The 64,241-nt window shown below is 34.3% G+C and overlaps 1 protein-coding gene across 1 annotated transcript; it reads right to left on the bottom strand.

The window, feature by feature from the left end:
• Nucleotides 1-17,692: 17,692 nt before the first annotated feature.
• Nucleotides 17,693-20,708, bottom strand: LOC149542273 (uncharacterized). The gene is made up of 2 exons (XM_089797268.1): nt 19,578-20,708; nt 17,693-19,376 (listed from the first exon to the last, which is right to left on the bottom strand). Exons 1-2 carry the CDS (start codon nt 20,443-20,445, stop codon nt 17,887-17,889), a joined length of 2,358 nt encoding a protein of 785 aa, XP_089653394.1. The 5' UTR covers nt 20,446-20,708; the 3' UTR covers nt 17,693-17,886.
• Nucleotides 20,709-64,241: the final 43,533 nt, after the last annotated feature.

Here is a 64,241-nt window from a genome sequence, read left to right as displayed (position 1 = left end):
TTCTTAGGGGAAAATTGAATCCCCTCATTTGTCTCAAAGCTATTCTAATATCATCGTTGGGATCATATGTTCTAGCACACTCAACTAGAAATTTAAACTCCCTCATGAATGCATCAAGATCTTATATTGCATCTTTTCCTATATTGAAATGCCCTACCTTGAAATTTTTATAGAAAAAGGATCCCTTTTAGATAGTCAGTCCCAAATACTCCCTATTCATCAAAATTAATTGCTAGAAAAATTCAATGCTTCCTAATCTTTTAGGGATGTATTTGGGTAGAAGATGAGGAGGTAGTGGACACCCATAAACCCTTATTATGGAGCATAAATAATAAACCATGATATATAAAGAACCAGGAGCATTCATAGTCCCATCTTGCCCCATCACTTTATTCAAACCAAAGATACTATATTGATAATACCTTCTGAAGTACTCAAGGGGCATGAAATATCCTACTTTCTTTGGAATCTCACCCTTACCCTTCTTGGACGTAGAGATGTTCTTCCTCAAGACTCTACTGGTGAGAAAATTTTGATTATTGAAATTTTCTTCAAGTTTTTCCAATTCAATGATATGAGTCATGAGTCCTCCTAGATCAAAAACTTCTATAAAAGTTTCTTTGTCCAATGCACATAAGATACTCCTATCTATCTTATGGAATGCATGGCTTACTATATTATTGCTTTAATTAAATCATGTATTAGGTCTACATCCATAAAAACCTCTGGCACAATTAACTTACCCAAATTTTTGTTCCATGGATTTTAAATAGGAAGCTCACATACTCTGTTATTGTAGAAAAACTAGAACAATTCATTCCAATTTGTTTTTTTGTACTATTGCATCTTTGTAGAAGCTGTATGGATCCTATAAAATGTGTGAATTTGTGGATTGAGCATTTGATGAACCTGGAAAAAAAATACCTATTAATCCTTGAATGGACTTGGAGCCTTTGGTTTTCCCTATACAAAATTAGTGGAAGCCTCTTCAACATTTACTTGCACAATCAACGTTCCCTCTTCCTATGCCATTTCTTCACAATTCAAATAATTTAGGCAACTCTTTGTAATTCAACTTTATGTGTTGGAATAATCAAATGGGAAGAACACTTCTGAGAGGGGGGGTGAATCAGAAGTAGTACATTTTATCCTTTAAAAAAATTTAACTAAAAATAAATGCATGCAAGTAAACACATGACACTAAATTTGGTAACCTAGAAACCCTCCAAAATGAGAAGGTAAAACTGGGGTGGGGATGATACCCACAAAATATCACTGCAGCAATAATATTTGACCACTTCTGATGGTCTTCCCTATTAAAGGCCTTACATTGTGTCAATAGTGACCTGGTTAAAGGATTTACAAACACTTTACTTGAAGTGTCACCCTGTTAAAGGATTTTATCACCTCTTCAAAGGATCTACAACCTAGCTATTAAGCTAACCTATCACCATAGGATTTTCCTTTTCTAATACAATGGCTAGAAAGTATTAGATAAATAAACCTGATAGCTTACAATCCAAGATTTATGAATTTAGGCACTTGATTTGCTCTCTCTAATCTTGATCCTCTATGATTTGATATTGTTTTGATGCTCTAACACTCTATTCTTGATCAACTAAATTCTGCAATGCTTCTTTGTTCTCTAAGTCTTCTCACAGTTCCCTCTGAATTTTTCTATAATTCACCCACACATTTCATTCATCCACTAGCAACTTCAAATCGAGGGGTCTATGCCTTCTTATAAAGGCTTCAAAGACTTAGGGTTTGAAATGAATTCACGAACTTAAATTTCCCATTCAAATCCTTAGATTTATCCTATTGGTTGCATGCAATCTCCACTTTTCTTATTGGTTGCATGCTGATTGCATAGGTAAAAGAAAAGATTCAAACTTATATTTAAATCCTTCGTGACTCATCCAAAAATGGTTTGCATCTAATTTTGTGAAGGCACAAACTCATATGTTGATTCTGTGTTACTCAACACATACTGGATTACTAGTGGTTAGCACATGTATGATTCTGGATTGCTCGACACCTATTGCATTTTGTCTTGACATGTATGATTCTGACTTGCTCAACACATGTTGCATTTTGACTTGCTCGACATAAACTGTGACTCGACACCTATATATCACTCGGCTCATAAGGTTCACTCAACACCTAAAGTCACTCAACACCTATTGGAATTTTGGCTTGGCACATACTATAGCTCAACATATATAGTATACTCAGCTTCTATAGGAAAATCGGTTAAGTGTGTTGACGCTCAATTGTCAAAACCATTCTAAGACCAACAATCTCCCCCTTTGACATGAGTGTCAAAAACACTTAACTAAACACTATACTTGATACTATGAGTGCATTATTCATTCTGTTCGGCATATGTACAAAATTTCAAAAATTTGTTCAAAATTCTTATAACTCCCTTTGAGCTGATGTGCCATTTTCATTCCTATAACCAAAATTCTTGTGCTAAATTTTTCTCCTACTAATGTATCTGATACTCTTTGCCTTTTCCTTATTTTTGTACTCTGTACTTGCTTGCTGACCTATTCTATTTGTTCTATTTTCACTTGCAAATTTTATTCATATCTCCCCCTTTTATATGTCTCCCCCTTTTTTGGCTATCATAGGATATGTACAATCTTTCCCCCTTTATTCTCCAAAAGAATGAAAGAATGTAATTACTTAGTAATCTCCCCCTTAGTTATTAATCTCCCCTTTATTTCATATCTCCCCTTTTTTGACACTTATGTCAAAGGGAGCTAAAGGTTAAGACCATATTTTGCTAAAAATGTACTGTTTACCTCCATAATCATCTTGAGAGCTGCTTCCCAATTCTCCAAAGCAATTTCCAATGACTTATGCTGGATGGCAGTCTCTGTAGAAAGATGTACAAGTCCATCTAAAGTAGAAAGATTGGGATCTTTCTTTAGAACTGTCTCAACATAGGCTTGTACCTTATGGAGTACTTCCAAATGTGGGGTAATGGAAGATTGAATCTACATCAATTTGGCCTTGATATTGGCCTCTTCACTTATTAGTGTAACTAACTCTTTTTGTGTGTGAAGCGATTTGGAAAAATGCTTCTCACTCTGAGCTAGATCTTTGGGTAGCTACATGCTAGAAATATTTAGATTTCTCTCTAAGCTTAGGATCCGTTGGCCTATCTCCTATGTGAAATATGAAAAATCACACAACTTTTGTAAAATAAGAATACATTCTTAAGTATAGTTTTTACCGTTTCAATCTTTTTGGCCAATTCAACTTGTGAGAGTGCTATTTCACTAGAAATTTTCTCATTTACTTTTCCTTGAAATTTCCTCTCAGACCATTCCATGAGTTTTACATTGGTTTCTTGGTCTTTATTTGTCACCTAGTCTACAATTTTTGATAGTTGTTCCATTATTGGCTTGGTCTCATCAAGTGTTTGCAAGCTGAAGGCATCGAAAAAGATGTCCTTGATTTCATGTAATGCTTGCTTTTGTTTATACTCCTTCCTGAGTATTTCTTGCCTCTTTCTTCTATTCAATGCGTCCTACATCTCTGTGATTTGCTCAATGCTTATTATTTTTGAGTCATAACTAGGTATAAATATTTCTTGATCTAACTCAGGGTCTCCATAGCGAAGTACCCTTGTTACCTGTTTTGAGCTTGAGCTTGGTGTAGAAATTTGCAAAGGTATTACCTCAGTGCTTGACTTTTGAAGGACTTTTGTAGGAGTGTTGGTAATTGGTAGTTCTACCAATGTTTGTATGGCAGCCTACTCCTCTTCCTTTGATGTGTCCTTTTCTTCTTCTAATATCCCCTGATTAATAACAATTATTTGGGGTGTACCTTTAGTTTGTACTATAGGAGTAGATGTAGTAGTCTATCCTATTTGCCATGTTGATGTATCATTTCCTTCTTCTGCACTCGACTTCTGCTACATGGTATCACCTATTCCTGATGTGTCAACTATTGGAAATGATAGTGGAAGCATTAGGAGTTGAGCACTAGTAATTATAGATATGACAAAGGGTGGTTCTTGTGGATTCACCTTGTCTCTAGTTGAATCTGCTACTGCTTTCTGCAATTCATCCATACTGACCAATACTATATTATTACACAACCATGCTTGTTGGGTAGATTGGTCAAGGATCTTTGTGAGATTCTCTATAGTTAATGGATTGATGTTCTGACAAGATTTGTTAGGAACATCCTTCATAGTTATTGTATCTGTAGGTGTGGAGATGACATGAGGAGGGCTAGGAGGTGGCAATTGAGTGTCTTGCACATTCTAGTCTTCTTGTTGCTCTTGTTGATCAGTTGTTGTCATTTCCTCTTTTTTTTTGTCTCCTCCTCTTTACCTTTTTCCTTGTCCTCTTCCTCTTTCTTCTCTTCTTCTCCTTTCTCTTCTTCTTTCTTCGCTTCTTCTTTCTTTTCTATTTCCTTTTCCTCATTTTGTTTTTCTTCCTTTTCCCTTTTACTAGCCTCAACTTTATTTGCTTATGCATCCTCCTCTTCTTCTCCATCCTTTTCATTAGTCAATTTGTATATTGACTTCCACAATTTTGTCTAGACTTATTGACAACTTCCTCAATTTTATTTTGTAGAATGCTAAAGGCTCTATACTTTGGAGAAAATTTGCCTCTATGTTTCTTATTTGCCTTAGCAATTTGTCCTTTTGTCAATTCTGGCATTACTTGTGCCAATCTGGATTCTCTTATTTCCTTTTCCATCTTAAGACAATAATGCCATTTATTATTAATAATCTCATATAACTCCTTGGGCATAGTATTGTCCAATTCAAGAGGTGTGTTCTTGAATTCTGCCATCATGGCATATATAGATTCCTCTACCTTATTCTGATCTTCTGTACTTAGTTTATTGAAATCAATACTTTTCAAATCAGTAAAATTTGCATTCTTCCTAAAATTTTCATAGATTTTATCAATGTGTGACTTGGGAGGATGACTTACCACTCTAAACTGGCTGATGTCTTCTGATTCTATCTTTCCCTCATAATTAGAATTTGGCTATGCAACATATTTCCTCCTTGGTTTCTTCTGCACTACACCAATCTGCCTAGTAGTTTTCTTCTTCTCTTTGGTTTTCTTCTTATGTGATGCCCAAAACATGAGGGCAAAAACACATGTAATTTTTTTTTAAAGATTAATAACACCACTTAGCTAATGAGGGGTTTAATTTAGTTAAGACATAGGTACATTGCAAGACAACAATAGGTTTTCCTATCAATACCTTCACCATTCCAATTAGGTTTAAAATCAATGTGTAGGACTAGATCGTTAAACTTGAGCATTCGTTATTAAATTGATTTTGACATTTGCTTCATTAATATTCTTTAATTATAAATTAATATATTATAAATAAAGTAAATAATCAAATCATCCTAAACACATAATACTAAACAACTATCTAGATATGTATAGTCAACACTTAAAGTTTTATCCAATAGTCTAACTCAATTTAATAATTTGTACTAATTGAGAACATTTTAAAAATACAACACTAACTTTCAATCTAAGCACAATATAACCACTAACATTAAAATAAACTAATTCACTAATCTCTACTATTAACTTTAATAAATACTAAAATTCAAATTAACAAGCATTAATCAATAACAAAATGATTCTAAATTTAATTCTTTAAACAAATTAAATAAATCAACTAGCTTAACTTAAACCTACAATACTACTAATATTCCATTATTGCTATTTTACTCATATTTTAAATTACATAATAATTAAATTTCTTAGAAAATAAAACTAAGTAATTGCTAAAATTACAAACTAAAAAAAAATTAAAAGTAAAATAAAATGAACTTTATCACTAACATTACTAAAAAAAAAATTCTAATACTTAACTTCATTAATAAAAAATAACACTAAAACTAAAGTTTATAATTTCTAATTTACACTAACCTACCAAAATAATAAAAAATCACTAACATCAAAACTTACAAGGACTAACTAAATCTAAAACTTAAGTTAACTAATTAATAAATAATACAATTAACTAAAACTAATAATTAACTTACTGTACTAATACAACTAATCCTAACTAACTCAATAATAAAAATGTTAACTAATACTAACTACACTCTAGCTAATACTAAGTTTTAAATTAACAATTAAAAACTACAATTTATACTTCACAAATTAATTTTAACACAAACTACATTAACCACAACTTTTAATAATAAATTCTAAAAAGTTCTTACACAATTTAATTCCTAACTAACATTACTAACCAACACTTTAACAATACTAAAATCTAACTTAATAAAACTAAATAGAAAATTAAAATCCTACTAACCTAGCCCCTAAGGCCACTTGGTCACCACCCTTTACACTTCTATCAAAACCTTTGCACGTTGATCAAGGAAAACAAGGCACTGATTTCCTGCATGGTGGAGGTGATGTGAAAATTTGCAACAAATTAAAACAGAGTTGCATTCACCAAATCAAATTTGTGGTGGGGGGGGGGGGGGGAGTTTCCATGATAGATGTGTCACATCATTGGCATGGAGAAGTGAAGTTTGCTGTCCAAAATGGAAAGATGGGAAGTTCATGTGGGGGGAAAAGGACATGCATTTAATTATTTTTTTTGATTTGCTTGCCCCCTATTTTCTTGGTAACCTTGTGCCTAGTCACCATTAAGTTTAGAAAGTTTGTTAGGTGAGAATACGGAGTGGGTAATGATGGAGAAAAAGGTTTGTGTCAATTTATTTATTTTTAAAATTTACTTAGCACCTTTTTAAGATACTTTAATTATAGTTGAATATCATAACTACTGTTCATTTTCTTTCTTTTTTAATATCCACGATATTTAAGAGGATCTTAGGGGAATATTCCCTATGATTTATTTGAATTGCAAAAGCTCTCATGTATAAACCAACATCCTGTAGATGCTTTTTTTTGAGTATTTTTTTTTCTTCAAAATTTTCTAAAGGGTCAAAGTTACATAGTTTTAATTTCAACTTTTCTAGTGATGATATTTGGACCAATGGAAAAGGGCAACTTGAGAGGTAAGAAGCATGCCTTCCAGCTTATTTTTAAATCTAATTATTTATCAATGTGTCTATTAAACAATTAATCATATCCAAGGTAGAATATCCTAGGACTATTAATAGTGTAATGTGTTGATCTATATCGATGCACTGTGAAATGAATATTTTTCTTCTCGATAACTTCAAAAATACAAAATGATACACCAATCGTATGACTTGCATTTCCTCTATTCCATGTTGAAATAAAAATTGCAAAACTTAAGTAACATCATTTCTACTAATTAGTATTTGAACATATGCATACACATTTAAATCATAGAAAATAACATATAAAAGGAACTTTTTTTTTTTTTGATTTTAATCATCTGATTCAAGGACTCCCTCAGGCAGGAACTAGGGAAGAAAACCTGAGATTGTAGTCGTATCCACAATAAGTTTACAATCACATTATTACAATGGAATCATTATCTCGAGGAGAAATATCCCAACAGATTTGAAATCCATTAACAGTTTTAAATTTCCTTCTTGGCCCTTAACAAGGGATCCATTACAAATTTTGCAATACATCACGGTGAACATGGAGAGAACAAAAAATTGAGTAGGAGACGACTAGTCATAACATGAAGATAGAATAAACATTCACTCCCATTCCAGGTTTGCACAATAGGTTCGACATTGAACCAGACTAGGGAGAAGGTGGATTTTTCCAACAACAAATGTTAGACACAACACCATAATAGGTGCCCTTTTGGGGCTATAAACTCAAGAACTTTTGTTCTTCCATTCTTACAATCCAAAATGCATACGTGGTTTGTGTTGACGAGTAGGGGGGCATAACACCCCTACCCTCTCCCCCTCTTCTCAGACCTTCCCCCATACATGGCCACTACTGCCCTATCCAAGGGTGAGTAATGCCAATACAACCCATATAATCCCTTCAAAAATCAAAGCAAAATTCAAAGAAAAACCATTCAAGAAAACCTATTTCAATCCCTCCCAAACATACTCAACACACACATGAACATACATATGCAATAAAACTGAAACATGAAACACAAAATGAACAAAATGAGGTGAAGTATTTCTACCTTCAAAATTGAGTTATGGCAAATGAACAAATTTGAGATGAGCTTGCTTTCCTCTCCTTCTCCTTCAATTCTAAATTCCACTCTAAAACTAGAGGTTGGATGAACACTCAAACCCTCTCAAATTTGCCTCTAAATAAGACACTAACTCAACTAACTCCCAAAATGCAATAACTCCCCCACTTGTCTAAAAGTTCTAGAGTCTTCTAACTCAAATAGACATAGGCTAACCTCAAGCTGGAGTTAAAGTTATCCAACCTATGATGAAAATATTCAATTTTCGCAATAAAGCAAAAATAGAGCTTTTGAGTGACCATAAAAGTCAACAAAAGGGGCTAGTGGGGTGGAAAATGCCCCCAACCCATACCCATACCCCTTTGGTACTTAGATTTCATGATTTTTGGCCTTTAGGGTTAATTAGGGACCTATCAAAAGCTAGGAAATTTTAGGGCTTTCTAACAACCTTTAGAAAAATGTAGATTACTCACTAATCCTAATTAGGGCACTTAATCTCGATTACTAACTATTTCGTAAAAATGTCACTAATCTAGTCCAACTTGGATCTTTAGGTTACTCGGTTAACCCTAACTATCATGCTGGAATGTATATAATTCATAAGTGTCAAGTGACACTGAAAAATCACTTGTTACAAAATATTAACACTTAAAGATTACAAAATGATACATTCATTTAGTTCACAATACAAATAAAATATGAACAACGGGGTTTGCGTCTTTTGTTAGACTCAACCTTGGTTTCCACAAATGGTACATAGGGTTTAGTTTCATTTCTCCATTAGATTTTCCAACTAAAATATCTTGCACATTCATTGCACACATCAGTAGCTCAAGAAAATATCATATATATATATATATATATATATAACTTATCAAGGAACTCACATAAATTAAAACATTAATCTTTCATATAACTAACTATTTAATTCATTTCTACTCACATTTAATCATCAATAATCACATAATAAATATAACATATAACTTATTCATTAATTTAGATTAAGTACTAGTATAATCATCATTAGGCATGCATATACCTAAACATCATAACATGACCAATTAAAGAATACTAAACTATTTGAAGCATAAAAATTAATCATCAAGGTATCAAAATCAACGCCCTTATCATCAGGTGAAAATGCCTTGTATCATTGTTAGTGAAATTTAAATGTTTAATTAGTCGAGATAATGTAGCAATTTTCGAATCACTGAGTATTAAAACACAGATGTATCAACTTCTTTTAATTTTATTAGGACATTCACAACATAAAACATTACTTCATATCTATTCAAATCTCCTATAACAAATTTAATAGAGAAATTTATATTTAATAAGTATGTGTGAGGAGGGACCTTACACCTTAGCCTTTTGAGTTGAAGCCCTTGCATTGGCTCTTATCACTGGTGTTGTCTTGGCTTGGGTTGTCTTGGCAACCTTCTTGGCTTTAGGCTAGACTGGAGGCTAATTTTTTTCTTTTCTCTTCTTGAGCTCGGCTTGAGCTGGTGCTTCCTAAGCTTCTTCTTCCTTTGCACCTTCATCCTTCTCTTTATCCTCACCTAAGCCTTGTGTGATTTCTAGTGGATCTTGCCCCTATTCATCTTCTTCACTCTCATATTTTTCTTCTTCTTCCTCAACCGCTACCCCTTCAATACCTTCACAAAATTTATTCTTTATCTTTCTCACCAGTTTATCTTTCCTCTTTATTATGGAGGCTATCTTGAGCTGCATTTCCACCTTGGATTTTACAACATCATATGTACCAAAGGGTTTGGCAGTCTTATCTATTTCCTCTGCTAGCAATGATGTGATTGTTGTTGATGCTTCATCAATGTTTAGCTCATAACCTAATGGTCTTAGCCATCTCACCCTTGGAACTACTGCTTGGATATAGGTGTGATCAATATCAACTAGGAAGCAGATGTCATTGACATATTGTTCTACTAGGGAAACTGGTATCCTCAGTCTTTGTTTCATGGATTTCTTGAAATCCTCAAAATAACTTGTCATTTGGGCTTCAAAGTTGTCACCCATTTTTTCAATATACTCATTGATTTGAGTAATTGCTGACTTGTTTGATTTCTAGTTCACTTTTCTAATTGAGGGAAATTCTTCCAAAACATAGAAGAATATGCAGACCAGAACTAAACCAAATTTACACTGAGCACCTTTGGATCTTCTGATTTCTCGCAAATTCTTCATGATTTGTTGTAACAATAATTCTACCAGATGATATGTATGATCCTTCTTGACAAGTTTATAGGCCACATCCATAGCAATGCAAGGTACACTATTCAATTTTCTAGATTGATAGAACTTATGGGAAATCACTCTTACTGCAAAATCCAGAAGGGGATCTATAATAGTATCAATTGTCATACCCCTCTTGTTCCATTTAGCCCCAGTGTTCCTTTCAATGGCTTCTTTGAAATCACTACACAGGGTCTTGTGCCAATCTAGGGTTGGAAAGCTTGTAACCCTATGCACTATTATCTTTGTTATTTTCACTAGTCCTCCTTCTAGCCACAAAAAACCATCATGTATTTGGCTCAGAACAATTTTTATCCATTCAATCTTGAAAACTGTGGGGAAAACTAAGGCACTTGTTAAACCCTTTTTCTCAACTACTTGAAATTCATCTTTCAAAATCTTGTTATCACATAGTTTATCATAAGCTCGAAAAATCTCAAGGTCTCCTATTGCTCCTACCTTATAATTGTAGCACTTCATTATGTCCTATACCATAACAAATTTGGGTAGAATAATTGAAAGTGCACCGGTAGGGTCATTCTTATAGGCAACCTCTGGAATTGGCCTAAAGTTAGGTTGTTTGACCTCATTATTGACTAACTAGACCTCATGACCTTCCTTTTCCTTAGAGTTTTTAGAGCTATAAGCCATTTTTTAGATCTAGGGTTTCAAAAGATATAAAAATTGTTAACTGTGCAACTCGACACTTGAAGAATACCTTAGATTGATGAAATCTATGCTTGATCTTTGTTGAATTCTATGCAAAAAGCTTCAATGCCACTCTTCAATCACTTCTGCACTCTTCTCGTTGTTTCTTTGCATTCAAATGATGAGAAATGATCAAGAATTTGACCTTATACTCTTTCTAAACCTAGCATTAACTGCTTAGTGCATATAGTTGTACATTCGGCTCTCAAAGATTTCAACATGACTTGGCTTCCATTGGTTTTCCTATTCACTCGGCTTCTATTGACTACTCGGTAGTGACAAATCACTCGACATATTTTGTTAACTCAGCACACACTGACATTTACTTGGCACATAAGGAAAACTTGGCAACTGTTGGAGAAACTTTGAGTTTTAACTTGGCATCTTTACTCATGCTATTTTCTCCTTCGTAGTACTTCTTTATCTTGGGACTGATGTATGATATAACTTTGTATATCAATCCCATACACCTATCCTTTCTTAGTTGGATGAGGTGTGACCACTTGACCTCTTGGGTGAAGTGATCCCTCTATTAGATGTGTTGGCTACATCCCTTCTTTTCCATGTTCAGTTCATCTCTACTCTAATGTGTTCAACATCAACCTTCTCTTTTCCCTTGTTGACTTCTGACTTGGGTGCCTTGGAACTTGTTGGGTAGTTTCTGCTGATATGACCAGTCTTCAAGCAACTAAAACATGTGGTTTTACTTAACCACATGTTGTAGTTCCCTCTAAAATGTATTCTTATCCAATTTTCAAGAACATGCCCATCCTCCTAACAATAGTGACAGCTCTGCCTGGTATTGTAATCCCAGTTGTAGTGGTGTCCATGGTTATTTCTTATTGTAGGCTGATTAGGTGTCCACATAGGCTTTGATCTACACTCAAAAGCTCTATGACCATATTTCTTGCAGTTGTAGCAGTGACCATCAAATCTTGGTGTCCTCATGGTCTTGGTCTTGCACTCTTGTGTCTGGTGTCCCTACTTGTTGCATTTGTGACAGTGACCCTTATTCTTGGGTTTGTTCTACTGGCTGATCTTCTTACTCCTGCATACATGAGCAGTGTGTCCCTTTTTACCACAGAAATGACAAGTAGGTTTAGTGTTCTTACCTTTGTCACTTCTTTCCTCTGCACTCTTTGGTGACTCTCCTTCTTTAGTGTTGGTGAAACCTAGTCCTAAAGTGCCATTGTTAGATCTTGGTGATTTTAGCAATTGTTCAAAATGCTTGATGGCTTCACTTGATTTGTTGAAGCTCTTTGCTATCTCCTTCTGTCTCCTCAATTCATTCTGCTATTGTTCATTTTGCATTCTCAAGGTGGAGATCTCAATGTCCTTGACATTTAGCTCATGATGAGCATTCATCATTTGGCTAAGGGTATCTAGCTACATGTTGGAGACTCTTGCTAGCTCTATTGACTTCTCCTCTAGTCTATTTGCAAGGTTTCTTTTATCATCCTCAAGCATAGCCCCATCCTCAATGACTCTTTTCTTCTATTCAGTTATCTCACACAACATCATGGCTTGTGTCTCTTGTGCAAATTTAAGAGATATTATCTCTTTAGCTTGAGCTCTATTCTTTTCCATTGGTTCTACTATTGTTGCATCAAATTCCTTGGAATCTCCATTGGCAAACACTTTTTTGGTATCAATCTCTTTGTAGTGTGTATCATTTTCAACTATGGCTATATCCTTCCTTCTTTTCAAGGATTTCCTCAATTCTTCTCTGGCTTCCTCCAAGTTGTGTAGAGTGAGATGCACATCAATCACCTGATTCTCTATGATCATCCCAAGTTTGAAGACTTCCATCTTGAGATCTTTTCTCTAAGATGTTAGGCTTCTTCTTGTGAGAACCTTGCTTTGATACCAATTGTTGGAATAATCAAATGGGAAGAATACTTCTAAGAGGGGGGAGGGAGGTGAATAAGAAGTAGTACATTTTATCCTTTAAAAAATTTTAACTGAAAATAAACACATGCAAGTAAACACATGACACTAAATTTGGTAACCCAGAAACCCTCCAAAATGAGAAGGTAAAACTGGGGTGGGGATGACACCCACAAAATATCACTGCAACAATAATGTTTGACCACTTCTGATGGTCTACCATGTTAAAGGCCTACCCTATTAAAGGCTTTACACTATGTCAATAGTGACCTGGTTAAAGGATTTGCAAACACTTTACTTGAAGTGTCACCATGTTAAAGGATTTTATCACCTCTTCAAAGGATCTACAACCTAGCTATTAAGCTAACCTATCACCATAGGATTTTCCTTTTCTAATACAATGGCTAGAAAGTATTAGATAAATAAATCTGATAGCTTACAATCCAAGATTTTTGAATTCAAGCACTTGATTTGCTCTCTCTAATCTTGATCCTCTGTGATCTGATATTTGTTCGATGCTCTGATAGTATGTTCTTGATCAACTGAATGTTACAATGCTGCTCTATTCTCTAAGTCTTCTCACACTTCCCTCTGAATTTTGCTATAGTTCACCCACACATTTCATTCATCCACTAGCAACTTCAAATTGAGGGGTCCACGCCTTCTTATAAAGGCTTCAAAGACTTAGGGTTTGAAATGAATTCATGAACTTAACTTTCCCGCTCAAATCCTTAAATTTATCCTATTGGTTGTATGTAATCTCCACTTTTCTTATTGGTTGCATGCTGATTGCATAGGTAAAAGAAAAGATTCAAACTTATCTTTTAAATCTTTTGTGACTCATCCAAAAATGGTTTACATCTAAATTTGTGAAGACACAAACTCATATGTTGATTCTGTGTTACTCGGCACATACTGGATTACTGGTGCTCAGCACATGTATGATTCTGGATTGCTCGACACCTATTGCATTCTATCTTGCTCGGCACATGTATGATTTTGACTTGCTCAACACATGTTGCATTTTGACTTGCTCGGCATCAACTGTGACTCGAAACCTATATATCACTCAGCTCATATGGTTCACTCAGCACCTATTAGGATTCTGGCTCGGCACATACTATAGCTTGGCATATATAGTGTACTCAACTTCTATAGGAAAATTGGTTAAGTGTGTTGACACTTAATTGTCAAAACCATTCTGAGACCAACATTATGCACAATTCTCATCTCCGCAATATCACTTCACGAGTACTTGTGACAAGAACTCTATTACATAAATCTCTTAATGGCGTTTGTGAGTTTAGAGTGGCATTAGTGGAAATTAAAGAAAACATGCATGAAATCTTTCAAATTTCCCAAAAACCATTGTATTCATACCTTATGGCGTTCGTACTGCCAATTTAGCACACAAAAACTACTTCTTTTCATGAAGTACTCATGGTTTTAGAGTAGTGATGTGACAATTAGTACTTTCCTTCATTATCATTGTTTCTTGTTGGTGATTAGCAACCTATTAGTTCAAGCCGCGATGGTGTAAAATCCTATCAATCTTAAATTGTCACACATCTTGAGGCTTTCATTCTAACCCATTTTTCTAGCCATGATGTTGGGTATAACCCTTATCTCTACCTTGCAACCTAGATTTTCTATCACACCTTTAGCTCTCTGAAATTGTGAAGACCACATTATTCGTTCATCACTAGGTCGCAATAGCTATAAAAGATGGAAATCATTAAGACAAAGATCTAGCATCTATGTTTATTTCTATGGTTGATTGCTATATCACTATTCTAATTTTTATTCCTTCACAACACCCAAAAAATGTGGTGAACATGGCTATATTACCCTTTTCACTACTTTGCAACTATCAAATAACCTTATGCCCTTGATTGCAAGATGCAGCATGAACCAAGCCTTTGCACTACATAATCTTGTCTCTATTTCACAACTATCAACTTGGACCATGTTAATAGCTGCACGAAGTTGAAAACAAAGTAAATCTCCACATCTCCCTACAAAATTTAACATCTAGAACCCTAAGCCACAAAGGAGCGTCATAGTCTTCTTTTACGTTAATCGCTGCTTCTCCACTTTGAATCCTATTATGTCAAAGCACTTTGTCCCAGATTGATCCACGTGGCATGCCTATGAAATTTATAACACGGGTGATCTTGCATCGAGAGGTCCTTCACAACATTGTTGGGCAAGCTGGACCTTCATAATTAACCGCACAGATATTGCGAAAAAACCACTAAGAAAATTGTGTCGCACCTTCACTAGCCAAACAAAGACTTTATTTCTAATTATGGATAAGTCACAAAAGCCTTGCAAAAAATTGTGCCACATAATCACAACCTTACAATGTCTAGGCATCGATTGACCAGAGATGTAGCGCTTAAGGGAGAGACATGACTTTGCAGCTTAAACATTATAAACCCTCTTTAAGCACAAAAAGACATATGCGAATATTTGACCTAGGGACTTATGAAATGGAAAGGGAGATAATAGGAAAAGCATAACATGACAAAATTAGAATTTTTTTTCTAGCAAAACTTTTGTAATAGAACATGTAAACCCTAATTTCACACATTTCATCTAGATTTTCACATTGAAAATGTAGGCCATCAAATTCAACATAGACTTACGGTCTCTATGTTTAGGAATCAAGGTAATGTTGATAGAGTCCAACATCATAGTCACCATGTCTTTTCTAAAATAGTCACTCATAGCATAAAAAAAATCTTTTCCTACAATGTCTAAAAAAATTCAGAAGGTCGAGGGGAACCCATTTATGCTTGGAGACATGGAACCATTAGAAGAGAAAACAACATTCCTGACATCATTGAAATTCACTATATGGGATAGGGTTTTATTTTCTTCATCATTAATGAAGTTTGGAATAACCTCCAAGAGACGCTCCTGATTAGCAAAATCATTTTGACTACCTTGATTATGGTTTAGGAAGAAGTTCATAAAGCTCTAACATTATCTTTCACCTCCTCAACATTGGAGCCATCCTAAAGAATAAAATTTACTCTCTTAGTCTGAAGGATGGCCCTTCAGTGTTTAGGATGAGGAAGATATTGCTAGAGTTGTTGTGGACTTCTTCCTAAACCTGAATCAAGGTGATCAAAATGATTTCCCTAACCCAAATGGTCTCTTGGAGATTATTCAAAACTTAATTAATGATGAAGACAATAAAACACATGTTCTACAAACCTTCATGTACCCATGAACCCAAGATTTTTGTTTGATTTTTTTAATCTTTCTTGCAGAGAGTGGCCCCTTTTTCTCTCATGGATTTTTCCTCTTGAAAAACATCTAGATCTTAACATCCCTTTTCCACGTTTTCCTGAATCTTGCCCAATTGAAAGGTCATCATTTTTTCTTTTAGAAATATTCCTAAAGAAGCTTTTGTTCAAATCTTTCACTTTATCCTTAACCATGTGCATTTTTTGGCAAATTCTTATCATAGAGGAGTCACTGAATGGTAACCCCCACCACCTTTCACTGATACATTTGAAATTTGGATGGGACACCTACATTATTTTGAACCTAAATGAGACAAAGCGTCTCCTAAAATCATTCCATCTTAGAACCAAAGTATTATGGTTCAACGTGGTTTTAGGGATGATCTACTGAAATAAATCAACACTTTTCCCTTGATGTCTATTCATCCAAGTAAGAACAAGACCATGAAGGTCAAGGTCAAGGTCAACTAAACTAGTAGAGGAGTAGAACTCCCCACATTCATCCATGTCTTAGCACTAAAATCTTTTCGTGCCCCTATTTTCTTTGAAGGATACAAAGGAGAATTAATTTCTCAACATAACATCCACTTCTCCTCCTTACTATTAGAGATAACATTCATCAAGGACACCCAAAGAAGTTTCCTTGGGCCTTTCACATTGGGAGCTTAAACATTAATAATTTTCTAGAAGCAACTTGTGGGAATATTAGTACAAGATATAATAAGACTTATTGGGGGAACATTGAAGTAAAGAGCCAACAACCTTACTAGGGTTCTACATAACAAGAAGACCACCTAAAGCACCTGTCGCCTCAGAGACCTCCCAAACAACACTCACCTAAATAGAAGGAGTAATCTTCTCAAACCCTTAAAAATTCAAATTTTGGTTTCTTGGATCATAACAATATCAACTTTTCTTTTAGAAATAACACAGTTGATCATATGTTGCTTTGTAACACTTCTCAAGCTTCTCATATTCCATAACATTATCTTCATTAAAAAACTAAGAAAAGTTTAGGTACATTGGTCTCCCAAAGTGGAGCCCACACCTTGACCAACTCAAAGGTCCTTATGTTTTCCTTTTTGAATTATTTGTAAATTTATCCAGCATTCTCTGGTTATCATAAGATATCTTCTATTGTTGAAACCTAAATATGTAAAATTTTAAAAATTGAAGAAATGTTGAAATTCAAGTGGTTGAGGGAGAAGAGAGAATAGATTTGCAATAAAAAAGGTTAAAATAATTAAATGAATATATATATATAACATAAACAATTATAGAAATCTATATTTGACAAGATTGAAATATACAATATAATGACTAAATAGTAAACTAAAGCCCCTTGAACTCTACTTCGTTTAACAATAAATTTGGACTTGCATTTTCCATTAGAAATCTGTAATCTCAATAGATTTAAAAGTATGGTTTTGCAAACTCAAAAAATAGGAAACATAAATAATTATGCACAATAGTAATTAATATTAAAATACAAAACATTGAAAATTTATTAAATTACTAGTGATATAACATTGGACGATATGGAAATAGCATTTTTCAAATTATACAGGTAAGAAAATCAATTATAAAGATATTTCAGTTCACGGGATGCAGAGGATTCACGGCGATCTAATAATTCGATAAACGAGACACAATATTATAATCTAGATACTTACTCCCTTATTTCGCTTAGTTCGCCTTCGGGATTCCCTTCAGCTTCAATACATTCAGGTTTTCTTGTTTCCGTTTCCTGGACATCCACTATAGTATTTTCTGATAAACTATTTTTGTCCTGACCGCTTGTTGGTGCTGTATCCAACGATGTCCCGTTTCTTGTTTCTGTTTCTGTTTCCTGTACTTCCACCATGGTATGCTCTGGCTCCTTAGTATTTTCTAAGGCGTTATGTTTATCCTTCCCGTTTGCTTGTACTGTAAGCGCTGATTCAGCTGACTTCCAGTTTTCCTTTATTGCTTTGAACTTTTCTTGTATTACAAGTGCCTTTCTTAAATCCAACGATGTCCCGTTTCTTGTTTCTGTTTCTATTTCCTGTACGTCCACCTTGGTATGCTCTGGCTCCTTAGTATTTTCTAAGGCGTTATGTTTATCCTTCCCGTTTGCTTGTACTGTAAGCGCTGATTCAGCTGACTTCCAGTTTTCCTTTACTGCTTTGAACTTTTCTTGTATTACAAGTGCCTTTCTTAAATTCTCCTCTTTTAATTCTTCCGCCCATTTGCTGCAGTGTTCATCTAAGACATCCTTTAGCTCTAAAATACCACAAGCTATAATATCTCCAAAGCAGGCCGCCGCCCTTTCGATCAATTCCCTTTCGTTGCTGCAAGACTCTCTCAACATGGCTTCGCACACAGATTTCATGCTCATTCTTTTTAGAAAACATGTACCTTCATTATATTTTATTGGATCAAGTCCTGTTTCGCCACTCCAATATCGATAGAACTTGGAATGGTGTTGCAATGAACTCTCCTCTTCAATCTCCTTGAAGTCGCTAACGACTGTAAGAAAGTCCTTAAAGACTGCACGAGGATGAAGGTTGTTTACCTCAACAAGTTTTTCTATCTGTTGCATTTTGATGTCTGCTTCTAGACTTGCTTGGTAGGATCGGCTGCATCCTGAATCAAACAAATTCAAGGGATTCACTGTTATGTTAGATGGGGAGTCTAGAAATTTAAGTAAATCTTGTGCTTCCTTGTAAGCTTGCACAGCATCCTTCGCAAATTTATTCCAATCCGAACCATAAGCAAGCTCTGCAATGATTGAAATTGCTGCCACTGCTGACATCTTCCATATCCCCTTGCCATCATACGTCTTATTCCTTCCAATCTCGGCAAACCTATTTTTAATCACTTCGCGGCCTTCATCGACACTGCGCTCAATGACTTCTAACAAATTTTTACAATCATTACCCTTATTATAAGCTTCTTCCATCTCACACTTTGCTTGATTAATTGATGAATAAGCCACGTACAAATGTTCGCCCGTGTTTGTTTTCAGTGACTCTTCTCCATCTGACAGCAAGGCTTTGAACATGTCGATACAGTGCAGGACCTGAGCAACCTTGACGACACACCAAACCAACAAACTCGACAACAGCCAACATAAAATGTTGAAGAGCATGAGTATACAGATCACCACAAAGAGGAGGCCTGTAGGAAGCATAGTTGTAAGAAAGATGAAGAAAGCTAATCTTCTCAGGGCTTTCCACACAATTGCTGGTATAAATTGGCAACGGGAATCAACATCGAGAAGGCTAAAATTCAATTTTTTTCGAAGATAGAGGTATATTAACCAGCAGAACCGAATGCCACAAACCCATGTATAATTAATGTAATTTAAAAGACCATTACCCTTTTTACGTGGCGAAAGAAGCGAGAGAAATATGAACCATCTCCAGACGAGGATGACCCATCCTGTGAAGATGAAAACACACTGAAGGCACAACGACACTGTCACAATATTATTATTGCGAGGCAAAAGAGATTGGCGATATATTGGCTTCGCCACTACAGCTGCAATACATATTGTGACAATCACTAACACTGCTGGAGTGAAGGCTGAGCTACTCAACCAAAATTCTTGCTGACAACCACGAGCTATGGCCCAAAACTTGAATAACTCACCCGTATTTTCATCTATAACTTTACTTTCTACACTTCCCAAAAGCATCTGGGAAATTGAGAGAGTCAGACGATCACGAGTCAACCTACAGTATAGAACTGCCAATCCTATGTAAAGCACAAGGCAAATGGCTGCAACCAACAGAAGAACCCTAGATAGAATAAACATCTTCCCCTCTTCATTTCTGAATGATGGATTGTCAATGTTTTGAAGCACGTAAACTTCGGTGAGCATGTGCATACATATACTTACCGCTAGAGCTGCAATATTTGCCCACTTTCCTCCGGAACCATAGAAGGCAACGCCCGGGAGCACGCATCCCAAAAAGACGCAGAAAACAAGTCGCCCAATATCGACCGACAATTGCTTGTCCAACAAGATTTGGAACTCCTGTCCTTCACATTTGCCAAATGGATCGACGTTTTGGGCATCAAAATACCCAAGAAATAGGACGGTCAAGGCAGTGAGAGAGAACTTACCACTGCCTTGAATCCACTTATCCCCCTTTTTATACGAGCTTCTAACATCGCATAAAACAACTCCTAAAAACACAGATATAGCAACAAGCACCTTCAACACTTGCACGCCGAGTTCCATTCCTTCAAAGCCCTTCCAATCTCAACTTAAGCGGCACTTGGAGGAAGCAGTACCGGCTCTTTGATCTCCATCCTCTAGATAGACACCCTTAGTCTGGATTGAAACCATATCAAAGTACTAACAGAAGTTCTAATTAGCTTATCTTACAGAGAACGAATGCTATGAACTTTCAACGTACGAATAAAATTCAATGCCAAAAGGAAATAAAATAATCTCATCTAATAGGAAATTTCACCGAATAATGATTCATTCTTTCCAAGATTATCTTTAAAAGAGATCTTCATCTCACTTTTTGTTAGGGCGATGGAAGGAATCTTTGGAAATACGTCAGCGTCTTTTTTAAGTGATTTTAATATTGTAAAATAATGAACAATTGCAGCTTACTGTGCAATGCGCGTATCAAATAGTTTGTGCGCGCCAATAAAATAAAATCATGGCCTTTTTATTTTTTACATAAGTTAGTGTATTATATGAGGCCAATCAATAGATTCCATTAACAATAGAAACATCTTATCTAAAGATAATAATCATCTGCTGCATGAATGCCATATTCATTATAGTTTTTTTCAATTATATGCAACTAGGAGTTATACACTTTTGTCTGTGAAACGATGAATTCGTAGGAATTTTCATTCTACGAAAAATGATATGTTTTGTACAATTAAAAAAAAATCATTAATGAAAAATGAAACACAAAGTTAGTTTTCCAAGAGGTTATAATAAGCTGATGGAAGTCTTGAGTTTCATTTAATGAAACCAAATTATCAAACACCGGTCAGTGTAACTAATTAAGGTGGCCCTTGCAAAACTAAAGTTAAAAAAAGTTGTTCAAGAGTTTGAGCACTAAGAAATATGGGTGAAAGTCGTTCAATTCGTTAAAAACTGGACCATAAACTCAATGAGGAAAATGTTAAAAAGGAGTAGAATTAGGAAGTGGGGTAATATACTCTAGATCAGGTATGAAACAATAAAGAAAAGCTTCATTTGTCATAATGAAATTCATCTTTACATTCATATCTATTTTCATTTAAAGTAAAATAATGCAAGTAATACTGATTACACATTTGATTATTATATTTCATTTTCTATAATGAAATTCATCTCCACATTCTTATCTATTTTCATTTAAAGTAAAATAATGTAAGTAGTACCATTTACACATTTGATTATTATACATCTGTTTGATGTGACATATGCACATATGTCTAACCACCACTCACATCATTACATAAATGTACAATATCTACTACTTTTTTATTTATAAAGATGACTAATTCAAAAAAATATATATAATTTTTTTTAAAGAAGTTCCTAGCTGATAATGTTAGATTGAAGGCAAATGCATGCTAATTTAAATTGATCTTTGTTACAGATATAAGAGACACAAACTCGTCTGATGAAAGATAAATATATTATATAAAGTTGATGGAAAAATAAAACAAGTTTTAAGGCAATTCACAATTTGAATGGGAGAAGTTCCAATGAAATTTAAATAGGTTAAGTGTATTATATTTTTCTATAATGTTAGAATTCTCTATAACAAATGTATACATAAAGTTGAGAAATATATGATGAAACTATTCAGGTTTTTAGAGGTCACTACATGTATGATATGAATGATTCTTGTTGTCAATGTTTGATTTACATAAGAAGGTTTACAATATTAAAAGAAAAAATATTCCTTGTAATCAAGAATGAACATTTTACATGGATTTATAGCTAAGGAATAGTTTTTAAGTTGAATACATCACAATAGTTTAAAGGTAAACACTAAATTTATGATAATAATTTAAAATTTATCTCAACTCAAGTGACTCAAATGAAAATGATTTTTTTTTATCACTACTATATCGTATTTCACAAGCTATTACGAAAAATTGGTCACAAAACTAAGCTCCCACCAAATTTGATTTAAAGGTTACTTTAGCCAATGAAAATTGTTTCACATCATAAGTATGATGGAATGCTAATTTTTACATCTTCAAGTGCAAACAAGAAATAATAGAAGAAAGGTAAATTCTTGAAGTATTCAGGATTGACTACAAAATGTTCCAATAAGCACTAAGAATCAAATTACTTTAATGCACGTGATAACATTAATTCTTATCGCAAAAAAAAAACAAAAACATGATGCTCTTCTACAAATTGGCCTCAAGAAGGAAAAAGAGAAATACTATCAACATGTTGCTGGATGATAATGATTAGGAAATCACCAAATTGGAACATATAGAAGAAAAAGTCAACTCCTACTTCTAGGAGATGTACAAACCTCAGGTTACCCAGGCTGATAGTATTTTACAAAATAAAATATTAGGATATTTTTAACTAGTGATTAATAACCAAATGAATGAGGAGATAATGAGCAAGGTCAAGGAGGAGGAAGTCAGAATGGTTGTTTTAAATATGAATTTGTATAAAGCCGTTGGGCCTAATGGCTTCCCTCCTGCTTTTTTTCAGGAATTCTAGGACATTGTCAAATATGACATCATTCATGTTGCTGGAGACTTTGTAAGAACAGGAAAGCTGCTAAAGAAACTAAACAAGACCTTCATCATTCTCATCCCCAAGACTAAGCAATCTTAGAGACTAGGAGACTTCAAACCCATTAGCCTTTATAACACTATTTATAAGTTCTGGCTAAGGTTATGCTAGATCACATCAAGCCCCTCTTGGAAAAATTCATTGGCCCATACTAGAATGGGTTTGTGCCCAAGACACAAATTCTCGACATGGTTATAACCACCCATGAGGTGATCCATTCTCCATAAAAATCTAAGATCTTAGGTATGACCCTTAAATTGGACATTTCCAAAGCCTATGATAAAATCAAGTGATATTTTCTATTTTCTATACATGCTAGACTTGGTTTCAGTGAGAAGGTTAGTAGAATTATAAAAAATATTATTACCTCTATCACTTTTTCAATGCTTGTTAATGGAACCCCTAGCAACTTCTTTTCCTCCTCCTAGGGTCACATCAAGGTGACCCCCTATCTTCCTACCTTTTGATAGGATTAAACCATGGATAGAAATAACAATTACATGCAAATATAAACAATATCAAAAAATAATAGATCACAGAGAAGAGAACACAAGACACCAAAATTTAATGTGGTTAACCCAAACCCTAGGCTACGCCCACCAAGAAATAAGTCCATTATTATTATAATCAAGTGATTACAACCTAATTATAATCTGTAATCCCTTACAGCTCAATACTGTCGCAAGAAGAAATTTTTGCACACACCTTATGAAACAATCCCTAACCCTAAGTCATTTTATACAAGTGTTTTTTCCACTTTAGGGTTAAAATTAGTTACAACATGTCAGCCATAAATTGGGGAATAAATAATAGTTGATTGGCAAATAGTAGCCCAAAAGAATTATGAAGTATATACAATACTTCCCTGATCAGTCACCACAAAGTAACACCTTTTTATTATTGTGGTGATTGTTTTAAGTAGAAATTTAGTTTCTCTAACTAGCTCTAGAAAAATTAAGGGTATTAAACCTGCCTCCCAATGCCCCTTGCAAGTTATCCAATAGTTTGTGGATGACACTTTCTTATTTAGTATCTCATCCATACATGAAGCTAGAGAATAGAAGGACACTCTAAACCACTATATGCTGATCTCTGGTCAATGCATTAACTATAAGAAAAGAAAAATCTATTTCTTCAACACCATTGCTAGTTTGAGAGAAAAGGTGACTAATATTCTTGCTGCCAAAAAGCATCCCTCTCTGATACTTATCTTGGCCTACCACTTACCATAAAGGAAGTCCCCAACCAATATTAGAATGATCTGGTTGAACACTTTCAATGGAAGTTGGCAGACTGGAAGTGTAAAATTTTGAGTACTATTGGGAAACTCTAGCTTCTCTCTGCCTCTCTACAAGGTATCCTAGTGTATTTCCTCTCCATCTTCAAAATCCTTAGTAGATTCAAAGATATTATTGAGAAAATCTAGTGGAATTTCTTATGGTTTGGTACTGAAGAGAAGACCTAAATGATCTTGGTGAGCTAGGAGAAAGTTTTCTGCCTGAAAGCTCTTAGAGGTTTGAACTTAAGAAGAATTGGCCATTTGAATAGGGCTCTCTTAACCAAAATTTTCTAGAATTTAGTGAACTACTAGGAAAGTTGGTGTAACATAATATCAACTAAATATCTAGGAGGTTTTGTGTCCTCACCAATTCCATTGGGCTCAGACTCCACCCCAAGTGTCCAAGATCTAGATCAATGTTGTTAATACTTGAAAGATCCTATGAGAATGGTGTCACTGGATTTTAGGGAATGATAATTCTATTGACTCTTTGGAGGATTAATGGATTCATGAGAGCCCCTCATGAAAACTAGGTTTTAACCTCTATGGGAGGGTTATAATAGATTCCATGGCCCTTGGACCTAAAACCTTATCACCCTTGATAGACAATGGATTACGTTCTAGAACCTTGAACCCAAGGAGTTGAGCCATGCTCAAGAGCTATAAGACATCCTACATAACTGTAGGATTCATTTCACCCCCATAGAGAACTCCTTATTTTGGAAACTCACACCTTTGGGGGAGTTCACATTTAAGTCTTCTTACCTTTGTAACCTAGGGGGAAGCAATGCAAGCTGATTGGTGTAAAGCATGACACCCTTGGATCCTTCCCAAGATAAACTTCTTTTGGTGGATGACCTTGCATGGGTCGATTCTCACTATTGACAACCTCTAGCATAGAGGGTGCCAACTTGCTAATTGTTAGACTTTATGTCTCCATGAAGATGAATCTATTACTCACTTGCTTATTCACTACCCTTTTTCTATAGAGGTTTAGAGGGAGGTTTAGTGGTGCATGAATAGAGATCTAAAACAATTTTTCATTGGGATGACCTAGCTGACCAACCATACCTCAAAAACTTATGAATGATTCTCCCCCCATACATTTCATGGAATATCTAGAAGGAGAGGAGCAACATGGTTTTCAAGGAGCAAGCCACTACTAATCGAGGGTGGCCCAAATTACTATTAGGCTTCTAAAAGAATGCAATAGGGTTTCGCAATGGAAGCCCCCTTGAACCCCCAGGGTAAGCTTGATATGAAATGGGCTTTGACTTGGAATGTTGGCCCAATTGTGGCTCAATTTGACAATTCCAAAGTTTTGGCTAGAAAGAGGATAGTGTGGCATCCCCTCTAACTCCTAGTTCAAGCTAATCTTTGATGGTTCAACTATGTTGGGTAGAACTTCCATGGGAGGTATCCTTCCTAATAGTATGGGAAATATGGTTGTCACCTACATGGGTAATTGTGGAGGGGGCTCCAATAATGAAGTTGAAGCATTGACGCTTCTTTGGGGGCTGAGAATTACAAGAGCCTAGGATGTCATTAAGATGGCTATTGAGGGAGACTCAATTTTAATCATCAAGGCTATTAAGGGAGAAGGAAGAAGCAATTATTTGATTAAAGTTATAATTAATGAAATCTTAAGGTTGATAGAAGATTTCCAAGAGATCCACATTGCCCATATATATTGTAAGGGAAATGATTTGGTGGATGGGCCAGTTAAATTTGCTCACCATGTCACACGCCTTGTGGAATTGAATGACATCAAAAATTTCCATCATCAACTCAAGTTGTGATGGAAAGGGAGTGTACCTTCATAAATACCACATGAATAACAAAAATTGGTGGCAGGCCTTTTTTTCTCAAGATGAGGGTATGAACAGGATGCCTCATAAAGGGATTTTTTGGCACAATTATTTACTGATTTGCATTGTGATTTCAGTTACTATGAACATTAATTAATGTAATAAAAGGAAATAGAGAGTGGATTTGGTGAGATGTAGCAAATGATCTAGTAATGATCAAAATGATAGGTTAATGAATTACCACACAAGATATAGTTGGCAATGACTATTTATGGATGGAAAGAGAATGCTCACACATGTCGTAAAGAGTGGTTTTTAAATTTTTTTGGAAACATTGTGGACTTATGATGGTCATGCAATACCTTTTCATATTATTTTTTGAGGTTCATCAATTTATATCTAGTAATTTCAAAACTTGCAACAAGGCTATGTCATCTGAGGAATTAGTGGTTGAGTTGGGTGATAGTACGAGAAATAGCGATCAAATTGAACCAGTCGGTGTGGAAGATAACATTTGTAGCAGTAAGGAAACAATGGTGTATTGGCAAGAAGGTGACCTTTTTATAGTATATGGAGGGTATGGTGAAGCATGATGAGGTTATATTGATGTAGTTCTTCTAGACTTGGAAGGGTAGGAAGTTGACTATCAATGGCATGAGCTTTGATATTTTGGTGGAAACCATTGCAGGAGCTAGTAAATTTTTGATGGAAGGAAAGAACTGGCAGAGGAAAGCAAAGGTCAATGAGGAAGCTAGCCTATGAAAATTCTTCAAAGACAAGGAGGAACCTAAGAGAATGTGTGGTGGGTTTTCTTAGGATGCCCTTCCTAAGCCTTGGGACATCATCTGCTATGCTATCATGTGGTACATATCCTTGGAGGACTATTTCCAAGTTCTATACTACTACCATTTCCACATCCTAAATCATTTTAGGAATTTGGACCACATCTTCTTCTCATTTTTGTTATTGCATTTTTTGGAGGATGGTATTCTTAAGGCTAGGAGGAAACATGAGGAGGGGAAAACCTTCTACTTCATCCACTAGGGGTCGATGAATAAAATTTATACCCAACATCTTACCTTTAATCTACCCCTTTTGATTAACTCTCTTGCCTCTATCACCCCCCAAGCCTCCTTTGACCTTGGCCCTAGCCCTAGCCATATGAGTTTCAAGAAAACCCTTGCCCTTGATTTCAAAATTAACTTAGAAGTTAAAATAAGCCTGATTGAGTTAGATTTTGACACTAGGCAGGGTAAACAAGGTGCTAGGAGGTCCAAGAAATGCCTTTAGATGGAAAAATTTAAGTCCCACCAATGCATGATTTCAACTTTGACTCCTTCAAAAGTGATGCCAAACCTGCTAAAAAGAAGAGAATGCCTTAGGACAAAAAACCTACCCCATGCCCTATAATTCCCTCCCATGTCTCTGACACCCTTGAGGCTACCTTGAGTAGGAGTCAAGGAATGACATTACCTCCTTGAGAAAAGAAACCCCCAAAGGTATTGGGAAGAATGGGAAGCATAGCCATAGCAAGGTGAGATTGAAAAGGCTAGAGAATTCTATGAGGGACATGGCTGACAACCAAACTGCTATTTGCTAGAGGTTTAAAACCTTGGTGGAGTTTTCCTCTAAGGTCATGTAGTTTGTGACCACCACTCTTTATTTTTGGTAGCCGAACAAAGAGGAGAAGGACTTGGGCAAAGTCATTGAGACCACTCGATCCATTTATGGATTCTTGGTTAAGGATTGGTTAAAGACCATCCTGGAAAAACTGGTTAAAGTAAAAGGTGAGGATGGGGACAAGGATGTGCTTGAGAAGGAGGATAGCCATGGGCTTGAAAAGGGTAGCTAGCACTATGTCTTTTACTTTTTTCATTGTGTTTATGTTTATGCCTATAAACTTGGTACCCCACCAAGTCTTAATGTTTATATCATTTAAGGGGACTTATAGCAACAATTTTCTTAAGGGCTACTATTTAATTTTACAGTTTATTATGCATATTAGTTTAAATATTTTTAGTATTGTTAAGTTGACTATGAACATATATTGTTTTCTAAAGTTTAAAGTTGGTATTGGTTAGTTGACTAGGAGGTTACCTCTGGATGTTTATTCATCTTTTTAATACTTCAGGTTCAACCCCATATCTTGATAGTTGTTATCAATTACTTCAAAAATAAAATAAAATAAACTCATTTCTTTAAAAAAGGAATTAATCATCCAATCATAATGTGTATATTTATAACAAAGTTACCAAAGAATTGTTACAAACTTAAAAGGAGAATGTTACAAATCTAAATCTAATTTTTATGATCTCGCTCTTTATGAAAATATGAAAATTCTTCATATGTTTTAGCTGGGTCCAAAAAGAATTTAGAGGTAGCACATAGTATTTCAAAATATAAAATTCAACCTAGTAATAGAAGTGGTCTAGTTTTATTTGCAAAAGAACATCTAATTCATATCAAATTAGGTGAATATTTAAGTTTTCCAATCTCACAATTAGTTTTAAGTGTACTCTATAATGCAAGAGACATAAAAATTATATGGATAAATGTTTGAAACAATTGTATTTAGATAGGAAGACTGAGAAAGCATAGAATTATAGATAAATGTAGTAGCCAAATTTATTGATATGCCTATACATTCATAATATAAGTAAAGTTATTGAAAATATTTTTATTTTGTATCGTGAAAATGAATACTATTAATTTTAGAATACATTGTGTAGCTATAATATAGTTTAAGAAGTAGTCATAAATAGTGAAAGGGAAATGTTATTATAGCATTGTTTGAAATATTGCAGAAATATATTATGATTTGAAAGGATAGAGAAATGTGTGTGTCATTGCCTTCATATTTGTGATTTGGCATGGTGAATTTCTTCAACTTGTTTAAAGTCTAATAGTAATTCTAGACATCCTTATTATTTTTCCTTGATTATTCTCCAAGTCTTGTTTTCCATTTCACAACATCTTTAAAAAAGAAAAATATTTGTCAATCTAGAGAGTGTAAATAGATTTTACTCTTGAGATTGTTATAAGTGTCAATCCTTTCCTCTTGTTTTCTAATGCCTATTATAGCCCCTTTCAGTGTAACTCCTTAGGATCTGTTTATTTTTCTAACCCAAATAATAGGGAATCATAGTTTTTAATAGCTCCCTTGGGTAATTGATTTGGTTATAATATTATTTGGGTTTTATATATCCCATGCTCAAACAACATGATTGTCAAAATAAATAATAATATATTTGGGTAGATTTGGAGAGTTTAACTTGTATCATAGGTGGTTGGTGTAATTTGTCCTAGTGGCCTATTAAAAAGTCTAGTTCAATGTAGAGGTTTGTTCTTGACATGATTTGTTAGCCTATACATAACATTTTATCTTTTTGAAGTTTGATCATGTTTCTTTTGTTTAGTAAATTTTTGTAGAAAAAATTGAGAAGAACTAAGTCCTATTGTAAGGTTCAATTATTTGAGAAAATTTTATTCTTTAGTTTAGTGAAATCATTGGTAGAAAATAGATTAATGCCTATGTCAATGCCTACTTTTTGTTTGGTGGTTAACATTTTTTGTTGGATTCATGAGTGTCTCCCAATCATCTTGCAACAACTAATTATTTCTAATGTTTTGTAGGATTTGTTGAGAACATTTTCGGGAGTTACTTTACCCTTGTTATAAAAATAAGTCCAATATAATTGTAATGATGAATGTGCACCAAGAATTAGGGTTGTAGAGTGTGAGGCAAATATTGGTTTATACATAACTGGTGGAAGTTTTGCTAAGTCACCAACGAGAATGATGTAAATTCCACTAAAAGGTTGTTGCTAGTTTTGGTAAATGTCTCACATAAAAAATGTCTATTTCTATTAATTCATGAGGACCACTACAACTAAAATAAAACTTATGTATTTTTATTAATTTATGAGGAGCATTGTACATAACATAGTAGTGCCTATTCAGTATGTCTTTTTCAAAGGAAATAGTCACTTGTCTTTATATTGAGAATAGGCTAAGAAGAGGCATGTCCCTTAATGGAACATATATACTTATTATTCGGTAATTAATATAAATATATAGTTTAATTAAATTATAATAATACTTAGATGTGTATATTTATCATATATAATAAAATGACCTTCATACATATAGATGTAAGTATGTACATACATACATACTTGCATACATACATATACATAGAAATACACACACACACACACACACACACACACATTAGTATTATTTCATAGTTTTATCTGACTAGAGCTACCAAACATCAAAATTCCTTTTAGCTAGGGATCATAAACACAAGATATAATATCATCTCAATATAAAATTTGTAATGTGATACATAAGCATCTTGGGTTACCTTGCTATCCTAGTTGTCTTTGTGCACTCTATTAGTTATTTTCAAGTTGCAGTCACTACTGAGTACCTCCTTTGTCTAAGTTCTTGTATTATTGGTCACATTCTTGTTTTGGTCAAGTCCTATTGTTTCTGAGTTCCTTCAAGTGTCGAGTGAGGTGGTTGGTTTGTTGATGCTTGATTCCTCTATGGCCATGTTTTTCTATGATTGGTACCTAGTATGATCTAACTTTTTTATTTCATTTGAATCATGAATTTAATATAAGGATCATGCATCAGGATACATGAAAATCATTATGAGGTTGGCCTTCTCTTTTGTAAAGATATAGAACCTTCTACAAGTCATTTCGACAAGTACAAGTAGAGGTGTGCGTGCTTAGGTTAAGCAGTTCTTAGAGAGTTTAGAAAGAAATACAAATGATCATAGAGGAGGAAGTTTAGAGTTGGAATTTGCATAAATCATGGATCTTAAACTTTTAATTATCTTTTATTAGCCATAATCTAGAAGGCCTTACATCTCGGCGTATTTTTTGAAATATTGATGAATCAATAAAGATATTGTTGTTTCTTCTATTCTTGATGCCATTCTCTATTATTTTGTTTTGTCATGTTTACTCTACAAGGAGTTTGGACTATTAGGTGTGTCTTTGGCCTAATTTCAAACTATCCTTGCATTAGGTGGTATTAGAGATTGATGTTCATCCTTGTGAATATTGGATCATATAGAACCTTAATTAATTAGGGTTGTAGGGTAGCAAATCTATAGATTTGAACTATAACTTGTAGAGTATTACAATCTTGCATGAACTATTATCAATATGGTTCAAGGCAAAGGAAATGTTGATAATGTCATATTAGACATGTTGAAATAGATTATAGCTAGATTAGATTTTGTGAAAGAGCCCAGAGGAGAGGAGTCTATCTTGATGATGTGGGTGATGATGAAGAAATGACACCAAACCCTAATCCAAAGCTTGAAGAAGATCAAGATGAAGAAATATTGTTGAGAATCTTGTCTAGGATATATTCATAGACTTTTGTGAAAGTTTTTCCTTATGATAGAAATATGAATACCAATGTTGTGTTTGATTGGATCTCTGATATAGAGAAGTTCTTTGAGTTTGAAAGTACCACTAATCATACAAAGGTGAAAATTGCAGTCACTAGGTTAAAAGGTCATGCCTCATTATACTAGGAGAATTTGTAAACTGTTAGACATAGAAGATGAAAAAAGATCAGAACCTAGTTAAAAATGGTGAACAAGGTAAAGAAGAAGTTCATTTATGTTGATTACCAAGTTATCTTATTCAAGAGGATGTAAAATTTGAGACAAAAGGACATGACTATTAAGAGTACATTGAGGAATTCTATAGATTAGACATAAGATCTACACATGTGGATGATGAGGTCAAGAAATTTGCAAGATACTTGAATGGATTGAGATCTAAAATTCAAGATGAAATTAGTTTTGTAAAATTGGATAGCATGGAAGAAGTATATTGGTTTTCCTTGGAAGCTGAGGAGATCTTGACAAAGAAGCATGAGCAAAGATATAGAGGTAGACATGGTAGATTCCAAAGATAGAAATGTAGATCTTATGGGGAAGATGAAAGATCTAATAATTTTGCACATGATAAAGAAAATATTTTTATGGAAAAGTGATTAGAAAGGAAAGACCAAGTGGAAAGGTGGTAGTTCTTATAGAGGAGCTACTAGTTTTTACTAAGAATGAGGTAATTCTTACCATAGAGGTTCTTTTCATGGTAATTATTTCATATGTGGTAAGGAAGGGCATAGATCATTTGATTGTAAATACTATGGTGGAAGTGAAAATAGTAAGAGAGATGTTATGATTCAAGGGAAACTTGAAAATTCACCAAGTGGACCTAAGGCTAGAGAAAACATGATGGTAAGAAGAACTCTATGTAGTGAAAGAATTGATGAAGACCTTGTCCCAAGGAGAAGCCTTTTCAAGACCAAATGTAAGATGGTAGGAAAATGTTCCAAAGTGATTATTGATAGTGGCATCTCATCACATTTGGCATCAAAGGAGCTGGTTACCAAGTTGTAGTTATAAAGGTTGAGACACCCTAAACCCTATCATGTTTAATGGATCAAGGATGAGCATAAATTATTGGCAAGTGTGAAATGTGTTGTAAAGCTCTAGATTGGAAACTACTTTGATGAAGTTCTATGTGATGTTATGCATATGGATTTTTTGTCATATTCTATTGGTTAGACCTTGATAATATGATAAACATGTTGTGCATGATGGTAGAATAAAATGTTATACTCTTTGGGTGAATGGAGTTAGGAAAATATTGTTTCCTTTAATTCAAGTTCTAGGTTAGTTAAATTGTACTAGTAATGTTAAAGTTTGTATGTTAAATGGGAAATAATTTGAGAAGGACATGAAGAAGAACCAATTTTTTTATTTTATGATTCCTATAGAGCTGAGTTGTAATAGTAATGGTTGAGTGATAGAAAATAGTAATGACTAAGTGATAGAAAATAGAAATGGCTAAGTGATAGAAGACAATAGAGGTCAAATTACAATAGAAGATGATAGTGTTGGCCAAGTGTGAACATAAATTGAAAACTTGCTAAATGAGTACAATGAGATTTTTTTAGAAGATGTCCTTGATGGTTTACCACTAGTAAGGAGTATAATTCATTGTATGGATCTTATTCTTAGAGCTTGGTTGCTGAATAAAGTTGTTAGCATGAATGCTGATGGTATTTTTTTTCGGGGGTATCCCAAGCATTACCAAAGCATGTGGGAAATCATTAGCATGATTTACATATTACATTCATGACTATGTTTGTCATTGATGCCAGCATAGCAGAGTAGCAGATAACAAATGACGATGCACAGACATACAATTGATGTAAGGAAAACCTTGTGAAACATAAAGACAACCTCCAAGTTGTAGGACTTGAAAAATGAGGTTGAGTCTCTAGAGAAGGCTAACTTCCTTTGCTATCAGGATGCACCTAAACTACACTTGAAGAGAAAAAGGGAGGAAGAATACATCAAAAGAAAGCTACCTAATTTATTTCTAAGGAGGTGATGCCCCAAAATAGATTGTTCAGACCAATCTTTGCCCATACATGCACAATACAACTATCATAAAAATCTAAAGATACATAGATTCATACTTGTTTTATTCTAATAGCTACATGCCAATCAGGCAATCAAATGAGTGACATAAGGAATAAGAGATTCACTTCTTATCATTGATAGGGAAAAAGAGATACATACATGAAGGTTATAGATATTCACATTACATCAAAGAGAGGCAAATAAAGCTTGCATAGTATATTGATGGTTGAAAGAGATAAGATAGAGTATCATATAATTTAGAGGAAAAAGGAGAATTTACAGGAGTATTTAGAGCAATACCAGATAAATAGAGAAGATTTGACACTAAGGAAGATTAAAAAAATCAACTTTTATAGTGTAATCATAACTTAAATAGCTTCCACTCTAAGATAAAACTCAACAATTGCATTCAAATTTATAGAGAATAATTACTAAAAAATTGGCAAAGGTCCAAAAATAGCACAAATCTAGACATAAGAAGATAACTTATTCACCAAACAAATCTTTTAGAGGTCATGAATGACATCCATTAACCTTTTGACTAAGTAGATAGATCAACTAGTGGCAATGGAGTGTTCTAAATACTTATCAAGCCTAGAGAATGATGAAAGTGGTTGAAGGAGATCAAAAGATTATATTTTACATCAGAGAGATGCCTATTCCTTGTTACCAACATGCCAAGTTAGTTAAAAATTTAGGTCAACCATATTCAACTATCACTCTATACCTTACCTACTACCTGATTGGTCGAGGACTCCTCTTTTTCTAGCTCAGTAGGTGAAGATCCTTATATTTTTGGTCAACACTAGAACTTGCAATCCTACAATCATCAACTATGGTCAAAAAAATTAATGTAACCTTTTATTCATAACCCTAACCTCTACAATCTTACAATCACCTATACCTTATAGCATCGAGCCCATCCTTCATTCTCCTCATGATCCTTTGATAGCAACAATACCTAATATCTCATCATAGAATGATGGCATGATAACACTCTTGGCATAAGGTCATGGTACCATAAACCCCCTCTTGTGATGTTATAGGCATGGTTGATTTTACTTTCGTGATCTTATGATTGTAGTCTATCATAACATTGGCAACTGCAATAATAACCCCTACAATCCTATGATTGTGGTTAACTATCTTTCTATCGTGACCTTGGCAATCTCCTTATTTATACTTGTGACCTTACAATAGAGGAATATCCTAAGATCAAAACACCCGATGTTCATCTAAAATGGGCCTCCACCCCTTCTTACCTTGCGATCTTATGACTTTAAGATTATATGACACACTTTCCTCTTCATAGCATCGACAACTTGCAAAGTCAACCTCGTGATCCTACGATTACTAACCTTTTGTAGCATCAAAACACACATTACTTTGACTCATGATCTTAAGAAATCTTTGATTTCATGACAACCCAATGTTGTACCAACTCTTTACCTCATGTCCTTAGAAGGCATCCTTACTATGCCTACAATGTCATGATCATTTACTATAGTAATATTGGGCATGAATTTTCTTTGGCTTACGATGCTTCAACTATCTGTGATGTTATGACAACTTGACCAATTGACCAACATGAGCCTCACAGCATCTTACAGTTGCTTGATTTACCCGATGATCCTCCAATACAAGGGTTGTCACAAGATCAAGACCATATTATCTTGGCATGGCTTTGGGGCTTAAAATGCAACATGAAATGGCTCATAACTTAGGGATAACCTAAGGTTATAATGTTCACCTCTACATATTCAAATTTTGGGTCTTTGAATCTTGTGACCATTAGGTGGGTTTAAGTATTTGAATTCAGTCTTGAGGGGACGGCACTTTTGGCCAACATTTTTGGCAACTCAAGGAGGATGCAAGCCTACTTGGCATATGACTAGTGACCATTAAGAAAATCCATTTGGCTATGGAGTCTGTAAAACCATAAAACTTATCAATTTCATCACCTTTGTTGCATTTTGATCCTCAAATTAACCCCATTCCACCTCTACAACTTTGCAAAACTCCTCAAAGCTATCACCCTAGAGGAACAAAACAATGTGCACTCAGTACTTCTTGGAAAATAGGAAGGAACTAAAAGAAAACTAATTTAACTATATACATGAAACAACATCTTTCTCAAAAGTAGGATTTAAGATATATTCCATTTATTGGAATAGGCAAAATTTCACTGTTAGGCTTGCTTAATTGGAAAGCATTGGCCTATTTACAACCAATAATCACATATGGACCACTCCATAAGGCATCAAATTTTGAGTGTCTCCCTACTTTTTCTCTATCTATGTCCCACTTGATAACAAGATCAACTACCTTGAAATTTCTGACCTTAGCCTTCTAATCAAAGTGCCTCTTCATATGTTGATATTTCTCCAAGGTCTACATGACCCGATTCCTCTTCTCCTCTAGCTCCATCAACACTACTACTCTTATAGACATAGCACCCATTTTAGTTAGTTTCAACTAATGAGCTAGCTCTAGGGATGGCAATTCCAATGAAATAGGAAGTATATATCCCCTTCCATACACTAGCATGAATGGAGAATTTCTAATAGCCCACTTAGGCATTATTCTGTCAGCCCATAGGGTTATTCTCAATTTCTACTTCCAACACCTTTGATTATCTTCAATAGTCCTCTTAATGATTCTAATCAAATTTTTTTTGGAGGACTTAGCCAAACCCTTATCTTGAGGGTATTAATTAGAAGATGTGCTCATGTAAATACCATGATCTACTACTCATGCACATATTTTAGCTCCTATAAATGACTTGGCATTATCTAATATTATGGTGGAAGGAGCACCAATCATGTAACAATTCCATTAAGGAATTCCACTATTGAAGCCTTTGTAGAATCTTTCATGGCTATTGCCTCTATCCACCTTATTAAATAATCTATTGCAGCCAAGATCCACCTTTGATTAGAACTAGAAGGTGGATTAATGGGACCTATGAAATTTAATCCCCACTAAGAAAAGAGATGATAAACTTGAATGGGATGGAGTGGAAAGGCCACAAGTCTCTGCTTACCAGAAAAGAAAGCACATTTTTCACACTTTCTTACGTACCTATGATAACCATGGAACAAGGATGGCTAGTAGTAACCAACTCTCATGATCTTCATTATAGTGGTTCTTGTTGAAAAGTGGCCACCATTGGGACCATTGTGAAGCTCTTTAATCATCATTTTAGCCTAATGTACATTGATACATCCTAGCAATACCTCATTGAAATCCCTCCTGAAGGGAATATAATCAACTATGACATAAGAGATTGACTACAATTTGAACTTCTTTATTCTCTATCCAAACCCTGAGGGTATCCATTACCTAAAAAGAAAGTCTCCATGTCATCTATCTAGGTCCTAGGATTATCATCTCTTACTTCTTACTACTCTGTTGATACTAAGGTAACCTCCTTTTTTGACTCTTTAGATGAGACCATCTATTTGCATAGTCCTTTTGATTCAACCACCTTTTTTAGTCTCTCCTATAGTGTGTTCTAATATAGGTCTCAGGAACATGTCTATACTCTTGATAGTAGTGACAACTATACCTTGTGTTATAATCCCAATTATAAAAGTTGCCATTGTTCTTCACCTTTGTTTGCTAGTTTAATGACCACATTGGGTTAGATCTACACTCAAGAACTCTATGTGCATACTTTTGATAGTTATAACAATATCCTTTAAATTTTTGAGTGTGCATGGTCTTGGTTATGCATTATGTGCCTGATGACCTTATTTGTTGCACATATTGTAGTGACCCATGCTCTTTTGCTTAACATTTTGATTTTCAGTCTTGTTCCTACACATGTTAGTAGTATGTCATTTCTTACCATAATTATGACAAGTAGGTTTGGAATTCTTACCTTTGTTACTCCTTTCTTTAGCACTTTTGGATGATTCTCCTTCTTCAATACTTGTCTATCCCAGTCTAGATGTATCATTGTTAGATCTAGAGGATCTTATTAATTGTTCAAAGTACTTGATGGCTTCACTAAGTTTATTGAAACTTTTAGTAAACTCCTTTTCCCTTTTCAGATCATTGCTCAACTATTCATTTAGTAACTTTAGTGTTGTTATCTCAATGTCCTTAGTATTTAGTTCATGATTTGCAACCATCATTTGACCCAAAGTTTCCAATTGCAGGTTAGCAATCCTAGATACCTCTGATGATCTCTCTTCCAATCTACTACTCAAAACTCTTTTTTTCATCTTCAATCATGGCTTTGTCTTCTTTTTCTTTCTTTTTCTATTCATTCACCTCACATAGTAATATGGCTTGTGATTCTTGCTCTAACTTAAGATTTCTGATTTCTTTAACTTGAATTCTATTCTTTGCCATTAAATTTGCAATTGTTGCATCAAATTCATTGAAGTCTCTATTTGAAAATAGCTTAGTAGTGTCCATCTCTTTGTAATGTGTGTCATTTTCCTTAATAGCAATTTCCTTCCTTCTTCTCAATGATTTCTTTATATCTTCTCTAGCTTCATTAAGTTGATGTAGAATGAGTTGTATTTCAATCTCTTGGTTCTAAATAATCTTTCCCAACTTGTAGACTTCCATTTTCAAGATCTTTCCTCAAAGCTACAAAGCTTCTCTTTCAGACATCAAGGCTATGATACCAATTGTTGGAATTACAATAGGAAAGGTAAACTTCTGAGGTGGGTGGGGGGGGGGGGGAGGGGGGAGGGAATCAGTGCTTTAAACTTTGACCCATGAAATATTCACCACACATACATCTCATACACTCAAAAATTAAATTGAAATACCATGTAAAGCATATACATCTATAGCATGTAAGCAAGTATTCACACATATATGATACAAGATATGATACCTAGAAACCCTCCAATGAGAAGGTAAAACTAGGGTGGAGATGACACCCACAAATCTTGACAACTACAATAATAAAGTGTACCCGATAAAGGTTATAATGTTTGACCATGAAACATGATATACCTTATGAAGCGTCTACCCTAATAATGGCTTACAAATACTATTAGGTCTGACCCTATTAAAGGATTTCAACACCCTATTAGAAGTGTGTCTTGTTAAAGGACTTCAACTCATAATTAAGTAAGCAACATGTTTGAGGATTTCAATATAGCCTATTAGGACAACTATGTTAAGAGATTTAACTTATTCACCTATTAAAATGTCTCAGCACTGATCCTACAATTAGCACTCTTATGCTTGATGATAAATCACCTCTATCCTACTGTATACTTTATCCTTCTTGATTAGATGTGTCAATGTTGTTCACTATTTCCTTCCTTTTTTCTTCTTTAACTAATTCTACAATATAATTCAGATCATTATACCTTGGTCACCATGAATGTCTTGGTTTACACATGAAAAAATCTCCATGATCATTCATTCATTCTTTTAAACACTCATAGAAAGTTTAGGTTTTGTCTTCCTTAAGAAGACCTTGGTGACTTAGGGTTAGGTATGAATCAATAGTTGTGATTCATCCATATTGCCACTTAAATATTCCCTTTACCTAATTGGGTGCATGTAATGCATAGGGATTCCAAATTAAGATCTAAACTTGTCATCCAAATACTATAATTCAATTTTAAGTTAGCTCAAAAATAATTCACATAGTAGTTTGTGCCAATACAAATAACTATGACAAAATTGTGTTACTTGGCAACTGAAGTCCCTGGTGCTCAACACATACTAACTTCAATACTATCACTTGACATCTTAATGACTCGGCATCAACTACTTTCTTGTCTCTTGAATCACTTAGCACATACTGCTTTCTTGGCACTTGAGTGACTTGGCACTCACTAGTTACTCTGCATGCTCTAACTTATATGTTGTGCTTGGGATATGTTACTTATTTGACATGAACTAAGTAAATGACTTAAGTTTATAGATGCTCACTTGTCAAAACCATTCTGAGATCAATAGGAGTGAGATGTAACTGCTATGGATGTTCTAGGAAATTTATCTTATAAGTAAGTACATTCTCCATTGTTCTTATATCTATTTTCTTATCTACTTCCTCTTCTTCCACATCTACATCCATTTACTAATTTGTCACTAAGCCTATGTCTTCCACATCAGTTTCTATTTAGGTTTCTTTGTCATTTACCTCTGAAATAGGTTTGTTAACAATTTTCAATGTTTTGACATAATTTTCTAAAGTAGCATTCCTTTGTTCTAATACATAGGTTTTATTCATATCATTTTGATAATGCTTCCTAGTTTCAATGTATTTACCATCAGCCTGACATAGTTCTTCTTCTAACAAATCTATTTTTCTCTTTCCCATGAGTGACATTGTATTCATCATATTGAAAATATGATCTCTATATGTAGAAGTGACATCCTAGAAAATGCTGGATTATTTGATTTTGGAGTGATGCTCCATATTGCCATTGTTTGGGCATCAATATTAAAACCAACCCCCTTTAGTTCTCCATTTATATTAACATCCTCAAAAGAAATAGATATTTCTTGTCTTCTTATTTGTTCAAGTAAAATAGATGAGCTCATTTCCCAACCAAGGAACAATATCATTCCACTTCTTCTTACAAGCTCTCTAGCTTCTTCTACAGTAAGGGTTTCACTATTGGGATCATATTCTTGCAATTTTTTAACTAGCTCTTCCACTTCCTCAGCTGAGTCTCTTGGTAGTAACTACAAAGACAATTCATTTTTCTTTAAATTGAAAAGGGAAATCTTGAACATGTTAGAAGTAATGAAATCATCATCCCATGTAAACTCTTGAGCTTGCAAGATTGTTTCATCAATCATCTTAGCATTGAGCTCAATTTTTTTAGGAATTCTTTCATTCTCGATGGCTTGCCTCATTAAAAATTTGTGCCTTAGATCATCAAAGTGCTAGCTCCCCCTTGGAATAATTTAAAAGGCCCTCTCCCTAACTTTATTTGGTATCTCAATTAATTTTTACTTCTTTTTTCCACCCCTAGCTCATGATGAGCTTTTTGGTTGCTCCTCTTATTGTTCAACCTCAAGCACAATATCTCACTTAAGAGAGTTGGGCTCCAATCCATTTGTCACTTTTGGAGATACTTGAGAGACTATCTCTTAATTATGAAAGAAATTATCATATTTTTCTAAGTATCTCTCTTAATGATACAAAACCTTAAAAGAAGGGTCAACTTTCTTCATCTCCCCTTCAGTGGCCATTATTTCTTTCCATTTCAAGGTTTTGTCTCTACAAAATTCAGTCACCAAATAATCACTAATCACATCCTCCTACCATACTTGTTTTCTCAAGGGAAAATTGAATCCCATCATCTATTTCAAAGCTCTTCAATTACCATCACTAGGATTATATGTTCTTCAAATGTCATCACTAGGATTATATGTTCTAGTAGGCACAACAATTTTTTTTAACTCCCTCATGAATGCATCAAGATCTTCTATTGCATCATTGCCTATATTGAAATACCCTACCTTGAAATTTCTCTAGACAAAGTCTCCCTTTCAGATAGGTTGTCCCAAATATTCCCTATTCATCAAAGTAATTGCCAAAAAAATTCAGTGGTTCCTAATCTTTCAGGGATGTATTTGGGTAGAAGATGAGGAGGTTGTGGGCACCCATAAATCCTTATTATGGAGCATAAACCATTAACTGTGATATATAAAGAATTGGGAGCATTCATGGTCCCATCTTGCCCTGTCACTTTGTTCAAACTAAAGAGAGTATACAAAAATACCTTCTAAAGTACTAAAGGGGCATGAAATATCTTAATTTTTTTGGAATCTCACCCTTCTCCTTCTTGGACATATAGATTTTCTTCCTCGTGACTCTACTAGTTAGAAAACTCTTTTGATTCTTGAAATTTTCTTCAGGTTTCTCTAGTTCAATGAAATGAGTCATGAGTTCTCCCAAATCAAAAACTTCTATGAAAGTTTATTTGTCCAATGTACAAAAGATACTCCTATCTTTCTTATGGAATTCTTGGCTTACTAGACTTTTATGCTTTAGTTAAATCATTTATTAGGTCTACATCCATGAAAACCTCTAGCACAATTAACTTGCCCAAATTTATGTTCCATGGATTTGAAATAGGAGGCTCACATACTTTGTTATTGTAGAAAAACTATAACAATTCATTCCAATTTATCTTTTTAGTATCACATCTCTACAGAAGTTGTATGGATCCTAAAAAATGTGTGAAATTGTAGATTGATCATTTGATGAACCTGGAAAAAAATAAGCCTATTCATCCATGATTGTACTTTTAGCCTTTTCTTTTCCCTTTACAAATCTAGTGGAAGCCTCTATTAGAAATAGATAATGTTGAGAGGGGGGGTGAATCAGTATTTTCAATCTTTTTACCCACAACTGAATATTATTATTTACTTATCATGTGCATAAGAAAATAAACCAATAGTGCAAAACAATGTAAACAACCATACACAAAGAGAGATCATGACACCATGTTTTTTTAACTCAGGAAAACCTAGCCAAGGGAAAACCCTGGCGGGGATGGAACCCACTAGATGATCCACTATACAAAGAATCCAGTTAAGGATATTGACCCTGTTAGGAGTCTATAAAGCATGTATAGTGTGTTGAGTCCTTGTTAGGAGAGTAGGCCTTGTTAGAAGCCTCAACCCTATTATGAGTTGGTGGATTACATATAAATGTGTGCAAGCAGAGCCCACTGCACTAACATGCAACTATACAATAAGTTCTTCAAGAAATAGGTATACATACAATACTAAGTAGTTTGTTGTACTTCACAAATCTTTTGATTGATGATTCTTCATACAAGAGCAACTGCACACATATCAGATTGCATCATATCTTCACATTATATAGCAAAGTATCACATTTACTTGTTACTTGTATTTCACAAGATTATATCGACTTTGCATTTACTGAACACTGAATCATCATTCACTTTTTGCACATCATTTTCACACTTTTAATTTGCAAATAAAGTTCATATACAAAATAGTTTGGTAAATTCTTCCTTAGTTAGCTCATATAACATTTTTAGATTTGGCTCAACAACAATTCATAACTCAAAATAATAAATTAAATTGTTAAACATATTTTACTTATATGCTTTGTTCTGCATTGTGTCATTACTAGATCACAAATTTCTTCATAACTTGAACTTGGTTCACTGTATGGACATGCACACTAGTATACGTCATCATTATGATGTCATTCATCTTTGGTCAACTGCATAAGATAATATTCCAAGGTTATATTCTGTTATCATCAAAACTATCATGTTGCCGTAACATTGTCTAATACTTAGACAATTTTCTTCTGCAACTGAATAAGGCTAATATGAAAAAAAAATATGTTTCCATAAATGATAACCATGACTTACCTTATCTAATTGTTTGGACATATTTCCAACAATCTCCCCCTTTGGCATTGATGGCAACATTTTGGGCAAATTGGTTAAGTCCCACACATGTTGTCATGCCAATCAAAGCAAATAGTCATAAAACATTAAAAAAAATTGTATTAAAGTTATAAAATATTACATCATTTATAACTTCATATTACAACTTATTTCACCCCCTTACATATTATACACATTACAATTTCTTTCAATACAATTTTTCCATAAATCCCCCCCTTTAACATCAATGAAAAAGGTATCAAAAACAATCAAAATATGGTAGGTACATATCAAACTTGAAAAAAAAATCACTTCAATTGGTCTTCAACTGCCCAATGTTGTTCTTCCAACTATCCTTTAGTGCATCAGATACAGTGGTAAGTGCACATAAAACATATGCTACCAATTTTGCTACATTCAAATCTATAGCCACAAATTTGTCATATGAAGACTTTACAAACAAACATTCTTCCAATTGGTTTTCCAACAATGTTATTTGAGGGAATAAATTTAATCTCAAAATAGTGAACCTTTTTAAAATTTTCTCCTTCTCCACTCGTATTTCCCTTATATTACCATGAAGTAGCTGAATTGTATGCTCAATGGTGTTCACTTTCTTATTCTGCTTCAAAAAGTTGTTAGTGACTGTTTGAAGCTTAGTCACTTTATCCTTGATTTGATCATCATATTATTTCAGATAAATGTATGCTAAGTTGCACTTAGCATATGCCTATTCTCCTTCCTCTATGCACTACCTTAGTGCTTTAATACATATGTTTAGAGTTTTTATATCATTTCTCATGTTAGTGCACATGGTTTTTAGAATCTTTCCATTGTTCTCATTTTGTGCTTGAATGGTAGCCACATTCATGAGTGTAGTGAACTCATTATCAAAAGCCTTGCACAAAATTGTTGCGTGCTATTTAATATTAGCTAGGGTGTCAATAGGGCTTATTAGCTTTTCCATCTTGTCCAAAACTATGGTCAAAGTCTTCTCAAGTGACTTGACTGATTTCTTCTTCTCAAGTAGTTTTCTTAGAGAAGATATGAGGTTCTTTGCCTCATCTCCTTCATTAGATAGAGTTGGATCTGCTACTACTATTGTTTGGGTAGGAGAAGTTGAAGTTCCTACTACTACTATTCCTATCAAAGGCACACTTGAGATACCTTCTTTAGTGCTTGTTTCCATCTTCTGTGTGATTTCTTTAGTAGTCTTTTGAACCTCTTCTTCATTAGAGCTATTGTAATCTACAATATTTCAAACAATGCTAGCACCAAAATCCTTGAATGGATTTTCTAATTTGTTAATAGTCACTTTGGTATTGTCTACTTGCATAGAGTCATTGCTAATAGTGACGTGAGGAGGAGAATTTGGTGTAGTTGCCAGTTTAGTACTTTGAGGAGGGTTGTAAGCTATAGGACTTTCCTCTTTTGTTTGTACACTCTCCTTGGGTGCCTGGCTAGCTTCTACTAACTATGCACTTACTTTAGCCTCCTTGCTTGCCTCTTTTGTATGTGCCCTATCTCTAGGCATCTACACACTTGCTTCAAGTATTTTTGCACTTTCTTTAGGCATCTAGCTTGCCTTCTTATTCTGTGCACTATCCTTAGACATAGCCTCTCGAGTTCTTTATTGACTTCCTCATAATTTCCTCCCATGATAAGATTGGATCTTTTCTTATGCCTTAGTAATGATGCTATTCCTTTCAAAATTTATTTTATATCTTCTTTGTTATTTATAGTGTATAACTTTCTCACCATGTTTATTCTTATCTAGTTATCCTCTTCAATAACTTTACTCTTCCCATTTATAAATCTATTGTACAAATCTTTGGGTATTTTCCCTTTTATAGTATCAGACCTTTTATCTTTCAAAATCATGTACCTAACTACAAGATTTTCTAGCTATCTCTTGTCCATGTTATTATACAAGTCATAGCATTTATTTAATTGTAAAAAATTGTTCTCATTAATAATTTGCATGTTAAGGTTTTCTACCTTTGGTTTCCATGCTCTGCTCTTGCTGATGTCTTGGCTTCATGATTAGTTGCTTCAACTAGTTTGTCACCAGTCTCTTCCTTAGACTTAGATGAGTTAATCTGTAGAGTTGTCCTTCTTTCACTTTGGGCATTGATGGTCTACTTTACTTTCCTTTTAGGAGGGGTTGTTATCCTCATGGATTTTCTTGATGCAGATGTTTCCTCTGTCTTTACTGGTTTTCTTGGTGGTTGTTGATGAGCAACTACTACATAAGGCACAAAAGAAGTTTGTGCACTTGGTTGGGCAACTGTGACCTTTTTAGTAGGTCCTATCATTGCTATGGGTGTAGAGGATAAGAGCTTAGTTTGACCACTGGCCTTCATTTCCATAACAATTCCCCTAACCTCATCAAACTCTTTTCTTGTCATTCCAGAGTCTTTCAAGATAGATTCAATAGCCTTTTCCACCTTTTTCTTGGAGTCCTTCATTACTTGACTAGTTTTCACTTCTCTCATTTTATCTATATATGTTCCCCATCTAGGATAGTTAAAATCAACTTTAGAGTAAAGGATTATCTATGCACATCCTTCATTCAAGTCCTCTCTCATCTCATATCCCACAGGTTCAATAAATTTCACCTAAGGAACTATTGCCTCCATGTATGTGAAATCAGTCTCAACCATGAAACATAGTTCATCTGTATATTTTTCCACTAGTGTTGGAGGTATTTTATTCCTTATCTTCATTTCTATTTGGAAAGATTGCATGATCCTATCCAAATCACTATCTTTGATAGTTTCAGATCTTGACCTATAAGCTTGAGTGATCCGCTGCATGTCACACTCATTTTCATTCCAAACTCTGATACTAAGAAACTTCTTGATAGAAGAATATGTGTGTCAGAAGGGATTCAAATCTAAATATTGCACTTCTTGATTTCTTGATTCTTGAGATATTACCCAACAGTTGTGTTCTAACAACATCACACATGTCCACTACTTCACCTCTTACTGCTAGGTAGGCTGGAAGAAATCCTATAGGAATTGAATTAATTCTTGATCCATGATTATACTTGTAACCCAAAATCTTGCAAATAAGCCTCACTCCATCATCTTGGATTGAGTTGACTTTCATGTTCCTTCCATCAAAATATGTGTTGAGATTTTCCCTCAAAAAGTTTGTACACATTCTTCATGTTTACTAGATTGCTGCCCTGATTGCTCAATCATGTGACCTTGTGAGTTAGGTCATTGTCAATGCTAATGATAGAATCTCCTAGCCATAGATAATCATCATGTACTCTACTAAGAAATATTCATGTCCAATTGTTATTATCAAAATCCATGTAGAACATATGATTAACTAGGTTAAGATGTTCTAGATATTTATGTTCAGATTTCAATGACAAATCATTGTTGCACATCTTCTCCAAATCCTTGTGAATCTTTGAATCACCTATACTTTCAATCTTTAAATGAATATAACCTCTAATATCTTCCACATGAAGAATATTTTGTAGAACTCTCAAAAATGCTCTAGTGGGATCATCAAGCAAGGAAATAAATGGGCATTTCTTAAAATTATACGTAGTCCTATTTCTTACATTATAAACATCTAGCCTTGCCATTCTTGAAGGATTACACTCAACAATTTAGAAAATTATCTTAATTTTGCATTCTAGGGTTTTTGGTGACTTTGTGTGCTTGTAGGGCTCTTTAATTCTCCAAATCTCACTTCAATCTCACATATAAACTTTGCACAAGAAAATGATGCATGCAAGTCAATTCACATCCTTTAAATCTTTTGCAATTTGTACTATGCAATAAATGCATATCTGCCACTAGTTTAGTATATTGTCTCTGTGCAATAGAGAGTTTGATCCTTTCATATATCCTCATCCTGATCATATCATGTGATGCACACATTACTATAGACTTTTCTCAATGTCTACTACCTACTGTTAACTATGCAACCCTTAATATTTCCTCTAGCATCAATTATTGACAACTAATACTATGTTCCACTGGGAATGCTCAATTTTAGTGAGAGGAGTCATAGATAATAAGTGACTTCATTGACCTATCAGGTGCATTTTCTATAGTTGTATGAGGGATTTCTAGTTCCTTTTCCTTCACAAATGATTCCTTCAATTCATTTCTTCTATTGTTCCTTTTGAAATTCTAGTCCCTATTTAGGTCTCTTTTGTCCATTCTGTAAAACTTCACTATGGCCAAAGTTGTTACACAATTAACATATAGGTACATCTCTTTTCTATTCATTCAACTTTTCATCAGGTGTTCTATAATTCCTTGCAATGTATCCAAGATTGTTGCATCTGTAGCAAACAATTTGTCTTCTTTCTCCACTATTGTTACTATGGGATCTTCTTCTATTTCCTACATGGTTAGTGTTCCTATGCATTCTACTATTTTCACTATCAAATTTAGGTTTCTTACAATCTATTGCATAATGACCATATCCATGACAATTATGACAATAAAATTTAGATATAGATTTGAAAGACTTACCTTCATAGTTGACTTTAGTGTCTTCAGGTTCATCACACCAAGCAAAAGATTCCTTTCTTTTTTTATTGATATCTTGATTAGATTCTTTGACTATCTTAGAGTGAACAATATTCAATTTGTCTTTAGATGTGTCATATGTCTTGCTTAGGTCCTTATTGACTTTAGGAGTGATAGGTTTTTCTGTTTCAATAGATTTATTGGTGGATTGACCAAGAAGAATCCAAGTCTAGTTTTGTCATAAATGGATCTTTGCACACATAATTGTTCTTCAATTTTGTCACTGCTAGTATATAATTTCTGAAGTTGCTACTTGGTTTGTACCAACTCTCCTTTCATAATGGTGTTTTATTTCTCTAATTTTGCATGTTCTATCTCAATAGATTCTAGTTCTGATGTTACCTTGCTTAACTGGGATCTCAGATCTACATTTTCAACTTTTATATCAAAGTCAATCTTTCCTCCATTTTTCTTAAGACTCAACTTTAGTTCAACTATCTTTAATTCATGTTTCAGGATCTCATTTTATTTATTTAGATCTTCAATATCATTATCACTGGTTTGATTAGTAGATCCTTTCTACTTTAGGTCATCTATCTTATCCTTTAATTCACCAATGTAGGCTTTATCATCCTTGTATCTATCTTTGAGGCCATCTCTTTCATTAGTAAGAAGATCAATCTATTCAAGTTCTTCTTCAAGATTTTCCTTTAGTTGATCCATATCCATAGGGATCTTATTCAACCTATTAAGCCTCTTTTGAATAACCAGGCCTTGATACCAATTTTTAGAAATAGATGATATTGAGAGGGTGGCGCAAGGGGAGGGGGGGGTGTGTGGGGTGGGGGTGAATCAGTATTTTCAATCTTTTTACCCACAACTAAATATTATTATTTACTTTATCATTTTCATAAGAAAATAAACCAATACTACAGACCAATGTAAACAACCATACATAAAGAGAGATCATGACACCATGTTTTGTTAATTAGGGAAACCCTAGCCAAGGGAAAAACCTAGTGAGGATGGAACCCACTAGATGATGCACTATACAAAGAATCTAATTAAGGATATTTATCCTATTAGGAGTCTATTAAGCATGTATAGTGTCTCGAGTCCCTATTAGGAGACTAGACCTTGTTAGGAACCTTAACCCTATTAAGAGTTGGTGGATTACATATAAATATGTGCAAGCAGAGGCCACTACCCTAACATGCAACTATATAATAAGTTATTCAAGAAATAGGTATACATACAATACTGAGTAGTTTTCTATACTTCCCAAGTCTTTTGATTGATGATTCTTCACAAAAGAGAAATTGTTCACATATTAGACTACACCATATCTTTGCATCATATAGCAAAGTATCACATTCACTTGTTACTCGCATGTCACAAGATCATATCGACTTTGCATTTACTAAACACTTAATCATCATTCACTTTTTGCATATCTTTTTCACACTTTTACTTCGCAAATAAAGTTATCTACATATAAAAAACATTTTGGTAAATTCTTCCTTTTTCAACCCATATAACATTTTTAGATTTGGCTCAACAATAATTCATAACTCAAAATAATAAATCAAATTGTTAAACATATTATGTTGATATGCTTTGTTCTATGCTGTGTCAGTACTGCATCACAAATTTCTTCATAACTTGAACTCAGTTAATTGTACAAAAATTTCCACTGGTATATGTCATCATTATGATGTCATTCATCTCTAGTCAACTGTGCAAGAGAATATTCCAAGGGAATATTCTATTATCATCAAAACTATCCTACTACTATAACACTGTCTGATACTTAGACAATTTTCTTCTACAACTGAATAAGGCTAATTTGCAAAACAAATATGTTGCCATAAATGACAATCATAACTTACCTTATCTGATTGTTTGGACATATTACCAATAGCCTCTTCAACATTTATTTGCACAATTAGCTTTACCTCTTCCTATGCCATTTCTTCAGAATTCAAATATTTAGGCAACTCTTTGTATTCCAACTTTGTGCAAAATTTTGATCTCTACAATAACACTTTAGGAATACTGGTGACAATAACTCTATTACCTCAATTCTTAGTAGTCTTAATGATTTTAGAGTGGCATTAATGGCTTTTAAAGAAAATATACATGAAATGTTTCAAATTTACCAAAAGCTATTGAATTCATACCTTATGCCATTTGTACTACCAATTTAGCACACAAAAACTACCCCCTTTCATAAAGTACTCATGTCTTTTAGAGTAGTGATGTAGCAATTTGTAGTTTCATTCATTGTCTTTGTTTCTCGCTGGTGATTAGCAACCTGTTAGTTCAAGCTGTGATGGTGCAAAAACCTATCAATCTTAAGTTGTTCCAACATCATGAGGCTTTCATGCTAACCCATTTTTCTAGCTGCAATGTCAGGTATAACCCTTATCTCTTCCTTGCAACCTAGATTTTCTATTAGACCTCTAGCTTTGCAAAATTGCAAAGACCACATTATTCCTTCATTGGTAGGTCACAATAGTTATAAAAGACCGAAATCATTAAGGTGAAGATGTAGTGTTAGTGTTTATTTCTATGGTTGATCGCTACATCATTGTTCTATTTCTTATTCCTTCTCAACACCCAAAAAAGTGGTGAGCATGGCTATATTGCCCTTTTTACTATGTCACAACTATCATATAACCTTATACCCTTGACTGCAAGATCTAGAGTGAAGTAAGCCTTTGCACTATATAACTTGATCTCTATTTCACAATCATTTTGGACCATGCTCATAATTGCATGAAGTTGTGAACAAAATCAATCTCCACATCTCCCTACAAAATTAACATCTAGAATCTTAAGTTGCAAAGGAGCCTCGTAGTCTTATTTTACATCAATCATTGCTTCTTTTCTTTGAATCTTATTATGTCAAAGTGCTTTGTCTTAGATCGATCCACATAGCATGCTAATGAACTTTTTATAACACTGGAGATCTCACATCAAGAGGTCTTTCACAACATTGTTGGCCAAACTGGACCATCACAATTAACCACTAGCAAATTGCATTGCACCTTTGCTAGCCAAACTAAGACTTTATTTGTAACTATGCAGAAGTCATGAAAGCCTTGCAAAAAATTATACACATCATCACAACCTTACAATGTCTAGGGATTGTTTGACCAAAGATGTAGTGCTTAATGGAGAGACATGACTTCACAACTTAAACATTATAAACCTTCTTTATATGCAAAAAGACATATGTGAACATTTCACCTATGAACTTAAGATATGAAAAGGTAGACAATAGGAAAAGCATAATAGGAGAAAAATATAATTTTTTTTTTCTAGAAAAACTTCTGTAATAGAACATGCAAACTCTAATTTCATACATTTGACATAGATTTTCACACTAAAAATATATGCCATCAAATCAAACATAGATTTATGGTCTCTAAGTTTAGGAATCAAGGTAATGTTGGTAGAGTTCAACATCATAGTCACCATGCCTTTTCTAAAATAGTCACTCATGACATAAAAAACATCCTTTCTTGCAATATCTAAAAATTCTTAGAAGTTCAAGGGGAACCCATCTATGCTTGGATATATGGAACCTTTAAAAGATAAAACAAAATTCTTGACATCATTGAAATTTACCATATTGGATAGGGTTTTATTTTCTTCATCATTAATTAAGTTTGGAATAACCTCCAAGAGACCCTTTGGGTCAGCAAAATCATTTTGACTACCTTGATTATGGTTTAGGAAGAAGTTCATAGAAACTCTAGCAATATCTTTCACCTCCTTAACATTGGAGCCATCCTAGAGAATAAGATACACTCTCTTAGTCTGAAGGATGACCCTTCAATGTTTAGGTGGAGGAAGAACTTCTTCCTAAACTTGAATCAAGGTGGTCAAAATGATTTCCCTAACCTAGATGGTCTTTGAAGGCTATTCAAAACTTAATTTATGATGAAGACAATAAAATACACGTTCTAAAAACCTTCATGTACCCATGAACCCAATACTTTTGTTTAATTTTTTTTGTCTTGCTTGTAGAGAGTGGCCTACTTTTCTCTCATGGTTTTTTCCTCTTGAAAAAAATCTAGATCCTAAAATCCCTTTTCCATGTTTTCTTGAATCTTTCCCAATTGAAAGGTCAACAATTTTTTCCTTTTAAAAATATTCCCAAAGAAGATTTTGTTCCAATCTTTCACTTTATCCTTAACCATCTACATTTTTTTGTAAATTATTATCATAGAGGAGTCACCAATGCCCCATTGAAATCCCTCCTAAAGAGAATCTCGTCAACTATGACATAAGGGATTGACTGCAATTTGAACTTCCTTCTTTTTGCTCTATCCAAACCCTAAGGGTATGTATTACCTAAAAAGAAAGTCTTCATGTCATCCATCTAGCTCCTAGGATTATCATCTCTTACTTCTTGTTATGCTATTGATACTAAGGCAACCTCCTCTTTTGATTCTTTGGATGAGACCATCTATTTGCACACTCCTTTCCCTCTTACCAACTTAGTGACTTTGATGTCCATATCATATTCCATTACTTTAATGATTGAACCAACTCTATTCTCATTGATGTCTTTTCTCAAAAGGAAGTCCTTCATGCTTGTGTGAGGTACTAGAAAATGAATCTTATTATGGGAAAAAAGATGTCTAAATTTCTTCAAAGATCTTAGGATAGTGAGGGCCTACTTTTCCACATAGCTATACTTTCCTTCATACTCCTTAAGTCCTTCACAAAAGAAGGAAATGAGTTGTTCTTCATTTTTATTATTCAATTAAGTCAGAATAGAAAAAAATTGACTCACCTTACAATGTGTAAAGAATGATTTAAATTGATGAGAGTTGGGGATGAGGCTATGGCCACTTTGATCTCTTCAAAACTTTCTTTCCCTTCCTTAGTACATGTAAAGACCATATTCTTCTTAAGCATAGTTGTAAGAGTTAGCACCATGGCAGTAAGATTTGGAACAAATCTTCTTACAAAATTAATTCTACCAAGGAAACTTTGTAGCCCCTTCTTATGACTAGGAAGAGAGAGGGAGAGAGATAGTATTTCTTTTTTTCTCTCTAGATCAATGGTTAGACCATTTTTGGATACAATGTGTCCTAATAATTTCCCTTGATTAGTGGCAAAGACACACTTTCCTAGATTCAAAGATACTTTGTACTCTCTACAACTTATTAATACTTGTTGAAGGTGGCCAAAATGATCTGCTATGTTGTCTAAATACACTATGATATCATCAAGGTAGACAACACAAACCTTTTGATCATGTTCTTGAAGGCCATATCCATTTCTTTTTTAAATCTGGCACCTACATTTATTAGTCCAAATGATATTTTACTATAGACATAGGGGCCCCACTTGGTGGTGAATGCAATTTTATATCTGTCAAACTCTTTTACTAGCACTTGATTGTAACCAAAGAATCCATCCAAGAAGGAGAATCTCTCTGAACCATTAAACTTTGACAATATATGTTCCATGGAAGGGAGAGGGTGATGATCCTTAAGGGAGGCTTGGTTAAGATCCCTAAAGTGTACAAATAGTCTGAATTCTCCACTCTTCTTTCTAACAAGGACAAGGTTAGCTACCCATGATGAGTACTTGACAAGGAAAATTATATTGGCCTTAATCAACTTGGATATATCTTTTCTCATTAATGGCTCAATATTGGGATTAACTGGTCTCTATATTTTCCTAACTAGCTTGACATTATCAACTAAACCTATGGTATGTTGAAAAAAACTTGAGTCAAAAACAATTAAATCATAATATGTCCAAGGAAATATATCATCAAATTCTTGGCATAGATGAATAAAAATTTCTTGCTTAATTTCCGAACATATCTTTTCCATATTAAGAGTTCTCCCATCAACAATAGGGACAAGAATATAATCATATCTTCTTGTAGCAAGGTTTGTGCCTCTAACTATTGTTTGATCATCAAGAGTGAAAGAACTTTCTAAGGTAATCAAACCCTTAGACAACTTCTTGGAGTTGAGCTTGATGATTTGATCCCCAAACTGATCATGTAGCCTTGACTAATTTTTCTTTGAGAACTCTACTTAATTCTACAAGAAACTTATAATTTTTGCATTAGACTCAAACACCTACCAATTGACATTGTTATCAAGAATAGTAGGTCTATCCACCATCCTAATCTACTACCTTTTCTCATCGTCAAAACTGCTTGGTACATCATAAGATGCACCAACTGTTGCAATTCTATCAGCATGTCTATTTTCTTTCCTAGGAATGCTTTGAATATTAAATGTATTAAAACTCTCAAGAAAATCCCACAATCTATATTTATTAAACTTGAGAAAACCATTTTTAGTGACACTCTAATTTCTCACCTAATAAACAATTAGCTCACTATCTCCATATACACTCAAGGCTTGAATTCCTATTTTTTGGGCTAGTAGGAGACATTGAATCAATTCCTCATACTCTGCTACATTATTAGTACAATTGAACTAAAGCCTAAATGAGAAGTATTACCTTTCTAGTTTGGGAGAAAGAAACATCACACTAGACCCTGATCCATTCTTATTCCTTGATCCATCAAAGTACATGCTCCATAATTGACTATTATCCTTTTTGACTTTCATTAGGTTCAGAACAAGAACATGCTTTTCTAATATACAATATGTGCCGAGGCCTATCTCAATGGCTTATGCTATAGGGTCAAGATGATATACACCATCCCATTCATCTAAAAGGAAATCAAGTATCTCTATTAGGGAAGTAGCAGACTCATCTACTATGTCTCCCTCCTCTTCTTCATAAATGGTGTAATTCATATTGATGGGACTGGGTGTATAGGGCCTAGTATGATGGAGGGCTAGAGACTCTACTCTGATCAAAGATTTAGTTCAATATCTTGTTATAAAAAATATGTTTGACCAATAAGAGGAGATATAGCCACCTATTTGGGCAATAAATTCTCTAGATAGATAGCAAAGTTGCTTTGAGATCATCAAGTGATATATCTTCAACTATAGTACAACTAGGGCATGCATGTAGAGCCATTTCAATATTCCTAAGGATTCCTATAGTCTTGATAGTACTACAATCTAGCTACAATACATCCTTAACAATGGGCTCATATTTCATTCCTAGGACATTAGCAACACACTTATACATCACTGAAGTACTAGCCCCCAAATCTATAATGCAACTATGGACTATTTTATCTCCTATAATTAAAGAGATGTAGAAAGGAGGAGGTCTAGTTTTCTTACTAGTTTGGTCATACATTAGGTATTGCGCTTGATGTTGAGGCCTAATTAGGAAGAGGGGAAACATATTTTGTAGCTCTCCTTGTGTTCCTAGTATTCTAAGTGTAGGAATCTTGGTTTACATTACAAGGCTCTTCCACTTGATGGTTCATGAAGGAGAAATTACTTTGCAAAGAAGCATCAATAGGTTGATCAACATTGTGTTGCTAGTCAACTACGTGCTTTGGTATAGTTAATGCCAAGTAAGAGTCAACATTTTGACACATGTAATATCCATAGGAATAGTTAAAAGAAGGGAAATTTTTTTAATCTTGAGGGACTAAAGCCCTATTTAGTTTGGTCTTCATAGCATGGGGGGGGTGGGGTGGGTGAGGGGGGGGGTTATTGATAGGTCTATTCTATTAGTAACCCACATTTAGGTTTGTATTGATAGCATGGGATCTGTTGATAGGTCTATTCTAATTGTAAGGGGCATGAATCTAGTTTTAGGGTCTATTATCAATGGGATCTTGATAGTGAAGTTGGGGGGCTTATTATTTTAAGCTTGTTCCCTCTTCATATTCATCAACTCATTAACCATTTTTTGCATCACTACACTATTATCTTCCATCTTCCTTTCTTGATCCTAAAACCTCTTATCCATATTCTACATCAATGTCTACATCATGGCCTCACTCCTATTAACTCCATTAGAGGATGTGGAGGTTATTGGGACCACAATAAGGGGCTAGCTTGTAGAGGAGGTGGGAATAGGGGCTACAATAGGCTGACTATTGGGCATGTCAGCAAAGATGGACATTAGAGGCCTTGGAGCTAACTTCCCTACCTATATCAATATATATTCTATCCTTATAGCTACCTTGTATGCATTTGGTAAGGTATCCCATCCCATAGACTACATAGTGGTAGCAATATCATTGTTGAAAGCTCTAAAGTAATACAATAATGCATTATCAGGGGAGGAATTTACTATAGTAGGTATCCTATCTCATGTCTTTTAAAACCTATAGTTAATATTAGTCACACATATATGAGGTACCCTCTTGATGGTTGTTAGCTGGTCTAAAAGTGAAAGATAGTCACTTTTATCCTCAAAATGTTTGTGTAGGGCCACTCACAACCCATCCCAATCAACTATAGGGTTATGAGGAAACCCTCTATACCATTTTAATTCCATTATCTTTAAGGATGAGGATAGAAGCTATATTTCTATATCATCTTTAGTGATGCCATGAATATTATAGATGTTAGACACCTCTTGAATATGCTCAATATGGGAAATAGAGGTTTAACTAGTAAAATCAAGTATACTTTTGAGGGTTGATACTAGAATATCATGTAGTTGAGTCAAAAAGGAGAGGGCTTCCACCATTAAAGGTGGCAAATGCATGCACTCTAGCCATATAAATAAGTAGTCTATTGATATGAGTAGATGGTATCCGAGGTTGGGATCTATCAATAGGACAGGTAAAGATGGATCTTGCAAGTGTATTGATTTCCTCTATACTCCTAACTAGTGATAAAGAAAACCCTCCTTTCTTCTAGGATTTGAAAATGAGAGCTCTGAATACTAAAAATTACCTCTAGAAGATACCCTTGTGTGTGTTTTGGGCATGAATCACAATAAATTTGGTCTAGAAACCAGATGTGCTTGAATCTTGGAGTCACCAAGTTCTTGAACAAATGAGCCTCTTGAAGGCTTTTATACTGAAGGAAATACTATCTCCTCAAAATGAACTTGAAATCATTCTTTCACACTAGTGAACTTAGAATTTTTAATATGAGGTCCCACTAGGCATGCCAAAAACTAGTGTCACAAAAGTTTGCACCCTTGTTCAAATATTTTACCTAAGGACAACCTTGTGAAACATGGAAACAACCTCCAAATTATGGGACTTGAACAATGAGGATGAGTTTTCAAAGAAGGGCGACCTCATTTTCTACTAGGTTATACCTAAACTACACTTGGAGACGAAAAGGGAGGAGGAATGCATAAAAAGCAAGCTACCTAATCTATTCTAAGGAGGTGATGCACCAAAATAGATTATTCAAACCAATATCTACCCATACATGCATTGTACAACTATCATAACAATCCAAAGATATACAAACTCAAACTTGTTTTAATCCAATAGCCACATGTAGATTAGACAAACAAATGAGTGATACAAGGAAGAAGAGATTCTCTTCTTATAATTCATAGGGCAAAAGAGATACAAAAATTTAGGTTAAATATATCCACATTACATTGAAGAGAGGCAAAAAAATCTTGCACAGTACATTGATGGTTGAAAGAGATAAGACAAAGTGTCATATAATTTAGAACCAAAAAGGGAATTTATAGTAGTATGCCAGAGCAATACCAAAGAAATAGATAATATTTGATCCTAAGAAAGATTAAAAATCTACTTTTATATTGTAAGCATAACTTAGGTAGCTTCCACTCTAAGATAAAACTCAACAAATGTATTCAAATTTATAGAGAATAGCTTCTACAAAATTGGAAAAGATCCAATCATAGTACGAATCTAGATTTAGGAAAATCACTTATTCACCAAAAATATCTCTAGGAGAATAGGAATGATGATCATTAACCTTCTAACTAAGTAGATAGATCAACTAGTGATGATGGAGTGTTTCTCATACTTATCGGGCCTAGGGAATGAAAAAAGTGATTGTAGGAGATTGAAAGATTAGATTTTCCATTAGAGAGCTACCTATTCCTTATTACTAGCATGCTAAGTTATATAGAAATGTAGGTCAACCATATTCAACTATCCCTCTACACCATTTCTACTACATGATTGGTTGAGAAATCCTTGTTTTCTAGCTCGGCAAGTAAAGCTCCTTATATTTTTGTTCAACACTGGAACTCACAATCCTATGATTGTCAACTGTGGTCAAAACCCTTCATGTCACCATTTGTTCATAACCCTAACCTCCATGATCTTATGATCACCTATACCTCATAGCATCAAGCCCATCCTTCATTCTCCTCATGATCCTTTAATAGCAACATGACCTATGATCTCATGATAGAATGATGGTATGATAACACTCTTGGCATAAGTTTATGGTACCATTAATCTCCTCTTGTGATGTTATGGGCATAGTTGATTTGACTTTAATGATCTTACAATTGTAGTCTATCATAACATCAACAACTACAACAATAACCCCTATGATCCTACAATCATGGTTAACTATATTTCTATCATGACCATTTTGGTCTCCTTTTTTATACATATGACCTTATGATAGAGCAATATCATAAGATTAGCATACCCAATGTCTATCTAAAACTGGCCTCCACCCCTTCTTACCTTGCGATCTTATGACTTTAAGATGATATGAAAAACCTTCCCCTTCATAGCATTGACAACTTGAGAAGTCAAAATCATGATACTATGACTGCTAACCTTTCATGGCATCAAAATAGATATCCCTTTGACTCATGATCTTAAAGAACCTTTAATGTCATGAAAACCCAATTCTATGCAAACTCTTTACCTTGTGTCCTTAGAAGACATCCTTGCTACACCTACGATCTCACAATTGTTGACTATCATAACATTAGGCATGTCTTTTCTTTGGCTTATGATCCTTTGACTATCTATGATGTTATGACAACCTAACCAATTGACCAATAGGAGCCTCATAGCATCTTACCACTACTTGATTCTTCTGATGATCCTACAATACAAGGGTTTTTGTAAGATAGGGACCATATTATCTTGTCAAGGCTTGAAGATTTAAAATGCAACATGAAATGGCTCAAAACTTAGGGATAACCTAAGGTTATAATGTACACCTATGCATATTAAAATGCTGGATCTTTGAATCTTATGACCATTGGGTGGGTTTATATATTTAAATTCAATCTTGACAAGAGGACACTTTTGGCCAACAAGTTCTAGAGAAGTGGTCTCTAATGTTTTGATTGTATATCCTAACAAAGATAGAATTTTAATATGCAAGGTTAGAAAATGATAGTAGATATTTTGATTATGATGTTAGTGAATGCACAAGGTCGAAGGTCGTAGTGTAAGAAATTATAAATATTATGAGCTGACATTGTTCTATAATTGTAATATAATTAATTATCTTAATGAGGTCTAAATATAATTAATTGGGAAAGCCTCAAGGTTGTCTCAAGGAATTATTTTAAGGACATTGTATAAAGAAAATTTATCTTCCTTATGAAGAATTCTGAATTTGAATTCGTGTAGTGTGTAGTGTACAAGCAAGAGAAGAGTATTTGGTAAATATGAGTAAGCAATCCAATGGATTATTGAATACAAAGTTGGTGATTTGACATCAAAATCAAAAGAAGAGGAGAAGTTCAAGTGGCTAGATAGAGGAAGATGAAGTACAAGTACAATTAATTTCTATTACTCTACAAGGAAGAATGCAAAGATCATTTGAACAATGAGTTTAGTAGTCTTACCCCTAAAGGTTTTTGGAAAGAGGGTCCATCTATGTTCTACAACTTCTAATAGGTTATGTAGAACTCCTAACAGGGCTGGAATCTCCTAATGGGGATTCAAAGTCTCCTAATAAGGACTAATATGAATTAAATATATTTCATTGGCTCCTTACAGGGTCCATCCTCGAACAAGTAACCTTTATATCAGTACATCATTTTGTGGGTACCATCTCCACTAGGGTTTTACCTTTGATCAAGGGTTTTCCTACTTAACATACTTGGTGTTATTGTGTATGCATATCATTTTGTGGTTACTAATTACATTTCTGATATGGTTAAGGATTAATAAGGTTGATAATTGTTATAATAGTTAGATAAATAGTTTACCCCACTTTCAGTTATATTGGTGGATGTTACTTTATAACAATTGGTATCAAAGCAGTAGGTCCTTGAACAGAAAGCTTAACAACTTTTGGAGATCAATGATAGGTCACTTCATAAAAGAAAGTCCTAAGTTTGATGGAGTTAACTATGACAGTTGAAGGAAAAGATGAGGACCCATTTTATATGTATGGGTTTAGGATATTGGCTTTTGACAAAGAATGACAAGAAGGTTGTGGAGGAAAGTAAGCTTGAGGAATGGAGTCAAGATGAAAGAGGTTTTTTTATGTGTAATATGAAAGCTAGAGAAACATTACTTACATCTCTTCAGAAAAATGAATACTGATGCAGGAGCATCTTGGGTTTTCATGTAATCCTACACTTTTGTTCATTTTGCCAGTTGCTGCCGAGTTCTAGTTGATGCCAAGTTGCTAGTTTCTAGTTGAGGCTGAGTGTCAGTTTCTAGTTGATGCCGAGTGCCAATTTTTAGTTGATGTCAAGTTGCCAGTTTTTAGTTGATGCTATGTTGCTAGTTTCAAGTTGATACTAAGTTGCCAGTTTCTAGTTGATGTTGAGTTGTTAGTTTTCAATTGATGCTGAGTTGCCACTATGTGCTAAGTTACCTAGTGTATGTCAAGTGACTCTTCATGTGCTAAGTTATCCAGTGTATGCCGAGTGACTCTTCATGTGCCAAGTTATCCAATGTATGCTGAGTGACTCTTCATGTGTTGAGTTGTTCAATGTATGCTGAGTGTCAGTATTTGGATGTGATTTCTACAAGCCAACTTGCAAGATTTATTTTGATCATGAAATTTATGCTAAAATCTTTTCTTGGGATGTGCCTAGACCATTGTTGGGTCGGCCTTCCTCTTATGTAATGTTCTAGAATAATCTGTAAGCCATTTTGACAATTATAAATAGAGTTCTTAGGCTTAGATTAAAGGTAGAAATTAGAGAGGATTGAAAAGGGAATGCATATGTGTCTAGAAAGTGAGAATTTGTAGTTGGATCTTTGAATGTGAATGTATTTGTAATTGGCCATAACCTAGAAGGCCATATAGCTGGGCACGTATGAAGATGTTTTGATGAATCAATAGAATTATTTCACCTCCTTTGTTTGCTATCCCTTGTGTTTTCTTTCATTGTGTTAACTCTTGTAGGGTGGTTTGGATAGCTGGGTGAGCCTTTGGCCCTAGTTATTCATCCTTTGCCTATGTCCATTGGCGTTAGAGCAATGTTCCTGAGTGCGCAAGCAGATTGCTGAAGTGTGAGGTAGTTTGTACCAAGACCTTGGTTGGGAAAAGTTTATTAGAGCTTGAGGTTCATCCTTGTGGAGATTGGACCATGTAGAACCTTGATTCAAATTTATTTGTAGGGTGGCAGATCTATACATTTGACTTATAACTTGTAGAGGGTTATGATCTTGTAAGAACTTGATTTGTAAAGATGGTTTGTGGTAGATGAAATAAGGTTGTTAATGATATATTGGATCAACTAAAACAAATTATAGCTAGATTAGATGCTATGGAGACAACCCAGAGGAGAGGAGCACATCTTGATGATGTAAGCAATGATGAAGCAATAGCACCAAAGCATAATCTAGAACCTAAAGAAGATCAAGATGAGGAGAGATTGTTGCGAGTGTTGTCTAGGGAGAATTCAAAACCTACTATAGAAGTTTTTAATTATGATGGAAAATTGGATACCAATGTTGTGTTAGATTGGATCTCTAATATGGAGAAGTTCTTTGGGTATGAGAACACTCTTCATAATAGAAAGGTGAAGATTGCAGTCACTAGGTTGAAAGGTCATGCATCACTATGGTGGGAACATTTGCAAACTAATAGACAAAGGAGAGGAAAGGAGAAGATTAGAACTTGGCCAAAGATGGTGAGCAACGTAAAGAACAAATTCATTCCTACTAATTACCAAGTTAGCTTGCTGAGAGAGATGCAAAATTTGAGACAAAATGACATGAGTGTGAAAGACTATACTAAGGAATTCTATAGATTGGACTTTAGATCTAGACATGTGGATGATGATGTCGATAAAATTGCAAGGTACATTAATGGATTGAGATCTAAAATTCAAGATGAAATAAGTTTTGTGAAGCTAGAAAGTGTAGAAGAAGCATATCAATATGCCTTGAAAGAAAAGGAGATATTAACAAAGAAGCATGAACAAAGACAAAGAGGTAGAGGTGGTAGATTCTAGAGAGGCAGAGGTAGATCTTATGGAGAAAGTGGTAGATTTGACAATTCTATGTAGGATAAAGGCATATCTAAATGGAAGAATGATGACAAAGGCAAGATCGAATAGAAAAGTGGTAATTCTTACTAAGGAGGCACTAATTCTTACCAAGGAAGAGATAATTCCTATTCTGCTAAAGAGGGACATAGGTCTTTTGAATGTAGATTCTTTGAAAGTAGGCAAGATAACATAAATGCTATGATTCAAGAAGATGATGAAAGTTCACCAAGTGGACTTGAGGCTTGAGAAAATTTGATGGTGAGAAGAACCTTATGTAATAAGGGAAGTGATGAGGAAGATATTTTAAAGAGAAGTCTTTTCAAGACAAGATGTAAGATGGCTGAAAAATGTTGAAAAGTGACCATTGATAGTGGAAGTTCTACAAATCTGGCATCATAAGAGCTAGTTACCAAGTTGTAGTTGTAGAGGCTGAAACATCCCAAACCTTATCATGTTTCACAAATCAAAGATGAGCATAAGATATTGGTAAGTGATCAATGCCTTGTGAAGTTCAAAATTGGACATTACTTTGATGAAGTTTTGTGTGATATTATGCCCATGGATTGTTGTCATATTTTGGTGGGTAGACCTTGGCAATATGATAGATATGTTGTGCATGATGGAAGATTGAATCAATATACTCTTTGGGTAAATGGGAAGAAAAAAACATTGCTACCTTTAATTGAAAGTCCAGATGAGGTTAATTATATTGTTGTAAAAATTTGAATGGTTAATGGGAAAAAATTTGAAAAGGAAATGAAAAAGAATCAAGTTTATTTTCCATAGTTCCTAGAGGATTGAGTGTTGGTAGTAATGGCCAAGAAAAAGAAGCTATTAATGACCAATTGATAGTAGATAGTGACAACCAAGTACCAATAGAAATTATAGAATTGCTGAATGAGTATAAAGAAATTATTGCTAATGATATCCCTGATGGTAAACAAAGAACCATATAGATTGACACTTGTAGAGAATGAAGAACTTTATAGACAAGTGCATGAATTGTTGCAAAAAGGTTTGATCAGAGAAAGCTTGAGTCCATGTGTTGTACCTGCTATATTAGCACCTAAAAAGAATAGAGAATAGAGAATGTGTACTGATTCCAGAGCCATTAACAAGATAATGGTGAAATATAGGTTTCCTATGCCAAGGATGGATGGCATAATGGATTGTTTGAGTGGAGCAAAGTATTTTATCAAGATTGATTTGAAGAGTGGCTATCATCAGATCAAAATCAGAGAAGGTGATGAATGGAAGACTACTTTCAAGACAAAAGATGGTTTGTATGAATGGTTGGTTATGCCTTTTGGTTTGATTAATGCACCTAGTACTTTCATGAGGTTGATGAATGAAGTTCTAAAAAGATTTCTGGGTAAGTTTGTGATTGTTTATTTGGATGATATTTAGATATTTAGTAAGATTAAGGAAGAACATCTTGAGCATATTAGACAAGTATTGTAGAGGTTGAAAGAGGAAAAGTTGTTGATTAATCTAAAAAAGTATTTTTTTATGCAAGAGGAGATTGTGTATTTAAGATTTATGATTTTAGATAATGGTTTGAAGATGGATCCTGAGAAGGTTAAAGCAATATTGGAATGGCCTACACCTGAGAAGGTGGGTGAGGTAAGATCATTTCATAGTTTGGCTAGCTTTTACATAAAGTTTATAAAGAATTTCAATGTCATTTGAAATGCTATGACTAAGACAAAGAGGGGAGGTAAAAAGGAATTCAAGTGGACACATGGAGCTAATAAGATTTTTGAGACTTTGAAACAAAAGGTTGTTGAATTAGGCTTTGCCTAATTTCAATAAAGTATTTCAAGTTGAATGTGTGCAAGTGGTAATGCAATAGGAGCTATATTAAGTCAAGAAGGTAAGCATGTTACTTTCTTTAGTGAAAAGTTGAATGATGCTAAAAGGAAGTATTCTATGTATGACCAAGAGTTGTATGCTATTGTCTAAGCATTGAAGAAGTGGGGATATTATTTAATCCCTAAGGAGTTTGTGTTGTATACTGATCATAAAGCTTTACAATACTTGGGAAGTCAACATAAATTGAATTAGAGACATATGAAGTGGGTTGAGTATTTGTAGAGTTTTACATTTGTTAGTACTAATGCATTGAGTAGAAGATGTTCTTTGTTGACCGAAATGAAGGTTAAAGTTCTTGGTTTTGATGAAATGAAAGAGTTGTATGATGTTGATCCTAATTTTTTTGAGGCATGGAGAGAGTGCAGAGCACCAAATCTAATAGATCACATAAGTAATTATGATGATTACTTCATTCCAGAAGGTATATTATTCAAAGGTATTTAGTTGTGTATTCCTAGAAGTTCTACGAGGTTGAATCTAATTAAGGAAAAGGATAATGGTGGATTGGCTGGACATTTTGGAATTGATAAGATAATGAGTTTGCTAAAAGAGAATTATTATTGGCCACAAATGTATAAGGATGTTCAAAAATTTGTAAAGAGTTGTGAAGTTTGTCGAGTTGCAAAAGGAGTAAGTCAAAATACTAGTTTGTAT

Source organism: Cupressus sempervirens, chromosome 8 (genome assembly GCF_028749045.1).
Source record: "Cupressus sempervirens isolate cs-2001-9-10 chromosome 8, ASM2874904v1, whole genome shotgun sequence".
Lineage (NCBI taxonomy): Eukaryota > Viridiplantae > Streptophyta > Pinopsida > Cupressales > Cupressaceae > Cupressus > Cupressus sempervirens.
The sequence above is the reverse complement of the archived record's forward strand: the minus strand, read 5'-3'. Positions and strand labels throughout refer to the sequence as shown.

Excerpts from the sequence above, each read along its gene's own strand:
- LOC149542273 (XM_089797268.1), bottom strand. The coding sequence starts at position 20,445 with ATGGAACTCGGCGTGCAAGTGTTGAAGGTGCTTGTTGCTATATCTGTG. Across the intron at positions 19,377-19,577 it reads TCTTTCGCCACGTAAAAAGG|GCCTCCTCTTTGTGGTGATC; the intron begins GTAATGGTCTTT and ends TGCTTCCTACAG.